General features: G+C 37.6%; 1 long non-coding RNA gene across 1 annotated transcript; it reads right to left on the reverse strand.

The window, feature by feature from the left end:
- Nucleotides 1-30,416: 30,416 nt before the first annotated feature.
- Nucleotides 30,417-41,914, reverse strand: LOC146441934 (uncharacterized). The gene is made up of 2 exons (XR_014850085.1): nucleotides 39,900-41,914; nucleotides 30,417-30,639 (listed from the first exon to the last, which is right to left on the reverse strand). It is a non-coding gene; the product is annotated as an uncharacterized LOC146441934 (long non-coding RNA).
- Nucleotides 41,915-72,089: the final 30,175 nt, after the last annotated feature.

Here is a 72,089-nt window from a genome sequence, read left to right on the forward strand (position 1 = left end):
TAGCAAAATATAACTAGAGATTCTTCTAATATCTTAGCATATATTTCCAAATTGCTTTTTGCTATCAAACATGGCCCATGAGCTGTTGTGAAGCCACTGATGGATTATCTATCAACCCTTCTACTGTGATGTGTAAAAGCTCTGTGAAACAGTGACAAGTTACAAGACAGTTTCCTTAAAATTCAGTACCAGCAGATTATCTTTGAAGTGAACTTCCCTCAGTATTTTTTCTGATATTATGTGACTGGGGAGAATTCTTTCTTTATCAAAGGTCTGTTACCCCAGAGCCAAGATGTTGATGGATGATGAAAGTGCTAAAGCGCCTTGTTACATTCAGCAGCATAAAAGCCAATGAAAACTAGTTTTTGTCTTGTTGAACTCTTTTTTCCTTCCCTCCAGAGGTCTTTGGTATAGGCAAGGTAAGCTATTAAACGCTTCTTTAATCTGAATCAGAAGACTTTTCACACAAGATTTAATATTTTCTTTTAAAGTAGCCTGTTATCAATTGAAGGAAGGCTGAAGACTTGAGAGGATTCATCTATCTCACCAACGACAAATACCGAGAAAAAAAATTAGTAATTTCAGTGCACTGTTGATGAATGTTGTTCCTGTGATTAAAAGCATGTGAATAGCAGTTGTGGAGACCATTTTTTGAGAGCAATGGCCATACAGAGTACTTTAATTGAACTGTAAAGTCATGGGTGATAAGTAGAGGGTAAGAGTTGTTAAAATTAAGATTTCGAGTAAAAGCCAGTCTGGAAGAAATGTAACCCTTGCATCTTATTTGGGAAGAAACCAACAACCTTTGGACTTCAGTAATTTCATCACTGTCCTGGGGGATCCAGGGTCATCAGGTTTAAGCAATGGGCTTGGAAAGTTTTGTAAGTGGTTTGTTGAGTCACAATTTTGGAAAATACTTCATTGTACTTCTCCCTTTCCTTCTTTCATTAGAAACAATAAATGACGTGGCAGGACATTGCACTCTTAGGATTACTTCCTCTATTTTTCAGGCCTTGCATTGCAGTGAACCACTGCATGACAAAAGCCTGGAAAATCTTAGAAACCACTAGGGTGACCAGATCAATGTCAGCTTTCTAACTTTCCAATTTGAGCTCATTTCCCACACTTCCTTACTTCCACTCCTACCTTAAAGAGGACAGATGCATCTCTGTGACCTGTTTTGACAGACTTTCAACTGTTCTTTGTGTTTTTTTTCACATATCTTGCCGTTCTTACCAAAGTTGAAATCTCAATATCCCAGTAGAGCAGCTGGAGTCTGATAAGCTATTACAGCAAACTAATGTTGTCTCAAAATTAAACTATAGTGCTGAGGTTTGTGTGGAGGAATACATTTCTATTACTTGATAAGATGCAGATTTTTCCTTTGCAGGTTGTATTAACAATGTTTTTTCCTTAACAAATACATGTTCTCTTCCTCCATTGCTTTTATCCTGACTGATAAAACCACAAATATCCTTGTTTTCCCAAAGCAATCAGCTTTCAGATGTTTCAGTTACAGCCAAGAAGCTTTTATTCTACCAAGTGTCTAAAAAAAAGACAAAAGGAAAAGTACTTTTTGAAAACTTTTACAGTGAAGATATCATTAAATGAATTAGCAGTTTATTAATTTTACCTAATATTTGGACATTATCTGTCACAGCACAAGTTTCTTGCTAAATTTCACTAACACCCTACCTCTCCCAGATAAGGTGTAAATTAGTCCTTCTTGCCTAATCTTGTGTGTGTTCATGCCAATGCACCCCTTTATTTTGTATACTCTGTTAATAAAATGTGTCATTTATGCTCTACCGATGTTCCAAACTTAAACCATGTGTCTTTTAGCCTTTAGTGATTGCAAGCTTAGCTGTCAAGTGACCATAGTAATTGGTAATATAAGAGTCAGATTCACTGGCTACATCTCACTGTATTATTACTCAAAGCAAAAAACTCACATGAAATCTACTCATCAATTTGGAGCCATATTTAAATAATGACAGGGATCTCACTCTCTTGTGCAGGGGCTTTTTAAGTCATTCTGTGCTCGGTAGTGTGGCTTTTGCATGCTAATTTTAGCCATTTAACCACATGGTTGAGAGGAGAGGAATTTCTGTTCCAGCTCCTACAGCAGCATGTACTTTTTTCCCAAGTGCTTCCTGATGTAGTGATTGTCAGAGTAGCTGAACCAGTTGGAATGAGAGGGTGGGAGTGCTGGTGTGGAGCTGGTGGTGGCCTGGGTGTTTGCTGTGTGCTGCCAACAAACTGCTGGTGCTTTGAATGCGCATTGTCTACTCCTGTTAACATCATTTAGGCACTGTGTGGTGGTGAGAATGCCAGAGGTCATCAGTGCCAGGTCGAGCCTGAGCGTTGTGTTTCCCTAATTGCAACAGAGGCCATTTTGGCTGCAGCTCTGTCGTAGATAGGGCATGACATGCCTGTGTGCACTGTGGCCTCATGATTTTCCATCTCTCTGAAAGCTTGGGTCTTGCATGAATTTCCTTTTGAGCAAATATGCTCATAATGTTTGAGTTTGCAGGCTTATCCTTATTGGTTTTTATTTCAGGGAAATACAAACCATCTGTTATAAGTTATTCAAATAATATATATTGGTTTATGCAGAAGTGCCTATATCACTGAACAAACATTATAAAGTAAATTAATGCCCACTGTTCCTACTTTTGTTGATTTAAAAGTTTCTAGAACTGAAGCATTGATATCATTTAATCTGAAATGAATAGTGATTGTGACAGGAAGGGAGGTTACATTTCTGAATATCACTTATTCAGGTGCCTCAGCTGTAATGAACTGCACCACCTTCCACCAGTGATAAACCTTCAAAACAAAAGCATGCTAAATGCAAGTACACAAAGAAAAGAAAACACATGAGTTGTCTCACTTATTTCAAGTACTTACATATATAAATATAAACTCCGGCAAACCAGGGCCCTACATGGGTTTGTGCAAATCCAAATGTCTGTGTATTCCTGAAGCAAGGACTTCTTTAAACTTAATTTGGTTTGTTTCATAGTATGATAACACTCTTTAGGTAAAGTTGCTGAAAGATAGTTCAATGAATTTGATGAATGTTGGGAATAGACTGAATTTTATTTTAAATATTTTCAAATATAAGTAAAGAAGGTTTAAATAACCCTGAAAATTGCTTGGAAAAAGATTTAAGGATGCCTGGATTTTCTTTGCGTGCTGGAAAAATTAAAACCCTGCCATGAGACAGGGCAGGTTTTACCTCTTCACCTGTCTGAAGAGGTAAATTATACCTAAAGCCAGTTCATTGTAAGCTCCCCATCACACTTGAAAACAAGTTAAAAAGGCAGAAATCCAAATCAAACTGAACTCATCCCCCCTAATATGTCGCAATGGGATATGGAATGGTTGTGCTGTGTGAGATTTATGATTGCACCAGTTTTGTTCAAATGTAGAGACAAGGGTGAATATTATTGTCTGTGTGGTGGGCTTAGATGTGACCCTGTAGCTCTCTTTGAGCAGTTGGAAGGCACCAAATTGCTGTTCCACAGAAGCAGCTGGGAAGTATCAGCTAAAAAGAGCTCTAAATACCTCTCCCTTCATCCTAGTGTGGATGTTATACTGGGAAATATCTTGAAGATATTGAATTTGGACATAAAAAGCAATAAAAGTTTGCTAAATTTGTCATGTTACAGTGTCCTAAAAACCCAGGTGTCCAGCAGCCCAGGGGATGACATGAGCACAATAGTGACCCAATTTCATCCATTTTTTCCAGGGAGATAATGGAAAGGATAAGAAATTGAGTCTGAATAGGCTAGAAATAATGAAATGACACATACAGATTAGAAAAAGTATAGTGAACTATATGTGCACACATTTCAGACAAAGATATGGTCACAAGATTCTCATTTGTGGTTAAATTTTTGCACAAACACTTGGCAAAATGCACAGCTGAGTAATGTAATAGGTGGTATGGCTTATCTTTCCTTTAGGAAGTGTAAGGACACAGGTGTTTTCTTTGTGTTCCAGCAACACTAATGCTTGGTAGTGTAATAGATAATGCCAGACTTGTATGTAGGAAGAAGAGAGGAAAAGTGTGAATGAAAATGTTAACTTTTTGTAAAACTCAGAAAAGGCTCAGTGGGAATTCAGGTCTGCTCTTATTTTAGCGGGTCTGATCTATTTGTAATGGTAATAATGATAATAACAACAAAGCAGCATTATATTAGTATTAGTATTAGTATATTTGTTTGATGTTCAATGACAGATGATTGATCCTAGGAACAATGGGCTTTCGTACTCATTATAGCCATTTTCCTGGAGCTATTCAATGCTCTGGAGTCCTTGCATCTCATCTCCCTCCAAGCTTCCTTTAGTCTGTGAGGACTTTATGGTATAGCTTCCTTACTGAGGAGCAGCACTCTTGGGAAGAATAAGGTTTGACTCCCAGAACTGATGGAAGGTTTAGAAGAAAAATGTCATCCTCGAGAAGACACAGGTTGGATAGGTGAGTGGGCTTCCTAACAAAGTTTATCTCAGAGGCATAGGACTGCAAGAGAAAATTGAGTTAAGCTTGATGAATCTTGCATTTAATTTTGGGCTGATTGAAGAATGGAAAAGGAGCTGTGTTTTGGTTGTTGTTTTTCCCTTCTCCACCCAGAGAGCCATTTTCAAACAATGTGAATAACTACTTGTTTCTTCCAGAACTGATGAGACCTCTGAAATGGCCATTTTTCATTTTTTCTGCCAGTGAGAAAATTGAGTATTTGAAAGCAAGCTGAGTTCTCTGCAGGAAAACCACCAAGCAGAAGATACACAACTCAAGGGGAAGATTGCTGTGCTCCAGTATTTTGTTACCTCTACACTATGGATGCAGGAGACCCTCTGTGTGTGCCATGGGCACTTTCCGACCCCACTTCACACTTTCTTCATTCACCTTCTGGCTACCACACAAATGCAAGGAACCTGTATCCAAAAATCATGCCATTGGGGTGATTTCTGGATTGTAAGATAAGCATAGGCAACTTTCCTGAATTTGGTACCTTTTGGTTCTTTTAATGGTAAAGATTATACAGATATATCCTTCAAGAATAATTTTCCAAGCACAATCACAATTTGGGACACCTCTGAAATTTCTACTGTACCTTTTGGTAACACAGTAGGGTGCAGATTGTAGCCCAAAAAGGGAAATACCAAAAGCCCATTTGCTAGATGTCCATTGTGTTTTTGAAGAGTTTTTAAACTCTTAAAACATTAAAATAAGCATTAAAATAGTTTATTTATCTGTATCTACCTGTATCTAAAAGATGCAGACTATTTTAGGATTAAATAATGCCATTTAAGATCTTGTAGAAGGACTTGTTAGCTGAAAAAAGAAAAAAAAAGGCTTTTTAGATAAAAAGTCTGAAAGAAATAGCCTTAAAAGTTTCAGAAACTCTTTATTTTTCATTTGACTAGACTGAAATTTTCGCATATATATATATAAACATACCTATAAATTTTTCAGAAGTAAACCAATAAAAAGATCGTACGTCTGGAATGAAAGTTATATCAGCAACACACAGACGTGCCACATTTCTTTGTGTGAAGTCCTGGCAAGCATAAGATGTGCTAGGAATTCAAGATAAAGCCTCAGATTTCATCAGGACACCAATTACTGTGTATGAGTTATGAAGCACTTCTATTGTTTTCCTCTGAAATATTTTTTTGAGTGAGTTTAGCACACATGAAAGATATGAGAATGACAGCTCCAGAGAATGAGGGTTTCTGTTTATCTCTATAATAGGCAAAAAAATCAGGCAGCTGAGTTGTGAGTTTCCACAGCACAGTTCTGTGAGGAAGCTTCTAGGACCGAGAGCACAGTAATGTACTTTGACCTTTATTGAATAACCGAAAGAAACCATATAGACACTGTCAGTCAAAATAATCACTATTACCAAACATCTCCTGCATGCAAACCTAGTTATGTGTATTCACAGCTTTTTTGACTAATTTTCAAAATAGACAGAATGAACCCACATAGAATAGTCGTATAGAACTAAAGAGGATATTATCCTCTTTTTTTTTTTTTTATACTACAGTGAGTGGGTTTATGTTTACAGGTTTTGACCTCTCCATTTACACTGCTACAGTGATATCCATTAGTGGCAAAAGAGGTTTCTTTTTTGTAGATGTTTGCAGAAGCAGCCACTTCCATACCAACTCCAGAAGCACTGCAGCTGAAATACAACCACTGGACTGTAACAATGACACAACAAAGCAACAGGAACAGGCCAAAAGTTGTATTGTCACTAAAAGCCCACACCATGGCTTAATAGTCTTTCTAGCTGTTTTGGTAACACAGCAACAGGAAGTCGGTTCAATAGGCAAAACTGGGGTGAGGTTTTTTGTTTTGTGGGTGGTTGTTTTGTTGGGGGTTTTTTTTGTTTGTTTTGGTTTTCTTTATTCGGTTTTTTTATAGTTGGGCTTTATTTCTTTAGTTTTTCTTTCTTCTTTTTTTTCTTTTTTTTTATTTTTTTCTTTTTTTCCGATTATTTTCGAAAATATTTTTCTTCTTCTTTTATTTTTTTCTTATTTTCGATTATTTACATCAGCAGCAGACACAGAATATTGGTGACCAGATCACTCTCAGTTCTATCATGTTTATGCACGTCTAACTAAACAAATGAATAGTCATCTGTTTAAATGTAGGGACTGTCCTTGTGCAATCCAGTCCTTCAGACACAACATCACCCTTCTTTATACCTAATTCAAGGTTTTAATAGAGTGCCAGCATCTAGAATGCAAGCTACTGTTCCCTAGAAACCCTTGGATAAATTATAAGATGTGAATGCCTCTCAGTGAGATTTTGCAAACAAGATGAAGAAAAAATTAATGGCCATCACTAGCTGTATGTTTTCAGCAAAATACGCTCCAGGGTATATTGACATTTGTCAATTAACAATTAATCACCCTGAAACACCCAGTGTGGACGAAGAAGGATGACAAGCATTTCCACAGTATAGCTGTTGGAGAAAACTTTAATTATCTATATTACTCTAAATTATTGGGGATGTGAAAGGAAGGGCTTATCCTGCTTCTCTTCGAGATAGGTGCTTTGAGATGACTCCCATTTTCCTCCACAACTTTCTAGAAAGACATCCCAGCCCCCCTTTCATCATCCTATTTTGTAATCAACAGCCTTGTGTTTTGTTATATAAGCCTGTGTTTTGTTATATAGGATTCAGGCATCTCGGGACAGTATTGCTATAAATCTTGATGGATGACAGAACATCGAATGAATTGCTGTAAATATTAAGTGGCTGTATTCTGGCACTGCTGAAGAAATTCAGCAAGCATATAAAATGAGATGGCAAAATGTAAGCAATATGATAACAATAACTGAAATCTGAGGCCCAGTTAAATAATAGACATGCTAAGTTTTGTTGCTGAACTTTAGTTTCCCAAACCAAGAAAGGGAAGTGGAGTACAGCTAGAGAGAAATCTTTCCAGCATGACAGTGTGTTGTCGCTCATCACACTGGATTAGTTGCAATAAATTACTCTCTTTCCTTCCTGGGATTTAGAATTTTTGATTCAAAAGGTTATTTGCAGTCCTGTGTTTTTCTATTCCTTTCATCCTTTCTTTAATGAAAACAAAGACTATTTTCATTTTAGATAAATTACTCATAAATAAACCTCAAACACAGGTCTTTATTGTAGGCTGTTACAAAAAATTGGACTGATATTCACCCTGATCACTTAGGGCTCATACTAATTTTTGGTTTCCAAATTTTTCTAAAAATTCCAAGTATTTTTAGAATTAAGCTCTGCATGAGTTTTAGTAGGATTTTTGACAGGAATCTTTTGGTGTTCAGGGTGTGGTTTAGATGCACAGGTTTCAACACTGAGATGATGTGTGTGTTAGTGTAGATAAATGTGTCTTTCTCTTTAAGCACATAAGTAGTCAATCTGTTTTCAAGTCTCCTGCCTAAGAGCAAGTCTGTATTTATGTGGAATAAACAAGGACCTTGTTGGAAAGGAGGTCCATGTCACAAGAATGAACATAGCCTACACCAGTCACAAAATAACACATCATTTGCTTCAAAATAATGTATGTAGTGTTTTCTATGAAATGTTTATGACATATCTTGCCTTGGGGCTTTTGCTTCTGCTTTCCCACTCACTTGGTAAGTTCCTCTGCTGGGGGCCCACCTTCTGTCAAAACCATTATTTGGAAATGTCACTAGAATAATGACATAAGAGGGAGGTGAGAAGCTGACATATGAGGCTCTACTTACAGCAAGACTCTGTTGCTCATCTGTGATAGGAACCTGTGAGAGAAAGAACAGAAACTCTCTCTTTTGAAAGGGTAGAATCAGTTCATGTGGAAGGGATGAACTACTAATTCCAGATATGTGACAGTATATTTTATTGTGTCCATAATTCTACACAAAAATTTGGGGTGTATTCACAGCACATTTATAGCTCTCTCAAGCTCCGTGGATTCCAGTGTCTTGGTCTTATTTCAGATTTGTATACTGTCTTGTAATCTGTTACACCAGTTTTATGTTAATGAATCAGGCTCTAATTCTGAAATGATATCTGCCATCTTTTAATTCTACTGTACATCACCTGGCAGCTGCATATGTAGCTGCCATGTAATTTATACTTTGCAGGTGTTGGTAACTGCATGTCAGAAAACAGAGAGTTGCATGGATGTATTTGGTAATTACTGTGTTACTAACAGGGTAATTGCACACTTATTTCTCTCTACAAATTACATGGTAGTCGCACTCAGAATTACCATTAAAGACGTCTTCAATAGTTGCCAGTAAATAATTGCCTTTTAATTACGATATAATTACATGCTTATTACTGTCTGATAGGATAAAGCACTACTTGATTTTGTATACTTTGTGCCATTGTCACAGCAGCCAAAGGTCCATGGATGTCATTCACATGAGCACTGTCAGTGGCAACTCACCAAATTTTTGAAAGTGTGTTTAACTGAGAATAGGAAATGGATGTCTCTAAGGAGGTGATACCCCTCTTTGAGGAATCAGTTTAACTTGTTAACAAAGCACCTCTCAGTTAAGGTTAGGTCTGCCATGGTTTTCAAACATCATTGTGACTCCTCTGTTTTAAACTGACAGGAATGGGGTCCATGGGTGGACCAAGGATAAGCATTTGCACAGGGACTTCCACCAAGAAAATTCCAGCTCAAAGCTCCAAATAATTGTATGTCACTTTCCCATGGACAGTGGTCAACTCTCACCCAATAGTTGACTCTAACTGCCTTACAATACTCTGGCTACAAATTCGAGAACCAAAGTAGTATAAAGTTCATAAGAAGTGAGGAAAAGCAGAATATTCAAAAGATAGATCTGTTTTCAGGTGGGTCCACTCAAATGAATCCCAGGAAATCTAACGGAATCTGTCAACATATCATGCCAGTAGCAAAGACAATTCCAGATCTCATGATGAAATAAAACTTATAAATTCTGCTAAATTTTCTAAACTTTCTCAGCCATGAGTGCTTTCCTCTCTGAGCCTGGCCTGGAGGAGCTACAAGGTGTTATCCACAGCATTATCTTACCAAGAACCACAGACTTGCTGAGATATGGGTGAGAATGATTAAGTAATTTACTGTAAGATTTTAGAGTCTGGTTTATTGCAAATACAATAAGAAATTTGCATGAGGTTCAATTAATTATCAAGATTTGGATAGCCTGAGTTCTGCAGATTGGTAATCACAGTTTAAACAAATAGGTACCATTTTCAACCATTTAGTGCATGCTGTGCTATTCAACATGCTTTACAAGTGAATGACATTCTTCCTGTGATTCTGTATAGAAAAACAAAACAAACTAAACAAAACCAGGCACTGAAAAAACTCAATCTCTGTTTTGACTTCCAAGGTGTAGAAAGCTTTTCTGTTTGCTTGTTTATCGTCCTCCCTTGTGGCACATTCAGGCTGTGCTTATTCTTATACATTGCCACTTTCAATAATGTTCTGATTTGCAGATAGTGGGGAAAATATTTTCTATTTCAAGTTTCAACCTGAATTTGATCTTTCATGCAGGCAGAAAGTGAACTGATTAAATGTAATAGAGATGTAAATGTTTCAGCTAATCAGGAATATTGAAAAAAGATAAATACTTTCAGTTAACCTTCAGCTACATTTTCATAAAGTCCTGCCCGTAGTCCACTCTACTGACATTTTCCCCCTCAAGGATAGTTTATATCTTGCTCACAAATCATCTTATCAATAGATCAAGCTGAAATGCAAAAAGCAGTCAAGAGTTACTGTGAACAGAGTTGCTGAAACCATTATCTTTTTCAAATACTCCTTTGATTTCAGTTAATTTAAATCTATTTTAAAGGTTTGGCAATACAGCAATAGGCTAAAATAATGAATTTCTTTGTGCTTAACTAATAATATATTTTGTTTGAGCTCAGAATTTTCAAAATTATTTAGCATGCATGACATGTTGGCAGTCTTAATTTTCAGGAACTTCCTTTTAATCTAAAATATTGCACTTTATTTTTGGAAGTGAATTGCTGGGGTGGAGAACAAACTGCAGACCACTCAGTGGTATTGCAAATAATTCAAAGGGAAATGCAGTGTATGAAAGCAGCATCATTTGCTAAAGGGCATTTGCTAGCAAACAGGAACATGGACAGCTGGCTCTACTGGCCATTCTACTGGCTGAGATGAACTCTGCAGCATAACAAAGTCTTGTCTGTACTGGGATTTAGAAATTAAAGACCTTCTACTGAAATAGCGTATTAAGAATTGAGTGTTTAAGAAAACAAGGAGCTGCTGGACTCCCAGTAGTCTCAGAAGCCAACATCAAGTGGGCAAAACAATGCTTTCTTCATGGACTTCTGGATGTCTAGCATAATTTCACTGGAGTGTATGCTATTTGTATACTGACAGTTTTCACTAACTTTTTTACCTTTATAGTGTTGAAAACCTCTTTTGATTATTTGCTTATGATCCATCCCCTACATAAACCAAAATAAATCTGCATCATGCTTTCTTTAAGCTTGGAGGGGTTAACAGGAGATTCTAACTCTACTGGCAGGGAGAGAAACACAATCACAGGAGCTCCCCAGTTCAGCATTATGTCTCCACTTAGAGGCTACATGATCATACACACCACGTTCTTGGAGCAAACTTTTTCACCTTCAAAGCTTTTTGCTGAAGCAGCAATATTCCGTCAAGAGCATCGAAGCAGAGGAATGTTATAGACTGGAGAGGAGCAGCAGCTGATCTGGAAAAAGGACCATTTCAACTTGATGCATTCATCCTAAAAAGAATCAAGCAAGACTTCCATACCACATGGTCTTGATTCATGTATGCTCCTTTACTGGAATAATTGAACCTGGAGGAGTTCAACTTATCAAAAGAAACATAAAACACAGGAGGAAAACAAAGAAGAGGGTGGAAAAATCTGGTGAGCTGGGGCAAACTGCTACAAAGCAGATCTGGTTCTGCAGCTTGTTTTTGTCTTACATGTCAGTGATTTGAGTAACTTGTATAAGATTTCAGTATTTCAGGTGCAATGCATCAATAGCAACCCTTCCTCTGTTTCCCTTTTCCATCCTGTCTATTTAGCTTGTCATTTGTCTGACACATGGGCTCACCTCAGTGTCTGTTTATAGAATTCCAGTTTTGATGGGGGTGTCTGGCTGACACTAGTAATTGATGGTAGTAACACAAAACAGAAGCCTTTTGCATGGACCTTTCCTGTGTGGCCAGTATTTACAAGTGATTACACATGGCAAGCACAGTGTGTTACCCACTTGCTCTCTCTCCACAGAACCTTTGTTTCCAGTTTCTTTTCATTTGCTGAACTGTCTTAGCCTACACTTTTATGCCTCCTTTTTTAACTGTACTTTTGATTTAATCTCTTTGTACCTCTAAACATAACTATAGGTTCAATGCTTCCTGGACTTTTTATACATATAGAACTGATGTTTTACAGGTGTGGCTCCTTATGTAACCATAATATTTTAAGCTTTCCTGTAGCCTCATAAAAAAATAATAACCCCCCCAACATGTAATTAGGCTATTGTAATGTATACAGTGGGTTTGGGCTTTGCTCTTAAGAGTAACAGAGAATATTATTTACTTACCAGTGACAGTGTGCTGTATCTGTGCATTGTTTGGACAGAAAGGCTCAGAAGAAATGGATTTTCTGAAAAAAGCTGGAGTGAATGGAGCTAACTGCAAAAATAGTGAAGTGGTGCTGCTTGTACATGTTTTATTTGTCAGTTTATGGAAGGAAGTTGAAAATTCAGCTGGAGATGAAGTGCAGCAGGAAAAAGAGGGGTATGAGTAAAGCTACAAAGATGGAAAAGTATGAAAAAGTGTATGAGGAGCAGGTAGTTTGGTAGGCTGTATTGTCTGAGTAGTCAGTAATGGGAGGTGAGAGAATAGGTGGGAAAATCTGGAGGTGAGGATGAGCAGTTTTAATTTTAATTGGATGAGGAATCCAAGAGGAAGGTGTCAGCAAGGGACATTCAGGCAGCCATTTACTTCCAGAATTTTCTTCTATCCTTTTTCAAAAAGCTACCCATCTTGGCCAAATATTCAGAATTTCTTTTACAGGCATTGTCACAAAGACACACGTGATCAGTTGTCTATAAATTGAAGCTGGTCTGATATTTTCCTCTAACTGTGGATTTGGACACTGTAGAGGAAAAAGACATATTGCATGCACATACTGTACAGAAAAATCTGGTAACAAACAACTATAGGCTGACTAACAAAGACTGTTACATCATATCCAGAAAGAAAGAATGATTCCAGGCTGACAGCATTATTTTAATTTTATGATAACATGCCTCTAAAATGTGTTATGACTAATCATTTGAAAAGTTAACATTTGTTTTTGAATGAGTGGACTTGGGTAGGCATAAGAAAGAATATACTCTCTACCAGCAAACCATTTTTATATTAGTCAAAGCAAAAGCTTCACAGAAAATGTATGTAAATCACTAACTTTCAGGGCACCGAAGGGAATGTACTTCATGCTATAACTTAAATACTAATGAAATCAAGTGAAAATGATAGTCATTAGTCAGCTGTGCCTTGATAGGGTTCCCTGTGGACTGATACAAATTCACCATTAGAAATGGATTCTCTCACAGTCCACAGTGAGCATTTAATCCCTCTGCAAAGCAGATTTAAATTTGATGTTTAATATGTCGGTTTTTCATTTCAGGTCTCTTATGTTTCCATATTTGCAGCTTGTGTTTAATCTTTTTTAAGTCACTCTAAGTTTTTTATCTCATTCTCTCAGTTTTATGTGCATATTATTGGCCTATGCGAATCATACAGCCACAGGTATTAATGATAATCAGTGAAAGTGAACTAATTAGCACAGAGCTCAAAATAATGATGTCTCTTACAAGCCAAATGACCCACTTAGGTTTCAGTTCATAAAAGGAAAGAGTTTTAGGGATAGCATCTTGAAAGGTGTCCAAGAAAAGGACAGCCATAAACAATTTTCATCTCTTTACTTATAGAAAAATAATTTAAAATACTTTTTCTAGCATCTGATCCTGACAGATTTTTTGAAAATAAGTAAACAGAGGCTCACGTGTCCATGCACACACACACACACACACACACGTTCACACACACAACCTTGGAAATCTTAGCTGAGATCATTTGAAATGACTAAGAATTGAGAACTTTGCCAGCATTCCTGCAGGTCAAATCCTGCTGCCTGGCATTGGAGTATATGTTGCCCACCCAAGTTTTGTACTAATGCTAGCTCCTCATTCCCTTACACTTTTGTCAGATTTGCATAGGAAACCCCAGTGGACCAGCATCAAGCCTTGATTTGAACAGAATCTTTTCTCAGAGAAACCTCACACTTAAATGAAGAGAAACCCTTCTCTACACAGGAAAAAACATATGAGAAAGTAAAATTCATAACATTTCTTATGAGTATTGTGCTAACTCTAGGTTTTCTTGACTTACTACTACATCTAATAATATTTAGCATTGCCAGACTATGAAAGAAACAAAGCACAGCATCAGTGTCCCATGTGCACTGTGCACTTTTAAATTTTGAAGGGAAATCTCTAGGAGTAATGAGAATTACTCTGGGCTGTGTGTTTTGCAATATTATAAATTATAAATCATAATGCTATGTAAAACCAAACCAGAGAATGAGCTCAAGCACAGATTACTAATTGTCTAGATTCCTAATAGTCAGCATGTTCCCTGCAAGCCAGCATTTTCCAGTAGAAAAATCAGACATGGTTTAAGCCATGGCTATATCATTCCTATTATACACAGGCAGTGTAGAAAAGAGAGCACAAGGGAGATATGGCTCTCTCCAAACTTCCAGGATAAAGTGCAAGCCCTGAAATGGCCCTCCATACCCGCATTTTATCTTTTGCATGCCTTCCTTCCATGTCCTCCACCTTTCCATTCTAACAAAGATCCTTTTTTAAAAGTGATCCTTTTCCTTGTTCATTTAAAGCTGATGTACATTACATTTCTTCTTCTCAGTCAGTCTTTATACAACCCCCCAAATTCTTAAAAACTTAAACTCTTCTGGTACTGGATTTGAAGCAAACCATGATGATGTTGATGTTGAAGACACCTTTGTGGCAGACAGATGTACAAGAGTTGGGCTGCTTTTTCATGAGCACACAGAGCTGACCTGACACTGCCTGGCACCAGGTGTTGGAGTGCTGCTCTCCTGCTCGTTTTTGATGGTGTCCAGTCTCTGGTGATGATGTAAGGAAGTTGGTGGAACTTACTTTCTTCCTAGAAAGCAAAATTATACTTCCTCTCTAGTTTGCTTTTTCAGTCTTATTGCCAGCCAAGAGTATTATTGATTTAATCAAGCTCTGGCCAGTAGTTCCCCAGTCCTGCTTTACATTAAACAGTTTGAACTGACAATATTGAGCAGGAATTAAGCTAATTCCTATTTCTGTATCATAGCAAGATATATAATTGTAAAGCACCTCCACACAAAACTCATTAAATTATTAGGTCTGAACTTCACTGGCACAGGAAAAACAGACAGCTTTTGTGTAAATTTACTAGTTTAGATGTTTTGGACTGAGTTTTGAAAAAACTGGCCTTTAATCTAGCAGACTTCTTGAGCAAAAGTATAAACTTTTGACTTGTTGCTGTTGCTACTAAAAACCTTAGCTAAGAAGAGAACACGATTTGCATGTAAACTCCAATCAGAGTTTACAGGCGAAGGGAACACAAATCAGACAGTTTTCAACACTGTCCTGATTTACACGAGAGTGGATAAGAAGCTGTAGGCTTGACATGCGACTCCACCTTCCCATCCCGATGTTACCATTCTGGCTTTGCTATGCAGTCTGTCATCTCTCTTCCTGAGGGCTCCATCTCCACACTGTTTGTTTCCCACTCTTATCTTTCACAGTGGTCTGGCCTCTGCCCTGAGGAGAGCTGGTAGGTGGGAAAACATGGGGTGAGGGAGAGCAGTGAGTGCTTTCAAAAACGTGATGAATGTGCCACTTATGTTCAGTTTACAATTTGGTGATGTTGAGGCTAAGTGTGCCATTTTATGACATATTTTGTTTTCACAGTTGCCAAGCAAGGGGTGAAATGAAATTAGTAACTCACCCTCTAAATCCAAAACAAATCAAAAAAAGCAAACCTAAACTTTTTTTGTGTAACTGCCCTTTGTAATAAATCAGGAACTGCTGTCTAATAATTTATGCTGGCCTGACATTAGTTTGTTTTCTGGATGAATGTGTTGGTCTAATTCCAGAGACATCTGCCCACAAAAATACACAGAAGAGAGGAGACTGTATTAAACTTAGCCACTGCTTAACAAATACTTGAGGGGGGAATCATTAGGTCAGATTATGGTTCAGTGTTGTGAATCTACTGGACTTAAAACAGTAGTTTGACTGCTAAGGCTGGAAGCCCAGAAACAAACTGATTCATTAGTAAGAACTAATGAAAACTAAGCATTAAGGAGTACCAATGACAACCCTTTCCTCAGACTATCAGGTTTTTGAAGTGGCCAGTTCCTGCTGGAAGTATGTGAAGAATTTAATTTAGGGAACCCAAACCAGCAGATGAGAAAGCTTCATTTTTTTTGGTAAAAAAACTCAAAAAAACCAAAACCAAAACCAAAAAAACAAACAAAAAAACCCCACAAAATCCCAAACCCCCCACCAAAAAAAAAAAAAAATCTATTAAAACAGTTAGGCAGTGACAAGGAAGTAACTTTGTTGCTACGGATGACATACACAAATTTTGTTTCAGGAGGGTTTCCAAATGGAAGAAATACAGGTTCCTGAACTTACTTCAACCTTTACATAACTGCATGTCTGGATATGTGATATTTTGATGCATGTAACTTTAAAATGTGATACTTTGAAGATTATAGAATAATTACATTGGTGTTATATATATACATATATATGTGTGTGTGTGTGTGTGTGTGTGTGTGTATATATGTATGCCAATAATATAAATAATAATGTACTATTTTTTAAGAACTTAGAGATCAGATTTGATGCAACTACATTTTAAAGTAAACTCTGCTGGTCAAAAATTCCATTCAAACGGAAAAAAAGTATAAAAGAAATGGAATCATGGGACAGTCCAATTTTTCAAGGCCATGTAGAAGATCAATAGTAGATGATGACTTTTATTTATGCCTAGCTTATCTACAGAGTGTAGTGACGTTGAAGATGTGATATCTTAGTCTTCAGTCTCAGTTACTTTTTACAGCTTCTCCCATTTACAGAGCCATAGTGTTCAGTATGGTTCCTTCATGGAGAGTTGGTCTTCCCAGCCTCACACACCTCAGAAAAAACTGGGGTAGCAGAAACAGAGAGTAACATGAAGCTACAGAAACCACAGGACACCTGGAAAGAAGTGCTGAAGCTGAGGTTTTCTGCAGAGAGGTTTTTGGCCTCTAGAAGATCTCTTTGAATAAATTTTAGTTGACCAGGTACAAGGGCTATGTCTTTGGCCTTTTTCACAGACAGAACAGGTTGTCTTCCTTCCTGTGCTCAATAAAAACGTGGAAAAAAGTCCCATGAAAAAAATTCTCACGAATCATCTGTAAAATGCTTTCCCCTTTCTCCCTTTTCTCCCCCCCGGCACTGCACACAGTCTGAAATCAGAATTTACTGCCATTTTGCTGATGATTCAAGAGGCAGTGACCTTCTTTCCCAGAAAAATAATGAGTCATCAGCACAAAGCACAGTAAAACGTGGTCTTTGAGTGGCCCTTTTCCCATGTCTGCCTATTTATCTAAGGCCTGGTAAATACATCATGAGCATTAATGCCTATAAATTAACTGGCAGAAGGTGGGTTGATATTTCTAATCTAGAACAGATTCCTGATGTATTCAGTGAGATCAACTCTATTTTAACTCTACTACCTTTTAGTGTGTTTATTTAGCTGATGAAGACCCACTAGCTTAGCAATATTTAGCAATGTGTTCAAGGTCCTAAATGAACACTGTGGCAAATTCAGTAATTAATACAGAGATTTTAACTCCCACACCTCTGCTTCAAATACATTTTCTTGGTATGCTCCATGGATGTTGCTCAGCCGACTCATAGGAAGCAGATGTTTTTCTTGGAAATGCCACTTTTCTGGCAGTAACACTTCAATGTGATGGGTATTTGAATAGCACAAATGACCTCCCTGTACCTTTGTTGTATCTGCTTGAGAGTTTTCTTTCTGAGTTTTAGCTTGAAATTGTATTTTAAGGGCCGCTTCTGGCACCATTCATAGTAGCACAGCAGCTATTAATTCTGACTGCCCTGATTTTCTTTTTCTCTTCCCTTTAACAAGTTTTTCACAAGCTTTCATCAGCACAGATGAGGCCAGTGAACATAGCAAATATAAAATAGGTCTGTGAGACTCCTTCATTAGACACATTTTATTTAAATGTGGGTGCAGCTTGCCATAGTGCCAAGCCAGGCAATGCATAGAAGTGAAGAGCACAGCCAGCAGTGATGAGAGAGGGGAGCTGGGGTTGCTCTTCTTTGCCTTGTCCTCACATTGCTACGTGCCTGGGTGATTAACCTGCATTATTCACACAAGGCCAGACACATGGAGAAAGCTGGATGGTAGGTACGATTCAAACATAAAACCTACAGCTTTAACTTGAACTATGCATAGCTAGCCTTAAAACATAAAATATTTATTTAGGCATGCAGCTAAGAATCACAGTGTTTATAAGCTTTAAGGGTCAACAGTTTTCTATTTCCTTGCATAACGATGTAGTTTGATACGTTTTTAACTGGTGTGTGCTGCTGGTCACGTGTGCTTGTACATGTATCTTTACACATATTTTTGTATACATATTCTTTGTGGAGTGTGTGTGCACCTGTGTAAGGACAATATCTGTACCTACACACAAAATGTGTTTGCATACAATCTGTGCAAAGCGTATCAGATTTCTCTGAAGCTCTGTGAAATACTTTTCTCCTAACTAAGCTGAAATAGAAAAAAGAGCAGCCCACTATGATACCTTTTTTCTCCAGATGAAATAATGCAATGTGAAGGCTGTAACTGGTTGACAAAAAAAAAATCTTTACACATTTGGTTTGTATCATCTGACATCCAATAGTGTGTATCAGATTGCTCTCCCTTCAACCCTCTTCATCTGCTTGTTCTCTGCTCTACATCTATGTGCAAATTGTTTGGCACACTAGAACTGGGACGTGGATAATGATCTTACTAGTGTTGATGAAATATATTTCCTAGAAAAAATAAGAGGGTATGAGCTTTTTATAGATATTGGAAGAAGAAATATGTCCTTTATTAGGTTTTTGTCCCTTCTGCAGCTCTCTAAGCTGTCTGTATTTACTTTCCTATTTTGTTTTTAAAAGTTCATAGATCTAGAGCTTGTTTGCATCAGAAAGACTGCAATAGTTTTAGGGAAAGATACAGCAGGCCTTTATTCCTAGATAAAGTAAACTTAAAATTTGATTAATTACATCTCTTTTTACGTTAGATCTGCTTAAAAATTCTATTCAAACTATAATGTCATCATTAAGGCTCTTTCAGCATTGCAGAACTGACAATAGTTAGTTCCAGTATGTAATTAGGACATATAAAAATCTTCACTATAAACAGAATTTTAATACCTACGACATCATCAGAGGAGAGATTTTATTTTATGGATTGCTTTTATCCTATTTTGAGCATCTAGCATGAGCTGGTGTCTTTGTTAACGTGCAATGAAACAATGACAAGATCAAGTCAACTAGCATCCAAATTGTCTCATGTCAGGAGTTGTGGGCTTTTTTCCCCAGCAGTCTCACATGGTTCTTCAGTGCTAAGGCAATGCTGCAGCAGTTCTGACACGATGTGCAAGATTTAATAGTTTCGACAATGTTCCACTCTTATTTAGCCAGTGTCCCTAATTTATTTTCCTTTACTGATTTATTTCTTTTTGCTAGATGTGAAGATAATAATAGAGCTAACTTTTATTTTGAATAAATAGGTGTTAGAAGGGTATTCTTTATCTTTCTGTCTGTATGGATTTGGCTGGCATTAATTTTCATTTGCAATCCTGATTGCAAAAGACATGCACAGAAATCCTTATATTGCTCAGTGTTCTTACTGTAGTACAAAGGTGTCAAATACTATCAGGTACTAAATTAGCAAGGACATTTTCACTGAAATTGATTTCTTGAGTCTTTGGAATCCTTGAAATCACTCAAAGTCCTTGTTGCTTTTCAGGTACCCTATTAATCTTTATAGTGTTGTATTGGCATTGTTGGCTGAAGCTTTCCTGCTCTGCTCTCTGGACAGACATGAACAAACCACAAAGGGGCAGGGATTCACTTTTAATTCAGAAGGATCCACACCAGGCCTCTAAACTGGAGAAAAAAATCATATTGAAAGCAGTCATAATCATAAAGTGTAAATGAGACACAGGGTGCTAAATTATTCCTGGATAGAGGTCTGTCTGTGTTGATCTCTCTGCTGACTTACCTTTGCTTTTCCCTACATGTGGTTTAAAATCTCATAAAGAAGTGGTTCAGAGCAAGGTGAGTGATCCTTATCAAAAATCAACCAAAAATTAATAGTAGAAGTGAAAAAATAAAAAAGAAGAAAAGGAAAGAAAAAAAATCTTGTAACAAGGAGTAGGGAGTCTGGTAGAAGGAGGGAAGGAGGTGGACTGCAATTGTAAAACCCCATTTGCAGGGAAACAAAGAGCAATCAGTGTAATAGCAGTATAAAGCAGTCAAAAAAGGACAAAGGCTGCAGTCTGACATCTTTTATTCCTGAGCCCAGGTGGAGCTATAATTGGCAGTCCCAGCTTGAAGATGAATACAGTGTAAAAGAGCCCTCCCCTTGGAAGAGCACACAAAGAAGTGTCAAGTTTTCCGAACAACAGTCAAAGAATCTCTCTAGTTTTTTTAAGAGGGAGGGGGAGGAGAGGACCAAAAGAGAAGAAAAAATTAGAAGTGGTCATAGGAGGATAAAATCTTGGCAGGTTATGAAACTTGTGTCTGGAATCTGTGAATTCCATGGCTGCTTTACTTTCCTGCTCACAGTCCTTTATAGAGCAGCAAGAATAGTCACCTGAAGAGCTCCTGACACCCTTGCAAATTGTTGCTGGCCATATCTGCTAATTTGGGTGCCAAATGCTGATCCCTCTGTTCACAGTTAACAGGGATAACAGAAAATCTGGGCAGAATCAGTCGTGATCCTTGCCATTTAGATTTAACTAAGGCAGAATGGCTGCTTTCTTACTACACAAGAAAGATAAAGCATTTTACCACTGAATATCCTCAGCCTGTGCTCAGAATTACAGCTATAAGGCCCCTTCCACAAAAAGGAACACACAGACTTCATGTTGAAATATAAAAATATTCAATATAAGCAGAGAGGTAAAAATTATTTATGCCTTTTTAAATGTAATTTAATATCAATACTTTTTGTGTCTTTTCCTGGCTCAGCTCTGTGAAATTAATTTTTTTTAGGTTCGTATCAGAAATATCTCTGACATGCAGATCCCAAAGCACATAGATTTGGTGGTGAGTGCTTTATTTCTTTTCTGAAAACGGCAACAGAAAATATCTGAAAATGTATAAAAGACATCATCTAAGGAAGAAGAGTAGCACTTACAGCCTCTCCTAATAAACTAGTTTCTTAGGGAACAGCTGTATTAAAATTAATCAGACAGTTCCACTTCAAATTAACCAGCAAAAAATGCTCATTTTCTTTGCAGATACTATATGTAAGGGTGCTTAACTATCATTTACTCAGTGGGGGACAGGGGTAAAAAAGGCATATAATATGAATGCATTGGTTTACTCTTTTCTTCTGGCCAATAATAGATCAGAAATAAGGACTAAGTTTTCTGAGGCTGTTAGTTTATATTCATCGACCTTCTGTTTCAAGTTTTAATTTGAAGTCTGGGTGGAATATTTTTTAACCTCTGGAAAATTCTGCTGTTAGTCATAGACCTTCCAAATTTATGCTCTTAGAGCACCTATTCAAAGTGGATCATTGCATTTTTGGGGATACATATGTGTCTGTCTGTGTCTGTCTGTGTATATATACATACATACATACATACATGCCTGGGCAGACACACAATGCATCCTAAAATATAATTTAGTACCTTATCAGGTCTATTCTAGCATTTTCCTGCCAGTAGTGGCCATCAGCAGATGCTTAGAGCAGGTGTAGTATGAATGTGAAGCTTGTGCCTAATATTTTGCTAACACAAATAATTTTCAACTAAGAGAATTTACTGATCTGGATGTGGCTCCCAGGCGCTTAATAGTGCTTTTTCTGGTGTACAATTGAACCCATGTAAGCTGGTAAAACTTACAAAGTCAATTCCATAGGTGCTACCAGGCTTCTGGAATTTAAGCCATTGGTTAAATCCTGCTGGGATTTAGGTTGCAAGATCATGCAGAGTCGTTCTTAGGAAGCTAATCACTGGCTTCCCAATAGTTAGAAAACAGACTTTCCATCAAGGTCTAGTGTCACAGCCAGGTGGCAGGGGAAGGACTATGAACACACAGTTATATTAAACAGCCCTGGACCATCCTATTCCCCTGACACCAACAGGCATTGAATACTCTACAACCAGACATAAGTGTAATTCTTCTTTTAATACAGGTCCACATAATCTGCATTGTTGACTGAGAAGAGTATTTGTCCCAGTTAATTCTCAAAATATGCTTGAAAATAGTTAGAAATTGCTAATGTAGGATCATGCAAGTTGCCTGGGTGAAAGATGTACCAGAAGTGCTTTTAGAAACTTGGTAGCATTATAGAGGAATGAGTTTCAGTGCTCAGAAGCATGTCCAGACACCCTTATCATGATTGCAGCTTTTGAAAAACAGTAACTCCTGGGAACAGATCAACTTTGTTTTCTGACCTGCAATCCCATTCGTAATTGCTGTTCCTGATCATCTCATGCAAATTCCCTCCCTCCTTGACCACCCAGCCATGAAACCCATCTGCTTCTGCACACTTAGCCTGATCTCTGCCTCTCTTCTTCAGCCTATTTTTTTCAGAATTCATAGTTAAACTCCACAATATTGTTATAGCCACAATATTTTGTGATTCCTATAGGCAAAATGAAATCCCAGTTAGTAATTTCAGTCCAGATTTGCATGATGTGATTATTGATGATCTTTGCCACATCCTCATCTTCAAATGTATCTTGTGATGCGTAATCTTTCTTCAGTACAAGAATAAGAGTTTTGAGAGGAAGTCACTATTAAGAAACAAGGACATAGTTTTCATGGGTATTTCCACATGGTGGGGAAATCATGTGTCCTTCACCTCAAAAAACTATGTCTAATGAGTGCATAAAGTGATTCAGAGACTGTTATTTGCTCCTGAGGGCAAATGATACAGTCTGGCTTTGTGACCACATATCTTCTGTTTGCTCCTCTCAGAAAGCAGTGTCACAGCTTTCAGGCTGGCTAATAGAAATAGCTCCTGACAAGCACTGTCCCACAAACCACATGCAGGCATCATCTGGCATGTGCTAAAACAATGTTAAGGAGTGTGATAATAATAGAAGAATGCAACAATCCTGGTACAGTGCTGTACTGTACTTCTGACTGTGCCCTGGCCTTCTTTTATGTAGTAGAATGGGTGTAGGCTAAATCATTCCTCACTTACTCTCCACACATGTGGGCTCTTCCCAGAGATCAGTCTACCAAAAAAATGACTTCTGGAAACAGCCGTCTTCTCTGCCTAAGCGTCTTCAGTGCAAAAGCAGATGGATTGTCAGCAAGCCTTCATTTTTCTCCCACTTCCATTTTAGATCTATTCATGTACATTTCTCCATGTGTAAAAAAAAAAGAGTTAGATATGAGTAACTAATCAAATACATAAAGTAGGTATTGACCTTCTGCTTGCTAAAACGAGACTGGGGAGAGAAAGGTAATAGTTCCTGCATGAGAAGATGTTGGTGAGTAGCCCAGGCATTGCATGTGCAGACACCACAGCCCTTGTTTTCACCTCAGATGTGTGCAGTCTGATTTGAAGGGTCAGCTCAGTGAATTCACTGAGACAAATCTGTTTTAAATTCCTGGGAATTTTACAGTAAGGTAGTTGATTTTTTCACTGACTCACTTTGCTACTGGGCCTTTTGTGATTGCTAGACCTGAATGTCAGACTGCACTTGTTTGCCTAATGTCATCCATCAATTACAAAATGGCATCTCTCATTGGAATCAGTGTAACCAGGTCGATGAAATGTACACCATAAACAACAATTATGATGAAAATTAGGGAGAGTTTTCTAGTGAGAACATATATGGACATTGATTCAAGACTGTGACTCTGTCACTCATTTTCACTTCTAAAAGCTGTCTAAGCTACTTTTTTGCAACCCATTTGTCCAGATTTTTCTCCAATGTGTTTCCCATCCTCACAAATATAAAATAGACTAATGATGTTGAAGTATATCAATATGTATTAACTCTTTACATGCAATGAACTGAGGTGTGCAGTAAAAACACCTACATGCACTCATAATTAAATGCATTCTGATGTAAATGCAAAGTCTTGTGATTGCCATTAGTCCTCAATAATTTTTAACTTTCTGTGTAATGCATATACATATGGTTTCTAAGCATATGTAAAATTATTATGATATTTTTATTCATGGAATTTATCTGCAAGTGAGCACAAAGCACTATGTTTCATACCGAAAGAGCTTAAAAAATGAACTGCTAGAGTGGGATGCCAAAGACAGGACAAATATAAAACCTAGGTAGGAAGCTGGGACATCTGTTTTCTGATAAATGTTATGCATTTTATTTTTCACTTATCCAGCCCTGTGCTATTTATCACTTGTGTTTACCTGCTGTACTTGCCGCACAGACTGCAAGTGCCTGAGGCAGGGACTGTTTTCTTTGTTATATGTCTGTATACCACACAGTACAATCGATCCTTGATTACGTGCCTAGGCAGTGGCGTGGTGTATATAAATAATAATAACTTTCCAGTGCATGGCCTTTTGTGACTGTATTAAAGACAGAGTGGGACAGTGAAATAGCTATATTGTAAATTGAAGTCAATAAGGACAGCAGACAGGCCTTGTTGTCCCTGAATACATCATAAAAATAACATGTGTGAGCAGTGAAACTCTATTTTGGTTCAAAAGAGCCATTAACTAGCAATGACATATATTCACTTTATTTCTTTGCGTAGTTTGGATGACCTTCTATACTTGTCTGCCAGGACCCAGCTGGATTTTCCACCGATGCCTTAGGGAATGACAGGTCTGAGTGGTCTTCATAATCTATTAATTCTAATCCAATCTACCAATATAAAAAAAGGCTGTTAATTAATACAAGGAGTGCAAACAGTGTATGAAGTGGACATTTGTCCTCTTGGAAAATATTTGGAATAACATATTCATGGAAAGATATATTTATCATAGAAGAGTATAGTTGCAAGGCATTTGTGGTCTTGTCCTGCTACTATTAATTAAAAAAAAAAAAATTGTTCTCCCAAGTTTATGTCTAAAGAATATGGAACTACTTAGTATTTGGGAACTTGAAAGGAAAGTCAGTGGGGAGAAGCCTAAGAGTATGGCTGGGCCCTGTAATCTTCCTTGATGGCCTGCTCTTTCAGCATCAAGTAGCTGAAAGGAGGAAGAGTTAAGGCTGTCGGAAAATCAGAGCTTGCCATCGTAGAGTTTCTGCAGACACTGTTGGCAGGTGTGCAATAGTTGGACTGGACTGCCATAGGGAGGGATGTAGCCTCCTGGGTACACAGCAGTCAGCAGAACTGGGAGATTTAAAGAATGACTTCAGTCCTTGAACAACTTCTGAAAGTGGATTTGGAGGCCTAATGAGATCCCTGTGGTCTATGTGATGAAGCTGACTGTCCATGATAGTCCCCTCTAGACCAAGCTCCTTCCTCGGAGACAAATTTATGGAGGTGCATTTTACTCATCTGCTCTGTGGCTCACAGGGATACCAGTAAATAAGATCAGCTCCTCATCTAAAAGGAATTGTTGAAATAGTTCTGTTGAGCATAAAATTAAGAAGCAAAAACACTACAAGGCAGGAAAACCTCTTAGGAATAGAGAGCAATCAAGAATATAATTTTAAATTAAAATAAATTATGCTGCAAACCTTATTTCTCAAATTACTCTCTGCCAAGGTCTTCACATAATGTCTCTAGTAAACTAGCTTTATTTCTGTCTTACCTTGATTTTGACTCATCCAGTCTGTTTTTATCCAAGTCTCCATTTCAGGAAAATATTAAGACAAAGATCTTATGGAAAAGGAATTCAGAACTGCCCTCAAGACTATGGTGATATCATCACTCTTATCATGACTTGGCTAAGCTTATCCATTATTCTTGACTCTGTGTTGGAAATGTGGGGTTCCAAAGAGCCTTATGATCATTGTGGGGATAAAAAATTTCCTGATGTTATCCCTTGGGAAATCCTGGCAGCAAGAAGCCAGACAGCCCCTGAGTAATCCCATCCAAGTCTGGCAGGGTCTGGCAGGGCAAAACTTGACTGGTTTGAAGTTCACTTTCACTGAGAGGCTTATTAATATTTTCTGCCTAATCAAACATTTATATGGTAGAGTTTTGATATGACATAGATAAATTTGGGTCAATCTGACTGATCTACATTTTTTACATCTGGGAATTTTGCATTAGAAACCAAAGTTGTGAAAAACTAAACAAGTTTAAGAAAGTCTTGCAGTGCATATCTCAATATTTTCCAATAGTACAAATGTTTGCTAATAGTACAAATACTGCTAGCAAAGACTGACTAATGTACCTTTTTTAACATTTTAAAACTTGTTTTAAACTGTAGGGAAGAAATATAGGAAGTCTCCCATAGCCATCTGGGACCGCCTTAAATAATATGCATGATTGGCCTTGTTTACCCTGTGAAAACTTTGAATTTGCTCAGCGAAGACTTAGCAGTGTATGTGATATATCACATGTAGCTGTCAGAGTGGAGAAACTAAAAGCATGACAGCAGGAGGAGTGGAAAGGCTTGCAAAAAAAGTAATTTAGAATTTTTTTTCCTGGATTACATTGTTGCATCTGTGGTTTGATGTTTTGCACACCTCACAAAGTAGTTTATGAGTTCATAAAGTTCATAAAGGCAGTTGATGCCCAGAAGTGGTATTTTCCTAGTAGTGTAAGCTTACATGCCACTTGGAAAGATGTTTGAGCTAATGCAAAATATTCCCAGGTAAAGAGAATGTTATGCTGTTCAGGCACAGTAAATTCAACTGACGTGTGTGTATATGTATGTAAGCATGCATGTGTGTGTGTAAGTATTATATGTTTAAATTGGATTTTCCTCTCTCCTTCTCTCAGCTTCTTTATTCACAATATCTCAGTCTTGGCTCAGTTACTGATCCATTTTTACATCTTAGGTAACATTTTCAAAAGTGCCATTGTATGTAAGAAAGTAAATGGCATTCAGACTCTGAAGGCAATTTAGGTGCTTTTGAAAATGGGGTCAAAGTTTCCTTGTCATTTGGATGCATAAAAATTTTTACTTTCTGTGGTTATAACAATTTATTATTAGTATCACAGTAACATAGAGGAGGCCAGTCATGCGAACAGAACTCCATTGTGCTAGGTTTTGAATAAACATATTCTAAATAGACAGCCTCTGACTCAGAGGATTTAGGAATTACTTTTTTTTTCCCTGTCTGACCCTCTCTTTTCTTTTTTATTACTTGTTTTTAAGCAGAATGCAAGTAATGTTAAAATTTAAATGCACAATGTTTGAGTAGTTTGGAAGGAAACAAAACTGAATTCACTCATCCATGGTTTTTAGTCAGGAAAAAAACAGTTGAAAAAACGCTAGAAACTTTGATGCTAAAACTTCCACTTGATTGTGTAAAGTAATTTATTAGATATTCAGTTATTGTACATTAACACAGACTTCCATTGATTTGCAGGAATGGGGCTGTGTGCATTTGTAATATCAGACCAATTTGGCCTCCAGAAGCACTTAAAGAATTCTGGCTGTTTGGAAAATGGTGGTCAGTGTGCTTAGCTTGTGTAGATGTGTACACTTGTCAGCAAGGCTTTTCCCTCTTTTTCTCTTTACATGGCCTGTCTAAAAGTTAACAAGATTCTGGTATATTGTTGCAAAAGGTTTCTTGTAAACTGCAAAAAATGAGTGGCATTTTTTTCCCTGCTCTTCATTTTGATTAATGCAAAAATATCACTGATGTCAGAAAGTTTGAGCTAACTCCTGAGGAGATGAATGTGTGTCTGTGGTCAGATACTTCCAAACTGACTAGTACATGTGTGCTGTGGTGTGTTCAGGTTCTCAGCATCTGCCATCCAGAGCACCAGAGCTCCTCCTTTCTTCCTATTTCTGGAATTCTTAATCACAGAAACCACTGTGTGAGGATGCTGGTATTTTCCCTGATTGTCTCAGCAAGTGAGATTGGAAAATGTCTGGAATATTTATCTGAAAACAAAAACTCCTGACTTTCCCCTGGAGAAGAAAATAGTAGAATTTGTTCCTCCATATCCTTAAAACTTTAAAATATTGAGATAATTGTGGGGAACATAATTTGGTTGTATTAAATGTATGAAATCTCAATTTATTATTTAGCTTTAAAGTCTGTGGGCAAAATATAAATTATTTTTTTGTTGTTGTAGTTGTATATGCAAGTTTTCCAAATTGATTAAAACATTTGTACAGAAATTAAACAACAGTAACTGAACTAACTGCTTGGGAAAGGAGAGGAATAATATATCCTAACTAAGGTTTAGTGGGTTGTTTGTTTGTTTGGGTTTGGGTTCTCTTTGAGGGGAAGGGAGCAAGAGGCATTTTTTTAGTTGTTCTTTAACCTGAAACTGCCCGTGAACTAACTGGATTGAGAAGATAGCTCAGGTTTGACCTAAAAAAAGTAGTGAAATATAAGGTTTCAAGAACATTTCATTAGATTTGTAAATGCAAACACGAGAAAGGAAATATATTCAGAAATTGGGTCCATTTCCTTCTTAATTTTTAAATTTTATTCCGTCTTTCATCTCCCATATTCCTCTTATCTTCCTAAATATTGATTATTGAAATAATCCCTATGCTTGCACTGTATTTAGATTTTTTTAGCTGCTAATTGCTGAAACTTAAGAATTTACTAAGTAGTTTTCAAATGGCCCCCATCTTTTCAAGCTCTGGGGGTTTTTTTTGTGATATAACTGAGACACAAATGCTGCACAGAATTACCCATGCACAGAGAAACCTGCTAATCAATAGAAAACAGTACTGTCAATGATTAATAAAAGTGTCCTGAAAATCAATGCACAGCTGGGATTTAAAATGTTAGGGATTTCACCACTGTTTCAAGAGTCATCTACCAATCTCAGCTCCACCTTAGCACTGAAGTAATTTCATTTGGCAGGAATCAGTTAAATGTTCTAAGGTTTTTAAATCACAAAAGCATTTTTGCTGAAAAAGCTTTGTATCTGCAATCAAACATTCCACAGACTCGGCCATATTGCACACACTCATACACAAAGAGCACAATTACTGCATTTGATCTCTGCTCCTTATAGAAGACATAGGTGGAGAAAATTAGTGTACCATCTACAGCTGCTTCATCTGTAGCCCTGGTCTTGGCAATACTTACAGCAATTTCTGTGCTCACTAAAACACGTCTGCTTGTTTCAGTGCAATGATGGAGCTCTGGTTCCTCTTGCCCGATTATATTGCAGCACAATCCTCTTCCTGCAGCAACAGGCAGGTTACAAAGCATTGGAAAAAAGCAGCTGGTACAGGCCCAGCTGAGTTGCTGGTTCATGAGTGATATTGCACTGGAATTTTCCAAAATCTTACTTATGTCATTTACCTTACCAGACTGATGCTTTAAACAATGATGTTTTAAAAAATACCTTTCATCTGTGAAAGTCTCACATTTACTTTTGGGCCCTGATGTTTTAAATGAAATTCGTGAATTTTCTTCCTTTGCTTCTTTTCTTCAGAATTGTGTTCATTCAGATTAGAAGTTGATAACTCCTACAGAAACAAAACAGAGCTTTTTATTTTAGGAGATGGAGGGACGGTTGGTTTGCAAATGAAATAAGGAAAATAAATGGAGATTTTCCTGTGTACTTGAAAGCATTCCTTTGTCAGAAAATCCATTTCTCCTCCTGATCTATTTTTCTTTGAAGAAGAATTCTTTGCCTGACCTTTGCAGCCAGCTTCTGACCTCTTTTTGCCTCATTTTAATATGTGTGTGTACATGTATATTCAATGCTCAAAGATAGCATACTGATACTTCTTTTCTCATCTTTGTGCTAGATGGATAGATGAAGAGATCACATGCTAAGGATTTTCTTCTCCCCACCATGACCACTGTGAATATGTATACACATACACAGAATTCCATCTAAGTCCCTCGTGTCTGAAGATGTTTAAACAAGAAATAAAACCATAAAAGCCATAAGAAATAGAAAAAATACAAAAAATACATATAGGTTGGAAAATTGACATAAGTAGTTGGGCGGTTTTTCATCTCCTATTAACTCAGGTGTGTTTTATTGGTCAGACAAACTTAGTTAGCTAAGGACATTTCCAAACACAGTTATGCAAGTTGTGTTCTGCTTTGTTTTTTCTATGATTTTTATATTCTTGCCACAAGCATCTGCTAATAGAACCGGCCATTAAGTATGAATGAATAATAAAAGGCTGATAAGCTTTTTAAGAACATTTCTATTTTAGTAAAGAAAGTGAATGCTGCATCTTGGTTTTTGCTTAGTTAATCCTATTACTTCCTAAAATAATTCCTCATGAGTGGCCAGAATTAAATCTAATAGGAACAGCAAATGCCAGTTCAGTCTCACTTAATCTCATCCTAATCTGATGGTAGACATAGTGACTTGCTTCAGCATGACCTTCATGTGTTTCTTTGTTCTTAATTGGCTAATTGTGTTTACTTGATCAAACAATATTATACCAAATCTGGAGCACAAAAGTTAACCTTCTTGGTTTTAAGCTTTATTATTATAGAATTTGAGCTTTCACAGAGAAGCAACAAAGAAGATCTGAGGTACGTTAGTCATGTTTTTGGAAAACTGAAGAGAAAAGAGCTGGAGGGGCATCAGTGATGAAACTGGCACTGATACTTGCTGAGAGCCAAAGCAGTTCAACTTTTTTTTTGAAAGCACCGTTTTAGTTCCTAGGTGTCCTTTCAGATAGCTTTTTTCTTATGAAAGAAAAAGAGAAAAGAGAGATTTAAAACACTTTCCACGGGGAAAGAGCTATGTAAGTTAATGAAAAGGTATAAAGTTTTTAACTTTCATTGCCATATTACATTAATATGATCTTCAAATCTGAATGAGTTAATTGGCTTAACATGGGGTTAAATAGCATTTTTTGAACTTGACCACATGTTAGAAAAACAAAAACAAGGCGAGAAACTGCAATACGGTGTACAAATTAGTGGAAGAGTTGGGAAAAGAAGGTAAACCTTTCCTGAATCTAACATATAAGCCTCATTTAATAAATCTTAAATAATCATATACTTTCTCTCTTAAAAAAAAAGTCATATTTTCACATACTGATATTCTATTGACATTGCAAGTAATGCTTTTAATCTGAAAATTTTATCTGATTTTTTTCCCTGAATTTCCATTGGCAGATTTGGTCATTTTAATGTTATTTCCCTTTCAATACTGATCTCAATTTTCAAAGTAATCTCAAAGCAATTTGAAATTGTAATTGCTAGTACACTTAATTTTTTCCTGCCCACCCCCCAATATTTCTTAATGTTTAAGAGGAATAGTAATATAGCAAATGATAAAAAAAATCCTTTAATTTTGGGTGAAACAATTTCCACTTCATTCCCTTACAAATTTATATTGGGAAATTAACAGCTAAAAGTGACAAAACCATTTGATCATGTGAAGGCTAAATTATTGTAAGAGCTCTTCATAAACAAAGAAGGCAATAAGTATTTTTGAGTGGCTTTAGAGACATTCATGCAGCTTCTATGATGTATGGGTAATACAGATAAAATCAGACTAGTTTTTTTTTTACTAATGTCAGGATTTGGTCTTAGGAAAAATGATATTAATACTGATGCCAATCTTGCTTTTTTTATAAAAAATCCATTTGATTCTTTTTTTTCAGAAGGCCTTTTACAACTTAGTGATCACACTAGATCTAATTAGTCATAATTTCTTGCTTCTAAAATTTACATGCACAATAGCTTATTTCCAGAAAAGTGAAAGACTCGTTAATCAAGAAAAAACCCCAACAAACAAACAAACAAGCAACAAAACAACAACAACAACAACACAACCCAGAAGAGTCAGTTGTTGGCTAATGGGGTATCTGAAAGAAAAGTGTATCAAATTAAGTCCTCAAGGAAACCAGAGTCTACATTCCTTTCTTAAAGAAATTTTAGGATAAAAATTTCCAAGAGAAATCAAAACAAGCAAACTAGATGCTGCTATGCAATCCTTGGTGTCAAATCTGTCACCTAATTAACATTCTCATTCAGGGCCGCTTCATTCTCTGTCAATATCCCAGTTTGTTTTGCCCATAACTTGATCCCCTCCCCTTCCATGAGCTCACTGTTAACAGGGTGAGACATGGAAAATAAACCATTTGTGGGGGGAAGAATGGTGTTCTTCTCTTTAAAACTGAGGATATTATTACTTACTGCAGGATGTACACAGGGGTTTTGAGTACTTAATTCCTTTCTGGATCACTTAAATTAATAATATTCATAGTGTAACTGGGTAGCTCCTATAGCCATGCAAAACTGTCTGGACATGACAGACTGTAGTGAGTTTTAGTTTCATCGGGAACTCTTAGTTTTCCAGTGAATTTTGAAATTGACATTCTCAGTGGCTCTAATTTGTAAGATAAAGCAGTCCTCTTTTATGTAAAAAAATCCAGACTCAAAAGGAACCTGCAAACAGAGACAATAAAAAAAGCAAAAGTACAATCTCTCTAGTGTCATCATAAGAAGTTGAAAAACGCCTGGGATCTATGTGCCTGTCATTGGTTTTGGTTTGGTGCTGTGGCAGTGTAGAAGGCCCATACCAAATCTAAAGCATTCTAAACATGAGTACATAAATGTGGCTTGACTGTAGGATGTACTTGCATCCAGTCTCCACCTCAAAGACATTTAGTGTTAACATTATTCAAATGAGTCAGAGCCCTCCACACCAGCAGGGGATTTAGATATGTATTCCGCACCTTCCAAACCCTCCATAATTTGTACTTGAGGGCCAGAAGGCGAGGAGAATTTTGTGGGAAAAGATTGTTGCTATTTTCCTCTAAGACGTGGACGTTCCACGTTCTACCAGAGGACTTTCATACAACTCTGCTGGCAATGCTTCCTCCTGACTGAGGGGCTGTGTCAGGGCTGGATGGCACACAGGAGCAACAGCTGGGGCGCCAGACATATAAAAGTACCCTCTTTGTCCTCCACAGAGTGAGCAGAGAGCCACCAGGAAGCCCTGCAGAAAATCAAAATCATCGGGAGTTGTTGGGAGAGCTAAAAGTAGTGTTAGATTTTTTTTTTCTAAGATGGATTTACTGGTAAACATGGGCAGAATGATAAATGGTTATCTATGCACTGGTTTTCAACCACACATACCCTGACCAAGAGTTCAATTACTCTGGAGCCTATAAAGAATTCTTTAAAATGAAAGTTCTTTCCCTTTTTCTTCAGAATTCGTCTGACTAACATAATTCATTAGAAGAACAAATAGTGTTTCAGGTGAATTAAAGTTGCTGTTTTGCTTAAGTTTGTTCCTTCCTCATTTTTCTTGTCATGGAAATATTTCTCCCGCAGAAAATTGTTAACAATATATTTTACCTTAATAATGTTTTTCTATAAATTTTATGAAGTGCTATTTCACTCACTTTTTTAAAATTAGAAAATTACCATAGAAACTGTTACATGCTTTAAAAAAGACATCAGTATGGTAAGGAGAATGTAAAAATAATGCCCACCATTCAACAGAAGAAAACACATTTCTGTTCCATCATTTACCTAGCTAATTTTGCTTCCTATTAAAAACAAATGTTTTTGCTAGTAGTTCATCTTGGTAGCCTCATTTGGTTTACATTACAGCAAGTAAGAGCCTCTTCTGACTGTAAACAGTGGATCTCAAATGACGGCACTGGAAGTGACCTCCAGAGGTCCTCTTGTCCAAGCTCTCCACCCCAAGCAGGGTCAGCCAGACCCAGCTGCCCAGATGGCTGCTTAATACCTCCAGAGGTGGAGACTCTACAGTGTCCTTGGGCAACATGCTGGAGTGCTCTGTCACCCTTATAGTAAAAAAACCCCACAGCATTCTCATGGGGTAAAGTGATATTTTGAAAGAGAGATCATTAAGGTAAAGACTAAACACTCATCTGTGGGTACCTTAGGATGTTCTGCATCTTCATTTCTTGTTCAGTTCAGCAGAAGCTGATAGAGTTGATATATATTCAAAACTTCAGAAAAGCATTTCTTTACATGTCAGAAACAAATCCTTTGCATTTGACACCCTTGTTTGTGTCCACTTTAAGGGCTCAAGATCACAGGTACTCCAATGTGTGCACTTGGGGCATGTAGGTGCCTTATTCTGATTGTGCAAAATTGAAAGCCAGGATACATCTAATTTGAAAATACAGCTTTTAGAATCAGAGTAAGTGTTTAACATTAAAAGTTCATCAGCTCCATGATCTTTTCTGTGTTGGTGGCACAACAATTATTTTTGGAGGAACAGCATGAGATGTCATAAACACAGGGTTATGACTTCCCTCAGCTGAAGGAAAAGCTGATTTGTGAGGGAGAAAGCTATTCAAACACTAGCATCTTTAATAATAGCAAGAGGAATAAAGAATGCTGATATCAAAGGAAATTATTTTTATACAAATGTGTTTTGGTTGTGGGGTTTTTTTTGATGCCCTCAGTGGGAAAAGCTTCTTCATAGGAAATTGAAGGAATTAGTTTTCTTTTTTTAACATTTGTTTTAAATTTATTTTTTAGAAATTCTTCTGTGTTTTTCATCTTCAAAGAAATTAAATACAAAAAGGGAACATAATGGATTCTATAAAGCTCACATTAGTAATCATGTGTTTGAAATAATGTAATATTGACATAATTCACTAATCCTGAGCAAAATAATATACATTGAGTCTAAAAACTAAAGACTGAATCCCAGGGTTTCTCATCAGAGCTGTGAGTTATGGTTGGGAGTTTCCTTTGAACAAGGACTACGGGGAACTATTCTTGGTAAATACTTTATTTTATTCAGTTTTTATATATGAGATTTTTCCTCTTAATTGGCATGTTCAAGTTTGTGTGGAAAAAACCATCAAACATTTTACATTAAGACATTTTAGCCTTTTATTCCAAAACTCTTTCCTTTGGCTAATTATTATTTATTTTTCTAAGCAAGCATGTGAAGGCACCAAAAATCATTAGGCAGAGTACTCTGTAGCCAGATGAGTAGAAGGGAAGTTTAGCTATCCCATTTAAAAGGTGGATTCTCTCACACCTGCCTGCACACCTCAGGGATCAGGGCTGTGCTTACCCTGCTGCACAGAGGGGAACAGTGGACTCCACCAGTGCTAAAGGAGGGGAGAGGAACCACACAGCTGAATAACTACAGTCTTCAATGGGAATAAGCATTTCTACTTTCTTATTTTCATTTTTTTTTTTTAATATCTTTCACTCAGTTCCCAGAAACCGGTTGATTTCTTGGGCACATTTTTGGAAAGATAGGGTTAGAGGAGAGATTTACTCAAAGGTTTGAAGGAGAGAAGAGTTTAGCTGGTAGACAAAAGCTAACATGGCTGAAGTGAAAGGAGTGGTAGCATTAATGTTGACAGTAGGAGAAAGAGCTAGCACGTGCACAGAGCTGAGAAGGTAGTGCATTTGCTTTTGAAGAGAACAGTGTTCATAAGCAAGGAAAACCCAGAGCTGAAAGCTGAATGTGTTATACATGACAATATATTATAAGTAATAATATAAATTTATAATATTTATTACAAATGAAAATATAAATATAGCATAAAACATTTTGATATATATTTTTAATATAAACATATTTTTATATTTCTCATAAAATTCTGGAAGGGAGGCTATTTATATTCAGTGGTCAAAATGAAAAGCTACAAGTCCCCTCACCTCATTGAAAACTATTCATCAATGTCCAAAAAGTGTCAGTATCTGTGATTATGGTTTTGAGAAGTGCTGGGAAGGCATCATATATCAGCCCATTTTGATCAATGGTTATATTGCCTTCAGTTATAAACTACAGCAGTTCTTTTTCCAGCTGCAGGAAGGAACTTAGCACGAAGCAGCTGCTATTATAAGATTTTCATGTGAATTGGTGCTGCTCCCATTTTAGCACACAGCCTTTGGATAACATTTGGATAATCAATCTTTTGGCAGCTTATCTAAACCAAACCCAATGTGTTGAGATTTGCCCTTCACCATTGATGTAAATTTGTTTTATTAGTCACATCAGTTAGAGTACTTTTAATTATCATCATTATTCAGTAATAACCTCATGTCTGACAAGAGAAAGGATACCAATGGATATTGAACCTCTTCTCCAAGAGTAGGAAGGTTATTGAGTGCGATCTATTTTAGGAAGAGGAAAAGAGCAGCTGAAAGGCAATATTCAAAGCCCTTCCTAACAGATTTATAGCTTAGCAATAGATTAATAGCTATAAAGATAAACACATGTGTGGATCCCAAATTCTGATAAGACTTTCCTGGTTTTGGATTCCATTTAAATGTGTATCTTTATCAAAATTTTACAAAGAAGAGAAGTTTTTTAAAGTCGCACCTGCAGTACTTCTGAAGTTTCACTTGATGCACGTGATTAAAAAAAAAATTTACTGAGGACAAGCTTTCTCCATGGGAGTACAATGAAAGAATTGACAAAACCAATTTCACTCTAATTTGAGAATGCAGCGGTAATAACTCTCTGCTGAACCTGATCTGTCTCACCTTGTACCCTACTGTGTTAGGGGTGGGGAAAGTATGTGTTTGAGCACATGTCTAATGGGCTTGAATGGTGTAGGACTGAAACCTATTCTGGTAATGGAGCTTTGTAAAAGGCTCTATGGGTTTTGAACCTGGCACTTTTCCAAAGCAGAGGGGCACTGTGGTGGCTTGTTTGTCATTTCTGCACACTAAATAAAAATGAAATCAGACTCCACAGTAGCTCCTTCCCAGATCACATTTGAGAATCACAGAAGCCAACTAGCAGGGAGCAGCAATGAAGGAAATTGGAGGCCAAAGGGTTTATTCCAAATATACTGGAGATGCTCCCATGAGAAGCAGAAGAGAGCAGCTGAACTAGCACAAGGTATAACAGAATAGTCAGTAGGAAGAAGAGTGTTCAAATCACTAATGCTAGAGGTGAACAAATTAGTGTACATAGGTTTGTATGTGATAAATTTCACTTCTGTTTGTGAGTTGTTAGGAAATGGTTTGTCAGAGGTTGATATTTCTTGCTGCAAACAATGCACAAATTTGTGCAGCTAAAAAGGAATGGAGTCCAGGCTAAATATGTGCATTGAAAAGGGTATAAACATTTTGCCATTTTTTTTCTACTTCAGAGAGGTTTTGAACAGCTAAAAAGGCAAACCTTCCAAGACATGGCACACTGCAACAGTGCTTTTCACTCTGCTAAGCACAGAAGTTCCAGTCCTGCCAGCACTAAATCCAGTGGAATGAACCATGCCCTGAAGCTGATCTTGCAGCATACAAACCTTCATACTCCCACCATGCAAAACAAGAGAAGCTCATCACCTCATTTGAACCCAAGCCTCTTCCACTTTTACAGATGCCTTCCTGGACTTCAGGAGTTTTTTCTTTGTCTGTACTTTCTAATGGCAAAGCTGGACTAAACCAAATGTTTTACAGTTTTTTTAGCTGGCAAAGCCAAACAAATCTTAAGGTCAAGGTCCAGGAAGCAGAATGCTATCAACAGCCCTTTACTAGGCTAGTCAGAACTAAATGTTAAGTCCTCCATTGCTCCAGATCTTAGGGATCATGGATAATCAGTCATCTCCAGTCTACCACAACCACTCAGAAAATAAGCTGTCCTTCATGCTGCTTTTTCTCTTTTTCATATAAACTGGCAAGTTTGTGTGGACAGTTACTGCATTCAGGGAATCTATTAATTGAAAATGACAGCTTCAGGGAAAAAATGGATATATTTCAGTCCAAATGGGAAAAATATTAGTTTTAGTTTTGAAAACCTAACCCTTTAAATAACTGGAGTGATGATTTTTTTTTAAAAATAGCCATCGTTTCTTTAATATTAAGAACTTGAATACTTTGTTGAGTTACACATTTTATTTGGGTCAAAAAAGAAAGAATTTATTCTTGGTTTTTTTCCCGTCCCTAAACCAAGAAAAGAAATACTCAGAAAACTTCAGTACTGCTGTAATACCAGACCCTGTCTAGTGTTAAAAGAACTCACAGACTGAATATCCCATCACATGGCAAAAGATGGAATTTTATACCTGCTAGCATTAAGTTGACCCTTTATTACAGATGGAGCTTACTGTTATAATACCACGTCAATGTTCTTTCTTTTGTCCTGTCTGCATTAATTGTGGAGCCCTTTTGAAGAAAGGAGCATGGTGCCAATTACCACAAAAAATGTATGAAATTCTGATTCATACCTGTGATTCAGGGGACCATACTTATGTTCGGTTTCTTTGAGAGCAAAAATGAAGGGGAGATTGACGTTTTATTCCGCCTCTCTTTTAGATGGAAGTAAATTAGTGCGTTATCCACTTCTTGACTGACTCATAGAAATCTTATTTCAGATCATAATGTTGTGCTCTTTGTGACAGAGACAGAGTTATTTTCTACAGGTCTCTGTGAAAAAAAATCATGAGCCAACCCTTAACTCCACTAGGCTTGCCTGCTGTTGCATTTTTTGTTACCATTTTGTAGTACTGACCTTTCTGAACAGAGCCAGTAATTTGCATGAAAATTAGGGTTCTGGACATGATCCCCATTCCAGAAGTAGTGCATGAAATACTGCTGTGCCACTGACTTGTGAGCTTACAAGTCATTTTCTAAGGCACTGCAGAAAACACCGTTGCAGAAAGAGAGTGGAAGCGGAGAATGGTGCAGTAAATAATGTTAGAAAACTGGCAGAGGAAGAGAACTTTAATTTTCTAGCCCATTTTTTTTACCTTTTTTTTTGTGAGTTGTTTTGTTAATCTTATTTTGTCTATAAGCTAAGCAACCATTAAGTTTTCCCATTAGTTCTTGCTTTCAGTGACCACAGATGCCTGTTTTTTAATGGCAAATTCAAATGCAGTAGAAGAATGCAGTCACCTTTGCCTTTCTCCACTCCAATTTGTTTCCAATGTAGCAGTTAGAAGTAGAGAAATCATTGAAGAAACACACAAGCACAAAGGAAATGCAGGGCAGGAATTAAGGTCAATGATTATCTGCTGCTTCTACAGTCATTTTCACCTTTACAGAATGAGCCCAAGTAGTGCTAAATCACTATCAGGGCCAAGCAGTATCCATTCATATCCACTTCGCACTCGCACAAGTCACTCCACGAGGTGGAAGGTACTCGAGGATCAGGGCCCTAATCTCTTTATCCCAGTCAATTCATGACGTGCCGTGGACAAATTGCCAAGCTGCTGCCCACTCCTGCTGAGCCCGCAGAGGGCTAAGCCGTGCTGTGAATGGAACATATGGCCCTTCTGACAGCACTTAGGCTGTAATCAAGTCTCAGCATGACAGAAGGATATCTCTTAGATCCATTATATATAGACTTCAGCTCAACCCTTCCTGTTTGTTGCTCTGTCTTTTATAAATGAGGAAGGATTTTCAGTTTGAAAAGCAGGATGCACATTCCTGTGCATTGTGGTCTGAAACATGCCATGTCTTTGCATGCACAGCGATGCTCTGCAAGCATGGCAGAGCAGGTTACTAAGCCTCAGTTTTCTGCAAACACTGTATTACTCAAAGGGACAGGCACTGACAGCCCTTCTGGATTCTAATGAGCCCCCAAGTTACCAGGCAAAGACAGCATTTTTGTGGTCATTTGGTGGTCACAGAACTGCATACAAGATAAGGTCTCAAAGTTGAAAAAGCCAAGTGAAAATCCTTAGTTCAAAAGTATAGAATCACAGAATCATAGAATGGTTTGGTTGGAAGGGACTGTAAAGGTCATCTAGTTCCAACCTCCCTGCCATGGAAGGTTATACCTTTCCACAGTTTTGTGGCTTTGTCTAATCAGAACTGAATGCTAAATTCTCAACTGTCAGAAAGGCCATACCTTTCCTGGCCATTTCCTAGCCATTCCTTTGGGAGAGGAGATGCTCAGATTTCAGCATTCTGCAAGGTTAAACTGATCTGATGCATGACTAATATTGAAGGTTCCCAAAAGCTTGTAGAGGCTTTTAAAGACAAGAAGCCACGAGGAAGGATGAAGGTCTCTTCCACACTGACTCACCTCCTGGCAGCTGGACATTAGAATGACCTATGTTCTCCCTTCACAGAGGTTCTAGTTGGGGCCAATGGTCAGTTTTAGTGCTGTTTCCCTTGGACAACATCTGAAGCAGAGTGAAAAGGAAGTCATGGATTTCTCCTCAACCAGTCAACTATAATGAATGTGCCAGGGCATTTGAAAGTACTATACTTCCAAGGCAGCTTGGTGCTCAGTCCGGATTTCCTCCAGTTTCCTCCATAGGATGGTGCAACTTTGTGCTGCCTTTTGCTGTGGGCTGTGGCCAAAACCACAATGTAGCAGATAAATAGAGTTTTGTTTCTCCTTCTACACAAGCCTGCACTGGCAATGCAAGTTCTCCTAAGTGCTCCTAAGGGTTTCAAAAGATGAAAGAAATTATGCCCTATCCAAATATAAACATAGAACACAAGCAGATGAGGTTGTCAATTCAGTACAATTAACTATCCACTCTGTGATACTTTCGTTTGGTGATCTATTTTTAGAAGGCAATCCAAAGGGAAAGGGAAAATATTTAAAATAAAACAAGGGGATCAGACAGGAACAAAAAATATAGGGAAGAAATAAAGCAATGGTGGACTTAAGGGGATAAAATCAAATAAAAACATGCAGAGGGGCAGTTCACAGTGGTGCCATATGTCAGATAAAGCTAACCACAGTCTTACCTACATGATGTTCTCTGACTGCTGGTTGATGGTAGAAGAAATGAGGTAGTGATAAACCCTTTTAGAAAAATATGAAAGGGTATTAGAAAATTATTTGGAATGAGGAGCTCAGAAAGAATTTTTCTTTCTGCAAGTACTTGTGTCTACATTACTAAAAGCCATTTGGAGCACTAACCGTAATGAGGGCCTCACAGTAGAGATGTTTCAATAAAAAGGACTTTGAGCAAGATGGAGTACTCGGTGGCATGAAAGTTGGATGTGTCATGGTGAGTTTGCCCTGGAGTGCCTGTTCAAACCTGGAGTGGAACAATTAGAAGGTGCTGTAAGAATAATCCCAAAAGGCTTGTGAAGATCAGAAGAAACTATTCCAGAGCATTTGTGGCCACAGGCCATAACACAGAATGAGAGTGATTCTTGCTCATTGGTGACTGACAGAACTGATGCAGATTTTGACCACATCAAATAGGAATAATGAAATATATTGCTAGTGCTTCTGGGCTCAGGCCACTTCCCCTCCTCATCCTCCAAATATGACCTTAAGAAAAAGGTGAATGTGCAGAGCAGGGAAGGAGACACAATTCCCATACAAGCTATTTATCTACCCTAGCTTTCTGGATGACTTTAATGAGGATTGTTCTAACACTCCAGGGGAAAGAGCAATTGAATGAAGCCACACTTACCCAGCAAAATGGGAACAGAGACATTAATCTGTTTTTTGTGTGGTGATCACAAATGACAGATCTGACCTTTCATGAACTGCAGTTATGGGCAGGTCTGCAGAGCCTAAAATTGGATTGGACAGCATGTCTGCTCAAGCTAATAATGCTGCTGGTACTTGTCAGTGGCCATGTCATTCCTGCTCTTGTGAACTGTGAGCATAAACTTTGGTCTGGGGAAACTTAGTGACCCTCAGAGAAGCAAATTCACAAAGCCTTACCAACATAAAATGACCACTGGTGAATATTGATCTGTTGAGATATTTTGAGGCAATCCTGTCTGGGTAAGAATGCTGTGATGTGAAGTCATTGATAGAATTACGTGGCTGAGGAGTAACCTTATTGAAGAGGCACCTGAGTCTTTGTAGAAAGATCAGTGCCTGGAAGAAATGCTTGAAACAGAGGACTGTGTCTATATTTGATGATTCAAATTTTACCTGATACAGGAGGAAGTAGGAACTGATACAATATCAAAAGGCTTAAGTACAGACATCCCACTTTGTACATGAAACTTAAGTTATTTCTACCAAAAGAGGAAAAAAATCCAGCAAACCTCCAAGGAAAGGTGCTGGGGAAAGAAAGAAAAACAAGCAAGTTATTATGAGAAAATGCCTAGAAGGAAATAATTTACAGAACTTTGAAATTATTTTCTGATTGGCAGTAAGTTTCCACTGTTGACTTAGTACCATTTTTCATTACAAGGTAGTACCTTTCCCTACAATGCTCTGATACCCAGTCCAAAATATATATCTCAATGTATACTCTTTTTCCAGTGTTGCAATCTTTGAAACTACCTTCTGCTTCATGTGGGTTATATATGTTGGTGTCCTAGGTTACAATATAGATGTATTCAGTATTCTGTTACCACCAGCTGTGGGCCATTAGCTGTTATCTCCTGCTATGACTCAGCCCTGATAACAGACCATGGGCCATCAAGAAGCAACTGCATGACTCATGGAATTATCTCATCCTATTGTGAGATGCTCCACCCAGGAGGGAGGAGCCAAGCATTCCCACCTGGATAGAACCTGGGCTTTGGAACTGCCCAAATTAGCTCTGTCTAGTGGGTTCCCAGAGGACAAGAGCTACCACTGGACCTTCAGCTGGAGACCAGACCTTCCATAGGATCACTGCTTCAACTGAACTACTTCATTTGGACTGCTACCACCACCCTAACAGGGTGTCAGGTTGTATCTGACTTTGTCAGTGCTTTTCCTTGTATTATTACACTTATTTTTAATTTTCCTATTAAATTTTAATCCTGACTTACGATCTCCCACTGGTTCGTTTTCCAACTAATACAGTTTGGTTCCAAACTGCCAGACTGGATTTCAAGAAGCTCTTAGAGATTTGGTAACTTGCAGCTAAAATGGCAGAGGACTTAACTGTGGAGCTTGTATGCATTCATTTACTGATAGAACAGTATCAGGAGTCAGCAACTGCTTCTAAGAGACCTGTCCAGGCATTAGAAAAAACAATGTAGGGCAAGTTGTTCAGAGGCTGGATTCCTATACACACTTTTGAAAACTACCTAGAAAAGTAAGCCTACAAATCACTGATCCCCACTTGTGATGTGTTTTTGCAGCTGTCTCCAATTATTCTATGACAGATGCAGCTGTCATAAGTTTTTTGCTTATTTATGGATTAAGTCTTTCATCCATCAGCAGGACAACTGTCTCTATACAGTACTTCTGAATGTAAAAAAAAAAATGTTATATATCAGATCTAGGACATATCAGATGTAATCTCAATAATCTTGCCATGTTTGCTTTACAGAATAGAATCTTAGAATTATTTTGCTTGGAAAAGACCTTTAAGATAATTGAGTCCTACCTTTAACTTGGGACTGCCAAGTCCACTACTAAACCATGTCACTAAGTGACACATCTGCATGTCTCATAAATCCCTCCAGGAATGGTGACTCAACCACTTCCCCGGGCAGCCTGTTCCAATGCTTGCAAACCCTTTGTCTGAAGATTCAATCTAAACCTCTCATGGCCCAGGTGTAGGCCATTTCCTCTTGTGCTATCATTTGTTACTGCCAAAGAGTATGCCCATCCAATCCTTGAGCAGTTTCTCTAGGAGGATGCTGTTGGAAATGGTGTCAGAGGTTTTACTGAAGTCCAGGTAGACAACACCCACAGCTTTTCCCTTGTTCACCAAGTGGGTCATACTGTCCTTCAAGGAGGTCAGTCAAGCAGGACCTTCCATGAGCCCATTCTGGCTGGGCCTGATCCCCTTGTTGTCCTGTGTGTGCCACACAATGGCACTCAAGGTGATCTGCTCCATGACCTCTGCTGGCACTGAGGTCAGACAGACTGGCCTCTAGTTCCCCAGATCCTCTTTTCAGTCCTTGTATTTATCACAATGGCTGGTGTCAAGCTAGCTTGGACCTCTCTGGTTATCTAGGATTGCAATAAATGATGGAAAGGGGCTTGGTGAGTACTTCTGCCAGCACTCTATGATACATGACTACCCCAATGCTTCTCCTTCCTTTTCTCTCCTTTCTCAGGTGTCAATAGCTATCCATTGCAGCACCCAGTTGTGCAAGTTGTCCCACCAGGTTTCTGTGAAGGTAGCTAGGCCATAGTTGAATTGCTGCACAGTGACTTCTAGCTCCTCTCGTTTGTTGCTGCATGCATTGGTGTAGATTACATGATGAATTATACATTTTGTTATCATGAGAAAAGAAATGAAAAACAAACTCAAGATATTTATATACCCCAGTTAAAAATGTTGCTTGGCTTAACTTTCTCAACATTCCTTCTAGTATTGTGAGTATCTCTTCCCCAGGTTGGCATCACTACAGTAGCAGAACCATTATGAGGTGCAGTTTTGCCAATGTAAATTTGTTTTTGCTGGCTTTGATTATCATGTTTGAAAGCCATGTTTTCAGAAGAAACAAACAAGCAAGCAAAAACTAGCTATTGGTGGATGCCATATTTTTGCTAGAGCTGGATGAATGTAGATGAGCTTTTGAAAGAAATCTTGCAAAAAAAGCATATGAATGTGTTTTCACTCTGGAACAGAAAGCAGTACTCCCATCCATTCTAATTCTGTAAAAGTATAATTCTTCAGGAGAAGAGAGCATGCATTCAGTAAAATTCTTTTCCTTGTGTGACTGAGAAAATTTACACCTAAAAAAGTTTCCAATAATAAAGTATTTTGAAATTATATGGCATTTTTACACTATGTAATTTAATATATCTGTTTTCATTAAGCAGTCAGTCCTAATAAGTGCTCCTCTGAAAGACAAGTATCTTCACTCCCTTGCTGCTTCCTTACTGCTGCTTCTGTGTTAATTCTTCTACACCATTTTGATTTTCTCTGCATTCATACATTTATTTAGAAAGATTTTCATTTTTTATGCTCTCTCCTAACCATCCCACCCAAAAGTAAATTTTTATAATTTTCAAAGAAATCTATGTGCCACACAGCTCAAAACAAACATGGCAAAGATTCGAGCTGCTTGCAACAGGTAAAAATGTTCCAATTTCTCTGGCTGTCCTCTGCATTTCCATTAAATGATTAAAGGCTGTATTTTCGTCCTAAATTTCCAAAATAATATCTTGTTTATGTTTTCCCATTAGAGATAAAAGTTCCACCTATTTGTCATTAGAAATTTGTCAGCCAGCCAATTTTGTCATGGCTGCAGAGGGCTGAGATCAGCAAAATTAAACTGCTTTTATTTGTGTGTTTTTAATAAATTTCTACAGCAAGAGAAGTAGCATATTGCATTAAGTAGGAGTTTTATCTCTGTAAGTATTTTTCTCATTATCAATTCAGTGGCTAATTTTACAGGCAGAGGTGTTGATTCTCTGAATTGCAATTCATCTTCCTTGAGTTTATCTGCCATAGGCAAAATAAATGCCCCAGGTATTGTTAGGGTTTTTTGGCACAGTTCTAGTGTACACTTTATGGACTGATGTGCTAATTTTCATTAGTTCAGATAAAAGAAGATAGTTTGGCATGTGGCCTCTGTAGTTCAAAGCCAAGTTATCTTAAGTTTAAGAGAAGACAAAAATTGTTCCTCATTTTTATGTGGTAGTGTTATGGTGCTAAATGGGGTGAATGCAGAATATATCCCTGAAATATCTGGGAAGGAAAGTCTGCATTTTGGATAGCTGGTCTATTACCACTAAAACCCATACTTGAATCAGCACTGGGTAAGAAATATTATACTTCCTTATGAGTATTTTCAAGATGAGCAGAAATTGAGAACAACAAATTATGATGAAAACTCATTTTTTAAGAATTGTCCAAAGCCCAAAAATTTTGAGTTGTGAAGTAATGTGTGATAGCTTGCATTAATGATATAATTTAGTTTTGACAATTTCAACCTGTTTCAATTTGATTTCCCAGAAATATTTTACTGTTTCTGCCCTAAGTTATATTTTGGACTGAAAAATGTTTTGACCTGAAAATTGGAACCAGTTTATAAAGAGGAAAACAGCATGTCACATTTTAATACATATTTTTCATTACAAATGTTGCTTGATTGGAATGAGTACTATTCTGTAGTTTTTCATACTAAAAAATAAAATCCAACAAACAACAATTCCCAATTCTTTGTGTTATCCTCTATTCCTTATACTATGAGGGAGCCAAAGGCAGTTGCTAGGAACAAGGGTCTGCCTAATTTTTAAATGTTGCAATAGATACTTTTAAGATCAGCTGAGAAAGTCTTACTTTCCTTCTGAGATGATCCTTGCTGTGCCATCTGTAACTGAAGTTAAAATAATGCAGCAAGTGGAGGTAGAGTTCCTTCACTGCTTGGGCACATTACCCTTTCTGCATCATCTGAAAGTTGTCATTCTGTGCTGTCTGACAGCACCATCTGGTTCAGAATAAAATATCTCAGATCTGGCCATTTCTGCAGTTAGATGTGCTGCCACCAAATATAACATGGGTCGCTTTTGCCTTTGTTCTACATCTGATATTATAATGCTGATGAGGCATCTTCAGATGATCCAAAACCCCAGACTGTTTAAACAGAAGCAATGAAGAATTCACATCAGAAACAGAGAAAAGCAAGCAAACAAAATTCAATAGGCATCTTCTGGTTAGCTGGAAAAGAAGGGGATACACAGTATGCTCTGCTGTCATTTTCAGAGAGTACAGGATAACCTTTGCCATCTGAGGAGAATTCTCTGGAGCTCTGCTAGCAGTGGCAGATCATTTAGAGGATCACTGGTTCCATACCACCTCTCCTAACATGTCAACCAGAAATGAGCTATAGCACACAAAGCTCTCTCTCTCTCTCTCCAGGTACAGTCTTCTGGGAATCATAACTACTAGATATAAGGCCAGTAGTTTTGTATAGAATTGCACAGTGTGTTTTGGACTGGGGCAATCTTATCTTACTTCTTAATTAGGAAAAAAAAATAATAGTCATAATAGTGATTTTTTTCATTAGCAGGTGGGGAAACTTTACTCTGGAAGATGAATGGAGAAATTCAGTGGAACACTCAAACTGCCTTGCACACTTTCTGACAAAAAGCATCCATAAATCTGATTTTATGTGGTGATAGCAATAAGCTTCTGACTGCTTTGTCTCATTAGAGTTGTGGGAAGAAATTGGAATATGTCTCTAGCCTGGCAAACTAGGCCCTCTACCTGTAAATTATTAAACCTTATGTGTGTCAGGTGTGCTCAGAAAGGAATGAGCCAGGGAATGGAGAGGAAATAGAGTTTGCATTGTTAGGTGCAGAAGCCAGAAAAAAGATCAGAGGAAGACAATCATATTTTGTTTTGCTTTATCTGCTTATTAGGAAGCATGGAATAACACAACTACCTTTTAGAGGTCATGGTAACACAGGGGAAAAAATGCAATGAGTGCACATGCAGCTGAGCGAAATGAAGAACGTGTCCTGACTAATATGGGTATTGGTTTTTGAGAAATACTCATACCTAGGAGTCATGCTTATTCCTAAGACATCACTTTTTCATTGAATTGGAAATAGAAAAAGATGCACACCAGAACTAGCAAATATAGCATGATCAGGATTTATGTGCACAAATACTGGTTCTTCTGGTACAGCAGCTGCACAGTATCAATGAGTTTCCTACAGAAATGTTGTATCCTAATGGCTGCACCTACAATAACCCTTTTGGCAAGTATCATGCACTGCTGGGAATTCTGGGAGCACTCTTGGTTTTTTGGGGGCATCTAATTGACCCTGGCACCTCCATGCATCAAGCAACACCCTGAAAACTCTCTTTTGGGTTTTATTTGAAATTATTTTAGCTAATCAAAATCTGACTTTGCCTGGGCTCCATGATAAATATTTCACTGCATTTTTTCAGATTGACTGAGCACCTGCTCTAGAACACAGTGAATGAGGAGCAAAATAATGATCAAAGAGTTAAGTAAAAATAGAAACAGTTAAATGTAAAAGATGTGAATAACTGCAGTGTCTGAGAAAAATTAAACAAAGGTAGTCATCTGATATGAAAGTGAATTGTAAGCACTGGACAGTGAAGAGCCTGGACTTACTGCTTCATATCAGAAATCTGAGCAAGTAATTTGCCCTTACATTGTTATCTTAAAGGTACTCCAGAACAAGGGCAGTCATCTACAAAGATATTAGTCTCTATAGCACAATATCACAGATTTAACCATTAAGTGTCATTGGGAGTGATATTATTACTCCTAGGAAAGGTGGCATTACTGCCCATAGATAAAAGAATAAAAATCTCAATTTATCTTCTTCATGGTGCTATTCAGCAATCAGTTTCTTTTCTACTTCAAAATCTGGATTAAATGAGGCACAGCTGGGGGACAGAATATAGGGACTTGCTGTTCTGAAGCTTTTGGGAAGAGGCATGGAAGAGGCAGCTAGGGATTCACACTGCTCCAGAGGGCACAGTTAGATGGCCTAGTTTCTGGCAGAAAATGGAGAGCATTTGCATTACATATACATCACCACAATGTGTCAGCTCAAGTTTGAAGCTCTATGGTCTGGCTAGGAGTTCCTTTGCTACAGTTTCACATGCTTCTTGTTCACTGAAACAATAAAAAAAAAAAAAAAAAAAGACAAACTCCTGCCATTATAAAATTTTCATTGACACAACGAATGCAGAAATAGTCCTTTAATATACCAGCATGCAATGATTTGTAACTCTACATAAGCAAAGAAAGGACAACTGACCAGTGGCAGAGTGAACTCTAGCAGTGTGACTCATTCCAGACATTAAATCCTTATAGCTCTCCTGTATCCTCAAATCAAACCCCCATGCTTTCCACATTGCTTACTAGACACAGAGAATAACATGATCATTTTGGAAGTTCAGTCTCGCCTGCAGGCAAGAACTTGTCCCATCATAGCAGAAACAAAAGTAGCACAGCAGGACCTTCGCTATTAAGAACAGCAACAGGAATTGTCCTTATGAAACAACAGCTCTCTTGTGTGAGCTTAAATGTGGATATTTCATTTCTATGAATGCCGTTCTCAATTGTCTGTATACCAACCTAGATACATAATGAGCATAATCATTCCTCATAAATAATGAGATATATAGTTACAGAGAAAATATTCCCAATTTGGAAATGTTTTACATAGGCACTATGAATAATAAGGACAAAGAAAATGAAACTGCACTGATTTTTCCCAAATTGAACTTTTGATTACTTAAGTAACACTTCTAACAAGTGTAACATGTAAAGGAGTTCCTTGTGTGATAGGAGACACTGGTGCTTAGGCAAGGATCTGGGGCTCTTCATCTGTGCTACTCTTGCCGGTGCTCCCCACCCCACACCAGCTATTACTGGCAAAGATAAATGCTCCAGTCCAAATAAAAATACTATAATGGATCACAATGTGAAAGAATATAAAATCTTATAAAATATGTCAACACAGTAATCACATTTCTTAAAACACTTATTTTCTTAATGACAGAACTCTGTCTGTCTACTCCCTCCCCTCCCCGCGCAACCATTTGTCAATAAACTACATTTACACTGTTGGTATCTGGCTACCAGTGACTGGATGCTTTATAAATATAGAGATAGATAAATTAGCTAGATTAAATAGATAGATGTAGGATGTTTGGGTTGCAGAGCCATGAACCCTTACTTAAGGGATTTGTCCGATAAATTCTTCTGTAGCAGATTACTTTGTAATAATGGTTTATAGCTATCCAGGCTCTAAATCAAAGAACTATTGGCTTGCATGAAGGATGAGGCATGAATCATATTGTATTATAAAGAAACACATAATACCCAGTTGTTCATTTTTTAATTTGCTACATGAGGAAAAAACCTTCACTTTCTGACTTCGACTCTGCAATGAATTGCAAAATGGCAGAAAGAAATATAAAGATCTTTAGTCTTTGGCATTAAATAGGCTTTAAGGTCTTCTTGATGAACCATTAGTACCCGCAGGCTACATGCTGCCTCAGTGGGATTCTGGTGCACTCATTTGCTATATTACACTCAAGTACAGTAACCCTTATGTAGCTTAAATGCAGCAACCACTCAGCAGGCAGGGGCATGAGCTGATCTGAGCCCAGTCATATAGGAAAAAGACAACCAGGGGAGTCAGGTCAGAAATCACAGTATTAGGTACAGCAAAACCCATATGCTGCTCGAAGCAACTACTTTCATGAATTTAAAACTGATGGCATTCTAAACGCAAAGAGTAGGGAAAAAACCCAGTTGTGGAGCAGTAACACCAAAGCCCAGGCATGAGGTCTTTGCATGGAATGCTATGAACTTATGGCACTTAAGGACATTGTTAGAGGTAGACTTGGCAATGCTGTGTTGATGCTTGGACCCATGGTCTTAGAGGTCCTTTCCAAACTAAGTTATGCTGTAATTCTCTGATTCTCTGAATACTTGTTTAACGTTGTGCAATATTTGATGTTCATCCTTCCTTCGTTCTTCCTGCGGAAAGCATAGATTTTGCAGGTGTTGGGCTTCTGCATTTTATCCTTGGGGATAGGGTGTTGTGAGTTCTTGCCGATTCCATCTGCTGCTGTGCACTTGTGTGAGGGTGAGGACAGGCTTACCTGTGAGGACAGGGGTGGCTCATGTCCCCATCAGGTTATGTCTCCCAGCACTGTGCTCCTGTGCCCACACTCTAGACCTTGTCCAGTTGCCAGATTGTCCTGTACCCATCCCTCTTTTGCTGTCACCCCACATCTTTTGCTGTCATGCAGGCAAGTTTTGCCCTCAACTTGGGCTCATTACCCAACCACTTCAGATGTTTTGATGGGAATTGCATTTTGTACTTACACAGACAGAAACAATGCTCAAGGAAGTGTCTCATTTATGGAACTCAATGTTTCCCTTGACCCAGTGCTTTTGCAGACCTCAGATAAGGATTTCCCTTTAAATAATTCTCTGTCATATATACATAACAGCTAGAATATAATGTCTGAATGAAGTGTGCTTTAGTTTATTATATAGGGTCTATGAGGCTTGCCTCATAAAATTACTATATTTCAAAATTCATATTTGCAATAAAACAGATCTCTGAAGCAGACTTTATTAATTCTTTCATCCACTATTCCCAGATTAAAAGTATGCTGACTATTTAATAAATGGTTAATAACTTATGTCAAATTTATAAGTATTTTTCCTTCTCTCTTTATCATATGCCTGTAGCTAACCTGCACATATGGGGTCCTAATTTTTAGAATAAACTTGCAATTTGTGAATTTGTGTTATTTGCATTGGTATATTTTGGACATGCAATCCTTTATTCAGTAAAGCCTCTTAAAGAACATTGCAAACGGTTGCTAATTAAGCACTATAACAGTCTTAAGCCCACAAAATTAGCAATATGCACTTAATAGGATGAGCTGTCACTCATTATTGAAAGCTTAATATGTAGCATAGCAGCCAAATCAAAGGATGTGATGGTGTTAAAGTGTTGAAATTATGTTGATAACTTTGGTGATAGATTTAGGCATAAAACTTGACAAAGATACTTTTGGCTAGCACAGGTCTTTCCCATGAGAATTTTCTCCTGTGTTTTATAAACAAATATAAAATTTGGATGTTATTAAAACAGTGTCTCGAGATTTGGACAGTTCACGCCTGGCCAATCAGGCCTAGGGGGAAGTTTCTGGCTGACCAATCTGGGTGACCTCTGAAAAGTCCATATAAGTTGGAATCAAAATAATAAAGCTCTTTTTTCTTGCCACGCTGAGAATCCGGGTCTTTTTCTCTGCTAGCGGCTCAACAGCGACAGATACTGGGGCTGACTTCACCATTTACAGTGTAGACTTACATCTTGTCCAAAAGACAGTAAACTGGCTTCTGTTCTCTTTTAGACTCACGCTAACTTGGAGTGATATTACGTGAATGTTGCAATTGATAAATGCAGTTTCCACATGCTTCAAGAGCACCCACTTACTCTTCCAGTTAAGACCTTAGGTGGCCATGATAAATGGATTGGTAGTCACCTTCAAGAGTCAGTGAGATTAAATAATCTAACCGAAAAATACTGTTAAAATTTGAGATGGGTGACATAATTGCAATATTTTCAGGGGTGCAAATTTCACCCAATTCACTTGGACTGGTGGGATTTATTTTGCTTTTATTCCTCACCTTACTTCCCTTTTAATATATGCATAAGCAGTCTGTATGAACAAAACACTGTTGCTCTGGAAGATTAGTCATAGCATATAGTAATGTATTAGATATACATAGGTTAGAAACGTGTTCCTCCTTGAGGAAAACACTTTCATCAGTTCTTTTGCGTTTCTCTTATGTTTCTCATTTACTTTAAAAGCATGAAGTATGTGTCGCATAATACATTATATATTTTCTCTGTTCAGTTATCAAGATCTTGAGGTTACTGGTATTTTTTAAATTTATTTAAAATATGGCATTAAAATTCACAAATTATGTTTCATAAGGAACATAAATTCCACTGAAAGGACAGATTTACAGAATTTTAAAGCAAATTTCAAAAGCTCAGCTGTCATCATACCATCAGTTGCAGTGAGTATAAATAACTTCCCTTTAATATAAGAAGAATTGGGAGGGGAAAAGAAAAAGATATTTGCATAGCAGGAAAACTCCAGGTGCTCCAAGAGTTATTTGGGACATTTTCCAGCTGACAATATGGAAATACTGTCACTCAGGCCAGAAAGCTTGTTGCTATGGGGACACAATAACAGCATCATTTGACGAGTTGGCAGAGAGAACTCTGGGAGAGGGGCTGTTGCATGATTTCAGGTGGGTGTGCACTGGGGATGGATGGGTGGCTAGGCGGAAAAAAGAAATTATTTCAATCTTTCAATCTCTCCTTTATGTTGGGGTGAGGGTTTTTGTCTCTTTGTTTATTTTTTTAAATTATTTGATTTTGTTTTTGTTTTTTTACAGTGCTCCTACTTAGAAGCTTAACATCTTAGAAACAAGAGGGAGAGAAGACCTGTATTCAAACATCAACTAGCTATGCACTCACCCTAGGATGAATATATACTGAACTGCAAAAAATTATGCAAGAGCTGGCAAAGAGATAAGGCTGCATAAAAAGCCAATATGATTTTGGCTGCTTCCTCTGAGGAGTCATATCATAAACCAAGAAGATTATAGTTCCTCTGTAGTTCAGATGTGATGGTAGTTAGAATATTATAGTAGCTGCAGTACATAGAAAGTCAGAGATTAACTAGGAAGAATTTCAAAACAGGTAGCAGTAATTATCAAAAAACGGAGACTGGTTTATAAAGATGAAAGAACTAACATTGTTTAAGTTGGCTGAATGTCAGAAAGGATGCATGTCACTAGTTCACTAATATTTCAAGAGTCTGAACATCAAAGCAGTCAAGGAAATATTTAGTTGAATAATAGTATTCTTGGAAGAAATTGGGGTGGAAATGGGGAAAATAAAACCCACACTAGATATAAGGGAAGGAGTCTTACTGCTGAATCTATTACATTAAAAAATGATCACAGTTACTGAGGAAGAATATTATACACTTGGAAAGTCCCAATTGACATTGGACAATGCATGGAAAAATATACATTAGGCAGAAGTTTTTGTACTCTTTGCAGCTGAGAAATATATGGGTACTTCTATTTCTTTTACTGGGAGGAGGTGAGAAAAACCTGGTGGCTGTTTTGGGGTGCTTTTCTAGATGAAATTAAAGACAACAAGGATTGAAGTAATTCTGTGGCAGTGCATGAGAAATTGGTAGTTTGTCATATTTGAGTAATGCTCTTACATCCAAAAGTCCTCAAGGCTCCAATGCTGCAGGAGAATGTAGGGAGAGAAACAGTGTCCCAGCTCAGCCATAGATAAGGAACAGTGAAGTTTCCTAAACTGCATTGTGTTCTAAATGTATTGAAGGTTGTGTGATTATATCTTTTAGGGTATTTGCGAAAGTCTTCTGTTCTATAACAGTTTTTCAGGAGAATACTGTCTTCACTGCCTCCACTAGAAGAAAGAAAGAAAGAAAGAAAGAAAGAAAGAAAGAAAGAAAGAAAGAAAGAAAGAAAGAAAGAAAGAAAGAAAGAAAGAAAGAAAGAAAGAAAGAAAGAAAGAAAGAAAGAAAGAAAGAGAAAGAAAGGAAGGAAGGAAGGAAGGAAGGAAGGAAGGAAGGAAGGAAGGAAGGAAGGAAGGAAGGAAGGAAGGAAGGAAGGAAAGGAAGGAAGGAAGGAAGGAAGGAAGGAAGAAAGAAAGAAAGAAAGAAAGAAAGAAAGAAAGAAAGAAAGAAAGAAAGAAAGAGAAAGAAAGAAAGAAAGAAAGAAAGAAAGAAAGAAAGGAAGGAAAGAAAAAGAAAAGAAAAGAGCAAAGAAAAAAGAAAGAAAGAAAAAAGAAAAAGAAAGAAAGAAAGAAATGTTTTCTGTGTTTTTATGGCACAATATAAATATCAGATGTGTTCATAGTTTTTAATCTTTTCCTACAGGCAAACTGCCTCTGTTTCCCTTCTGTTCTTTTATGAACACACCACCCAGACTGTTCCCTTTCCCTGTGCAAATCAAAATCAATTAAAAATATCCCCACAGGACTCAATTTTCAGGGAACCTACATATCCACACCTCTAATGGAAGTCAATGATAGCTGCAGGCATGTGGCATCTCTGAAACTCAGGCTCTATAGAGCTAAGTAAAGAAAAACATATGGATTTTTTAGGTAATATACCATGGGAGAAATCTCTAAATAGGCCCTGAAATAATGAAGCTACATGTTTTATACTATAGTCCAACTCGCAATCACTAGGCCATCTCACCACAGGGGAAAAAGAGGATATTGAGAGTTATTGAACATTGCCAATTTTTGCTGTGGATCAGCTTGAAGTTATTTAGCACAGATGTTTCTGTAATTGTGACACACTGGGAAAATCCACATGCTCAATAGCCCTCAAACTTGCACTTCCATCTGTGCAGTATGATGGTCTACAGTTACTGCACACAGCTGCAATATAAAGCACACAGAGTTCTGTCTGGCTTAAGATCTGCTGAAAGATTTTTCTTAGCACCATCTGCACTTTTTATCTACCTGTCTCCCCATGGTTCTGTGTTTAGATGCAGTACAATTATAAGACAGTGAAATATAAGCCTAGTGAAAATAAGAATGTGTAAAGAATTGTACAAAATATAACAGTGTGGTTAGAAACCTCTCATGATGTGAAATGATGATAGGAATTTAACAGTAAACTGTGAAATCCATCAGTATTTCTATTTATATTCCTAAGTCAGTTTTGAGCCGTATTAGTAACAACTGAAAGATAGGATTTTTATACTAGAAAAAGAGCATGATTTGACCCACAGCAGTGAAAATGATGCTTCTGGAAACTGCTTCCTCATCCTAATACCTTTTTAGACTTTGATCACGTTCCAAAAAGTACAGGGAAAAAACTCCACCTCTTCTGATTTAACAAATATTTTGGAATCAAAACAGTGTGTACCAATCTAGAAAATTAGAGAGGAAGACTTCCACTACCTTTGAAATTTAAATAGGCTTGAGTCTTAATTATTCATAACTTATTTGCACAGTTCAGGCTCAGGATACAAAGAAAAAAGACGGTAATCTTTCAAAATTTAGGCATATACAGCTCAGTGTGGAGAGACAGAAGCTGTTGTTGGTATTAACAAGGCAGGGAGAAAAGCTTTGTTGTCTTATTATTTTTTCCCTATGTTGCTGCAGCTGTGGGTCCATTATGCATCCCTGTCTGAGGAGAAACTGGGACTGTTACCTCAGCCCTTGACTTTTTAGCCCCAGTAGGAGGGTGGACTCAGCATTTAACCTTTTCTCTGCAGTGAGCTGCTGATTCTGTTCTGCAACTCTTTCTTGCAATATCCTAATCCAAATGCCTTCTATAGCTGGTTGTTAACTGGGAAGTGTAGCAATGCCTAGAAGAGGACACTGTAAAATGTTTCCCATGCAGCCATGCTAAATAATGCAAGAGCACTTCTGCGTTCTCATATTTAACAGGAACTCTTCAGACCTTGAGAGGTTAAAGAAAACCATCCCACATCTAAACCAGACTCTAGTCTCCTATGATTGTCTGGAATGCTCATTGAATTCATTCCTGTAGAAACCTGGAATATTAATGACAGAGTTTTGACTTTTGCTAGAAATATCTTGGGATCTGGAACTGTCAGAACCTCTTTTTTTACATTTTCCTTTTTCCCTTCTAGACTTCTGCTCAGGGAGCTCAACTTCATCATGTTCTGAAAGAAAGAACTAACTGTACCTCAGTGTTGCAGAACCAGCATGTTTCTGGGATATGTTTTATCCAGCCTTCAATCAAATTATTTTTGTTTATTTAGATTTATAGATGGTAGAGTCACAGATAGATGCACAGTGTGTAGTCATCCAGCACTACTGCACATCTGTTACTGTATTTGTATAACATTTTCTTTCCCTCAAAAAGAGAAAAAGGCTTGTGCTGTAGTATATAATATTAAGACACTACTTCCCTGGCTGCAAGAGCAACTTTCTGCCTAGAGTGCATCAGGACAATCCAATACATAGACATCTTGAGGAGTCCCCTGTGGCAGGAATGACTAAATTTTGTATGCTAATTCTAAAACCTCCACAAAATCTATGACGATGAGGAATGCCATGCCCTCCATTTTCATATCCTTTCCCTTAAGTTATTTTCAAGGTTAAATTCATTATGCCACGCTTTCTTTTCTTTCTTTTTTTTTTTTTTTTTCCTTCTTTCTTTGCCTCTTTGGAATGACTTTGGGGAGCCCTTAACAATACATGTCAAAATGTAAGGGCTGCACTGCACTGTGAACTGTTTCTCTGCTGACTCATCTGCCACAGCTAATCAAGACTTTTTGGTCTACATACTGCAGCATTTTAAACCTTTTAGCAGTAAAGCAGTGCTTTTTGCTCAAAAGCTTTTAAATTATAGCACATGGTGGGTGGCTGATAAGATTCTTTTTTTCTAAAATGGAAACTTTTATCTTGTTATTGCTACCTTGTGTTCTGTTCTACTTATCAAGTCACAGATTTTTTTGGTGTCCAGTACCATTTTTTTCTGAGCTGTGGAATTGTTTTCCTGTTTAGGCAGCCTTAGACTGTTTTAATTTGGTGTCAATGACATCTGATAGTGACACAAAAGCCTAGGTTATTCTATGTCCAACCACCACAGTAGGAAGAGGAGCATGGGTCTTCAGTCTGCATGCTTCAGGAATGAAGCTGGGGACAGGAAAGATTGCATGGAATTTTCTGGTACAACACTTTCAGTTCAGTGTAGCTCCCTAGGGGAGGAGACAAAAGACCACAGCTTCAAAGATTTTCTAGTTTTATGCTCTCCCTGCTGTTCTGAGTTGTCTGTATTGTCCTCTTCTGTCTGGAAATCCTAGCAAGTACTGTCCAGTCCAGTACTTCCACAGGGGACTCACATGATTCGAACTAAATGATTTTCCTCACCACCTTGGCAGCTAGGGAAGAAAGCACTGTTTGCAAAGGAAGAATATGTGCAGCTTGATGAATGGTGCAGTCTCCGTATGTTGCTTCTATAGAACATCTCAAATGTTGTGTCACTGCTTTCTGTTCTCAGCAGTTTTCCTTTTAGGCAGCTCCTTCTTCCAGGATGAAACAAGATTAATATCATTTCCTTTGAGATTCACAGGAACCGTATTAACTGTAGAAGCAGAAATTAACTGTATTTAGGACCTATATTGTGCAAGCTGCTCATTTTGCAGTGATTTTTACCACCACATTTCTCAGTACTTAATTCTGAAACTTCCTCACCAATTCCCTTTTTCAATTTGGGGAGTACAATAAAGAGCTGATTTAAGGATTTTACAGAGATATATGTGTTAAGAAGTACAGCACACAATCATCCAAGACCTTTATTATAGGGTCTCATATTTGCTTCTTTGTGCTTACACAAAAACCCCAAAGTGGTTATTTTAGAGACACCAAGATTTAAATTTCTATATCACCTAATATATCTGTTTGACTATTATATTTGTATAGAAGCTATACCTTGAATAGCGTTTAGTTTGTTAGCAAAATGATTATCAAAAATCTCAAAACATTTTTACAGTGATGGGGAAGTTGTGGATGTCCCATCCCTTGACGTGTTCAAGACCAGGTTGGATGGAGCTCTGAGCAACCTGGTCTAGTGAGAGGTGTCTCTGTTCATGGCAAGGGGGGGTGGAACAAAATGATCTTTGAGGTCCTATGATTTTCTGAGTGGGAGTAGGTTATAGATGGTATGGTACAAATAGACTTTTAAAGGTTCTTATCCAGTGAATTACACAGACTCTTTGCTGCTACTTAAAGGTGATATATTTTCTTGACTCAGCTATGCTCTTTTTTCTCTGGAAGTTCTTACAGTAAGAGTTCTGGAAATGTAAAGATACATCTACTTTTTATTTTGGAGGTATTATAGATTTCTGGCTGTTGTCTCTGCACCACAGAACTATAGGCCTATTTACTTCAGCTGCCAGAAATCATGAAATCCTAGGGCAAGGAAGAACTTCAAGAAATCATCCCATCCCTTTTGTTTGTTTAACTGTTATTTAAAGCAAACACCATTCTTTGGTCTTCTCTACTTAGTAGTATTAAACTACTCATTTCCTGTAGTCTTTGCCCATAGGCCATATTTTTAAACCTCTGATCTTTTTGTGACTTTTTTCTTTTTCTTTTTTTTTTTTTGCTAGACCCTCTGCATTGATCCGTGAGTTCATTGAAGCATACTGCCCAGGCCGAGACACAATATTCTATCTAAGGCCATAGTGTTGAATAAAACATTGAACAAAGCAGAGGGATTACTTCATATTTCCTTCCAGTCATAGTCTTTCTTATACATCCTGCTTTACAGATTCTGAGGCATTTGCCTTTTTCACAACAGCATGACACTGTTGACTCATGTTCACTTTGTGACCCCTCACAGTCCTTCATTTATTTTTTTATAGAACTGTCTATAGACCTCTATTCCTCATCCTGTATTTATGTAGTTAATTAATCATCACTAAGTATGGCATCTTGCATTTACTACTACTAAATCTTGTAATATTTTCTATCCATATCACTGATTTATTAAATCATTTTGAATTCTGTCCTTGTCCTCTGGCATTCTTTTGCTCCCTCCCAGGAAATGGTACCTATTACTTAATAAGCCTACTCTCTGTTCCTTTTATATCATTAATGAAAATATTGAATTTTATCAAACGCAGAGGAGACAGACTATTAGAATGTGTCCTGTTAGGTCTGTATTTTTGATGAAAAAGAAAATGAGGACATAATTACATTGTCCTAATATGCACATATAATGGTTAGCTAAGAACTGTCAATATGGTTTTATTATATGTTAGAGATTTTGTTGTAATTTGAGTTCAAAGCATGGATAGGAAATATTCTTCCAAAAAGTTATATGCATTTGTGGAGTGAAAAGATTAGTTTTCTAATATTTCTCTATATTTCTCTGCATTTCTCTCTCTATGTATTCCTTTTTAGGGTTGCTACAGATTTCACCCATGACCTCAAAAAGCACGCCATCAAAACTGATGTTGGAATCTATACAATTTCGTGACATATTTTGATATCAATAAACCACTATTAAAAAACCCATAAAAGGTAAATTGTAAAATGTTCCAAGCAGCTATAATATCTGTAACTGAACTATTGATTAGAAAAATGTTAGACTAGATTTCAGAAAGTGCAATGTTATCTGGCAAAATTCGACGAAATTGAAAAGAGGAAAGTTGAATTAATTTCAAAGAAATCTTTCTGACGATAACATTAGTGGGTCTGAGCTCTCAAGGGAAGATATGGAAAATTCTTTGTGTTCCTGCCCATGGCAAGGAGGTTGGACTAGAACTTCAGGGCTCAGACTTTTTCAGACTTAAGCGGTCAAGTATCCAACGGGGACCGTGACAGGCAAATGAGCCCATCTGAGGTCACACAGAGAATTAATGCAGACACTTCACAAGTCTATAGCTGCAAGTGCCAAGGAGCACACGACCTCCATTAGGCACTGCAAAGAAGGGAGACAATTCTCCTGGGCTCAGTATAGTTCAGTGCCTGAAACTGTCCACAAGGCTTAGTACAGAGTGGATTTTGTTTTAATTTTTTACTGGTATCCCGTTGTTAGGAGTTTAAAGCAATGGTACTTCTTTTGTTTCTTTGAGGTAGTCTAGTTCGTATTATAGCATGCTTATGATAAGCCTTCACAGAGAGAGAAAAATTTTCACTATTTAGGTTTAAAATAAAATAACTCCTCCTTGAGAGGAAAAAAAAAAAGTAATGAATACCATACCAGTGACTGTAGCTTGAAGAATCTACTTTGAATACGTGAAGGAATAGAAAACAAGTAAGTTTTTTTCATAAATCTCTGGTGCAGGTTGTTGTCAATTTTTCACCTTATTTACTCCTTGCAGCCAACAACCCCACTCTTCCTACTCTTTATATATTATGTTATATTGGTAGTAATAAAGAAGAAGAGAGAAAACAAACCACGTGTGACAGATGGTAAAGGCACACTTAATGTGCTATTGGGAAAAGTATAGCAGAAATGAGGACTATTCAGGAGCACACAGTGAAAAGTAGTACATTACACATAGGAGGACAAAGCTTTTCTGATTTGAGGAAGTGTGAATTTAGCCCAGCTCCAGATTAACCATGGTCCCAGAGTCACTGATGTGCGTTAGCACTGTGCTGATTTCTAGAGGGAGGTCTTGCAGAGTTAGGGATCTGCAGCTAGAAGCTGGAAAGAAGGTGGTGAGCTATGAGAAATACATGCCACTGACCTATTTCACAGCCTTCTCCCTCCCTAGCAGCAGAAATTCAGGCACTCAGACTTATTCATCAGGTTTGGCACAGTTCCTCCTGAAACCTCAGGATTCACCTTTAAGGAGGGAGACTGAGATTTCTGCCATCTAGAGGCAGCTATTTTGGGTGAGGCTGAGGTTGCTGACAACCCACAGAGAGATAGTTTTCTTTGGTGGATGGGTGTCTATTCCTGCACTACTCGTTTATCACATAATTTTTGTGCTTGCTCAGCCTGTGACGGAATATCCTGTCACTGTGAAACTATGTAATTGTGTAAGCACAAATCATCTCTGTTTTTGATTTTTGTAATTAAACGTGATTTAGATGAAGAAGAAAATGAAAATACAGGTAGACAACCTGAGGAAAGTTTCCATCAGGAGCAGTTAGTATATGGGGTCTTTTGTTCCTATTTGGTTTGCCTGACACACAGATTAAGCAATTTCCATTGCTTGGAGTAATTTAGTGACAATTTTATTTAATGTACATATTTTTGAAATTATAAGGGAAATTAAGACAAATTGAATCAGAATTTGTTCTCCTTCCTGACCTTTGCCTGTTTTCATGATAAGTTTGTCAGAACACAGACTGTATTTTGCTAAGTGTTTGCATACAGTATGACGGAGTGGGTCTGATCTCAAGCTGGACCCTAGACACTGCTATAATGCAAATAATAAAAAAAGTTTTTGCAGACAGAGAGCCTATGTATATATTTATATACCAGGATTTTACTCCCATTTTTATTCTTTGCTTTAGAAGTTTAGAGGGTTCTTTACTAGTCACTCAAGTACTAAATATTTAGCATCAATTCATATGAAATTTTCTTTGATCTTCGTGTAAATAAACAGGCTCTCTTTCTCCCATAGGACTCTTTCTTGGAAATGATTTCTTTCATCAAGTAGTTTGTTGCATCTCTGTGAACATCAATACTGCTTCCTTCAGAACTTCAAACAAATGTTTCCTGCACGTTTACAGGAAACATATTATACACTATAAATGGCAACCTGCCTTGCACCTGATTCAACAGTTAAAGTGAGGTGTGGGCAACTGAGTGACACAGCACTCTGCTGGCATCATGGCAGATAAGTGTTGTATGTGCTGTGTCTCTTCTATAATGATGTGAACAGCCACACACACTCACTCATTGCTTCATTGCTATTTCTATTTCTATAAATATGCGTATTTATATACATTTACAGACATACGAATCTTTCCTTTATGCAACCTGAATGTTTACACACTCATGGTATAAACCTTGCAATTATATTTTGCCTTTAGTTATTGATAATCATACTGGAAAATCCCAAAGAATAATAACAAAAACTAAGATGGTCATTCAAGTGCAGGTCTTTTATGGATGGGAAGGTAAAGCAAAAAGAAATGTAAAAAAATGGGAAGAGAGGGAGGATAGAAAGCTCATCATGATGTAAGTTTACCTCTAGAAAAATTTCAGCAGAGTATTTGCTCTGTCTCCAAAACAGATTGTAATCTCTGAGGTCTCATCTTTATTTACTTTATTATCTGTGTAAACACATGGCCAGAATCTGGTCTTCAGTATCTTAAATGTGATATATTGGGCAAGAAGCCATGGATGATTCTATCTCTAGAAGGCATAATTTCAAAATGTGTTTTCTGCAGAAGAACTAATTTGTTGAGTCTCTGAGAAAGAACAAGTGGTTCTAATGAGTGATTGTTTTCCCAAGCCATCTTCCTGGTGCTAATTTGTATGATTGTCCTCTTCACCTTGTTATCAACTCTTCAAATTCTGACTTATCAGGCAGATATTTGGAAAGTTTTCTTTTTTGAAAGTAGACCTCCTGCTTTCTTATAGAACAAGCCAGCCATCTGTGAAGCCAATTTTCATAGCTTTACTAGCTTTGAGTGCTCTTCTTTGCACTTAGAAAGCTCTGAAATTATTTTAATTGAATCAAAGTCATGAATTATAATGTCTGGGAGACACTGCAATGTAATTGTTTCTCTTCATGATATTTGCATTCTAACTCAGTCATCCTCTCCAGTGTCCTGCTTTGGAACTCCATTTTTACCATGTAATTCATTCACTTCACAATCAGTCAAGGCTCTGCTATATAATTCTAATTTTGTTAAGTGATATGAATATTGAACAGCTAAGGTTTATTATCTTTGAATGAAGGCACTCTTTATTCTTCCTGTCTTAAGACTCAGTTAATGTTCTGAATATATACACAACATCCAAATAGGTACACAATTGGCCTTTAGATAATCTTCAACAAAAGAGATTAGGGAAACTCAAGCCTGTTTGATCCTGCAGATCATTTGAATCTACAAACAATTTTGGTGCTTTCCAGTTTCTCTTCACAAGAAGCAGCTTTTCATTTGTCACTGTCCAAAAGGGGAAGACCTCTCATTCCTGAATGAGCCAATACACATAGACAATATGCATGATTTTGCAACATTCACATGCTTTACCAACACAACTTATATAAAGCTGCACTATTTCTGTTTCTAGGCTGTGCTTATATGTCATGATTTCCATTAATTCCCAGTTTTATTTCAGCGTTCAAGTACTCTACATTACTTGGGCAATGAATGACTAATGGATCTCTAGAGCCTTGACAAATAGACTAAATCCTCAATAGATTGGAAAACTATGGAGACAGGACCAATATTGGCTCCATTTTTCAGTCCAGGAGTAAAACTTACATAAAGTTGAACACATTTTGTAAAGGGTTGTACCAGAGTGCTAAATGTGCTATTCCCAGACAGAACACTAAAAGAGAGTAGAGGCTTACATTTTTTGGATAGCCTGTCTTTAAAGCAGACGTATGCATTCATCATTATTTGAATCACCAGTAAACTGAAAGAAGAGTGAGGTATAGGCAGGACTGCTGAAGGAGTACAGTGGTGGTGCCACAGCTGAGCAATAAATGAGACATTGCACTATGCAAATACATTGCTGAAAATCTGAGGAATTGTTAGTGCATGTGTGTCGCTGTTGAGCAGCTAGCAGAGTAATGAAAGCACCAGTTCTCAGTGGCAAGAAGGAATGACCTTTATTGTTTTGATTTCATCACATATATAGAGTTCTCAAAAGTCACCCAGATTGGTCAGTCAGAAGCCTTCCCCCAGGCCTGATTGGCCAGGCCTGCACTGCCCAAGTTCTGGGACACTGTTCCAACAACATCCAAACTTTATCTTTATTTATAAAACACAAGAAGAATTCTCGTGGGAAAAACCTGTGCTAGCCACACATGTGTAGGAAATTTTATTGCCTCAAATGCTGCTAAGATCATAGAAGGACTTCACCCACTGTAGCAAGCAGCACAAAGAAGCAATTGCTCATCTGTGCCCAGCAATACTCCCTTCACCCCCTGCCTGAATATGCCTCCTGGATTCCCAGAATTTGCATGTGACTTAAGCCACCTCGTGGGAACTTGAGATGAGATAAAGGTGGTACTATTGCCTGATTATCTCAGGTTTAAGGACAATTAAACAAGGCTGGGGGAGAAGAATGTACCCACAAGGAAAACCAACTCAGCGTCTGTGCTGAAAATCAGCTCCGGCTGGCTCTGGCGGGGGGAGGTCACAGCCCACTGACTCAAGGGGGCTAATTAGTATTGGAAACTAATGGGAATAATTTAACCAATAGGATAAGAGAACTGTGCAGCCAATGAGCATTGATTCCTTTGTTTGCTACAATGTACAGTGAGAAGTTTTGAGTGTCCTTGGGATCCCTGCCACTGAGAAGACCAGAAGAAGAGGACCAACAGGACACCATCTGGATCGTAGGGTAGTGGAATCTTTTAATCTGTCTCTCTGCCTCTCTATTTTTCTCCCTGCTCCCTTTTTTTCCATTTCTATCTCTCTCTACCTCGCCTTAATTGTTAAATAAAATCCATAGTATTGACTTCAGCGTGTGGTCTTGTTTGCACCTTAATTCAGGCAAAGGCATCTCTCTAATAATTGTAATAATCAGATTTTAACAGCATGTTATGAAAACCTCTTCCCTGGAGCAATTAGAGTTTATAAACATTGCCTCACTGAAATACTTGGAAAAGTAGACCATGATGTCTCTTACCAGTCTTGTGATTCATAAACTCTTGAGTTTTATCAGGAGCAGGATATAGGTCTAGAAGAGGTCTCAGGCTGATCCAGGAAAATAATCCCAGCCTTCCTACAGTAGTGTATTTTAGGGCCTTGATATCCTCCTGTAGTCTATCTCATGGGTTTAGGTGATAGCAAAAGTTAAAATGACCTCACTTTCTAGAGTTATGGAAAAGGTAATAATGAAAGCACTTATCTATTAACTTGTCAGTTCACAATATCTCATTTTAGAAACAATCCTGTGAGGAAGTTGACACACTGACATGACATATTTGACATTAAGTTGAATGTTTGGAGTTATTTCATTTTCCCTATGATGAATACATTTTAAAAGCTATGTTTTTGCTTTTTGCTCATGTTGAAGTCTGTGACTAAAAATGTGTGTCACTGATGGTATTAATGTGTAATCAAAGGCATTGTCATGGTTTGCATTTTGGATGGTTAAGTTCCAGGTAGAGTTTTGCAAATACTATCACTAGACTGTATATTGTCTATCATAATATCATATCATATCATATCATATCATATCATATCATAATGTGATATGACTGTAAAGTTTCCTGAATTTTTGCCTTATATTTTTTAATTTTCACTGCTTTCTTTTTTCTTGTACAATATTCTCCTAGCTGCTTCTGCTGAACTCTGAGTATGAAAACAGTTTAGGCCATGTTGGTAAAATGCAGTGAATATTTACTTTTCAGAAAGACAGAGAGGTTGGGTTTATTGGTTGGAAGTCTTTAACTGAAAGACTAGTCTGTTTAATTTTTTAGACTCTTCTTTGAAGAAGAGCATTTGTTAAAGAGCAAATCTCTAGTTAACCTGGTTTCTGAGGCCACTTAACCTACAGCAATTACACTGATGGGACAATGCTTTCTCTGGGATAACTCCATTAAGAGCAGTTGGATTACACCATTTTTGGATTAAATTGTGGTGGTTTAATTTATAGCAGAGGAAATAATTCCTCAGTATACTTCTAAAAAGATGAGAAAACTTTCTCAACACAAGGGATTCAGGGAGTCCAAAACGGCAACTGTTTTAAAAATACCTTGTGGGAGAGGGAAAGAACTCCCGCTTTTCAGCCTCCTACGTCCCTGCTGGTCCCTCCCTCTCCTAGTGACTTCCCAGTGCCCTCCTTCCTCCTTCTCTCCTGCTGCTCTCAGCACCAAGGAGGAAATGGGTCAAGCCAGTGGGTCACTGACAGTGCAGTATGCACCTCGCCATGTGATGCCATGAGCCACACAGGATTACATGCTTAAGTTTCTCAAGGCCTGTTTTATAGGCCCTAATAAAAATCTGCTCTTGATGAGACAGTGGAAAGAGGGATCCAGTAACAATGTGCTTTTTTTAAAGATGAAGACGGTTTTCAGTGAATAGATGTAAAGAAAATATTAGCAAAATTTCTAATGGCAGCTCTTATAAAAGAACTTTCAAACAGAGCTTTCCTTTGTGCCTTCTCTTTAAAGAGAAAGAAAAGACCCTCCAAAGTCCAGCTACTCACAGCTCAGGATACTCGTACTGAAAGAGAAGGAGATCAAATCTTTCACATGCTATTTGGTATCAGCCCCATCACGTTATGTAACATGACTGCCTTGTCACAACATAATGCACTGGGGAGGAATGACAAAAGGTGTTTTTCACAGCTACATTTGAAGAAGCCACAGCACTTCAAACAGGCAACTTAATATATTTTCTTGTTAAGCACAGATTGAAAATGTACTCTTTCCCCAAGTCCATCTCTAAAAATACACACATTCTTCCAACATACCTGCATTGTATATATGAGGAGCATAATATATAATCTCTTTACACAGGAGGGAATGGCTGAATGTAGGTACATATGCATTTTAGTTTTTACAGGCTTATATAACAATCAGTATGGTATATGCAACATATGTGGTTGCACATGCTTGACATCTATGGATTAACTTTTGGGATTACTTTGAGTGTGGTGATCCCTAGTGCAACAGCTGGTTTAATAGTTTTAGCACAAACACTGCAGTTTCAGTAAATTATATTGCAATTGCAGTCATCACAAAGTGAGAGTATTTTTGCCAGTGGGCATTTTATCTGTCCCACAGTTTTTACCATAATGGTGACAACTTATTTTCCTGATCCATCAGAAGCCCCCTTCTGGCTGGCTTTTCTGAGCCGCATTGCCCTCCCCTTTTCCTCACCTGTTGTTTCTACCTGTCCTTTGTGCTCTTCTCAGCAGTCACCCTGGAGGCCTTTCAGCAGGTTTAAGGGCTTCAGTAATGGCCTTTGTGTTAACTCCATGCAGCGAATATCACAGAAATCAGATGAGAGCATTAGCAGTGTAGGTTGACTTGAATCTCCATCAGGACTACAACACTTGAACTTGGTTACATCTAGTGCCGATGCACCGAAGAGCGCCTGTTCCTTGGCAGCTGCATGGTCTTGTCACCTTTCACTTCTCTTCCCAGCAGTGTTGTGTCCTTTGCCATGCTGAACTGCCATTTCTGGAAATGTCACCTCCTCAAGCAGAACAATTATGGATATAATGTGTCAGTGCCAAGAATGAGTGATTCAGTAATTCACTGGTGCTTGAAAATGTCAGTTCTAGAAATACTCATGCTTCCTTTAAGTTTGATTGTGGCTCAGGCATGTTAGTCCAAAAAGAAGGGACTTGAAAAGTGAGAGAAACTAGAGAAATACAGAAAGTTCTCTATGCTTGACTTCAATTGGTATCGAAGCTTTAAAAATACAAAATCCAAGAACACTTGAAGCACATTTTGTGCTTTTGGGTTTGAAGAATGAAAATGAGCTAAGTTTGAACTGTTAGGGTTTTTTCATCACAAAGGTCATTTGATTGCAGGCAGGTTGTTTATGAGACTGAAGCTTATTGCTATTGAAGTAAGTGATTCCAATAACATTAGATAAAATCTGCTCATTTATTTTTTATTTCAACTTCTTTAGATTCAATGTTGATTTTCTTTCCTTGAAACATTTTTAAGATCCTTTTGCATTAAGAAAGTAAATTTTGGAGGGAAAATATAGTCAGTGGTCCATATTTTAGATTTCAATATGACTGGTAAAAAATAAAAATGTAGCAATAAAGAATGCCTCAGTATTTTCTTTCCAGCTAGAGGGGAGGGAAGGGAAAGAAAAGTCAATACTTGGCTGGAATCATGAGCAGCTTGTTGGCTGAGTAAATCAGTCAGGAGCCCTGCAGCTGGTCAGCTTCACCTCACCGATAAATGTCACAACTCACTGCTGTCAATATGAATTACCAGAAAAGGTTTCCTAGGAACTAGGGATGAGAGAGCTGTTTTGCTCTGAATGAATTATATGGGCCAAAACAATACTGAAACAAGATTAGAATAGGTTACTCTGACTAGGCAATTATTTAAATGTTCCCTGAAAGCAAGACAAACCATGGAAAATATTTCAGGCCAGGTCACAGAATGCAGGAAATTTGTGGCTTTAACAGAGGCTTGAGAGGTTAGGATGTGTTAAATTGCAAAGTAAGTTTGCTTTAGTTTTCAGTGCTAGGAAAGGGATCTGAGGAAGCATGAGCTTTCTATATAAATGAAGTAAGGCAAGTAATTTTTAAAGTTATTCCAGAAAGATTTCTTCCCAAGCCACTCTCAAGGTGCTTTGTGCAGCTCCAGCAGACCTTCTCGTGGGAGGGGACACAGGCAGCTGCCCCAGCACAGCCTGGTCCCAACGCCTGCACTCCAGAGTGGGAGGCACCCAGTGAACACAGGCATTGTATCTTGCCCCTCTGGAACGAAAGGAGGACTCTGAAAACAGACCATGGTCCCAAATTAGTTTCAGCCACAGAGAATAAGGAGCACCCACCAATCTCTGAGCTGGCTGGGCCATAAACACTTCTGACTTTTGTTACCATAAATAGCAGTGAGTGGGTAGCTGCCTTAAAACAGAATAACATAGATTTTAATCGCTTCTTCTACACCTTGTCCTCATGTGTTGTGTGTTATGTGTTATGTATTATGCTGCACCCAGTTGTTGCCATTGGATCTGACAGGATGTTGACATGGCAACATGTTATTTAGGACAAAACAGTAAAATGGTAACAAGTGAAAAATGCTTTTTTTATGTATCTGGAAAGCATATGTCCATATAGTACCAGCAGTTACTACGCTGGTCAAAAAATTGAAACTGCTGTTTACAGTTAGATATAGAAATGGATACAGAAACTAAAGAAGTGGTTATGATCACAGATAAAAAAATAAAACCACAAAAGTCCAAAAAAAAAGAAACCAAAACCTTCTTGCAAAGAGAAAGCCTTTCTGAAAACTGAAATGGGATGTTTATTTTAATTAAAATATCTAATTTACCAATGATGAATTGTTTTCATTTTCATAAAATCAGTTCTTTTTATTCAGTGAGACAGAAAATAGAACAGGGTACAAATATGTAAAAAAATGATGCTAGTATGAGTAGGTTTTTTATTCTGAACAGAACCTGAAAAAACTCATAACTAAACAAAATGTTCACTCACTTTGGATGTTTTATTTTTAACATAGTTTAAGAAATACTACTGTATTATTAGGGATACAAAAATAATAATAATTAGATGCATGGTTTCTAGATGAAGACTGTCAAATGCCTCAATGCAGAAATGTAAAAATTAAACATTACAATATAATCGTAAATTTTCTGAAAAGCATTCTTGGTGGCATCAACATGACTTTGTGAAGCATTTTCATTCTAAGTCCCTTAAACAATAGAAAATGGTCCTGTCAAGTCTCTCAAGCAACTCTCTATTTCCTTATGCAAAAAATGGTAATGCACTTAACATTTAATCCAACATACCTACTTAAGCCACGCATTTCCCTACAATATTCAAATCAAACCCCAAGTCAGAAAGCATATTTCAACTTCATTAAAATAATGCCTTTTGACTTTATTCAAATGAATCAAGGAAATAATAAAGTTTTAGACTTTCTCCCCAATTGCTTTGAGCACCAAAGTGGACAAGTACATTATTTTGATTATAGTAAAATTGCATTTCTCAGTGGAAATAAGTGTTCCAGCACTGCATGGAAGAAGATAAAAAAGGATGCAAAAATAATGAGTAGAAAGGCAATTTTCTTGAAAATGTATCAGATTCTGGTACTCTTTGGCCATTTCCTTAATTATCTATTAAAATTATCTGTATACCACCTTTTTGCCTTTCATATCACGTGGAGGTAAGCAAGATACATTATAAACTAAATATGAACCTAGCTTTTGCTTAGCGTCCCGGGGCTTTGCTCTTCCCACAATATTGCTACCAGTTCACTGCTTTCCTTTCTGATTTCTAGGAATTTGTCAGTCCAGACAGAGCCATAGAATGCACTGGTCCAGGCTGGCACCCCCAGCCCCTTGGTATATGGCACATGGGTGTTTCTGTCGAGAAACATGGACTCTGGCATTCCCCAGTACGTGTCAGTTTCTTTGTGATACCACAACAGAGCATTCTGGTACATCAGAGATGCTGAAGAACAGCAGATAGAGCTCATTCCTGCTCAACAGAAGCAATGTGCATGCTCTCTAGGATGCTAAAGCCTTTATTTCCACCTAGTTTTGCAGTTAGAAATGCAAGAACTCCAATCGTATGCTTCACTGGCCCATTAGGTGGTAGCAGCTACTCAGCTCCTCCTTTTGAATTAAATTTGCATCTCCCATGATCTGATAATGGAAGATCTTTAGAAAGGGATTGGCAAAACTACTGAGTAGGCAAGTATTGCTCTTCCTTTGTGCTGCAAGGTAACCAAAGCAAACTTGTTAAGCTTGCTCAGTATCTTGGCATATGTATAAATCACACTGCAGAGCTTTTAGCCTGGACAAACTGTGTATTGCTGAGCAGGTAACACCAGATCCCAGTATTGGAGAGCTGCAACTGAAATGCAGTGCTTTACTCAGGTTTATTCAGCTATTTTTGAAAGTATGATGTGAAACCAGGAATTTACAGTATTTTTGCAACATTTGTTAACAGCTGGTGTGATATTGCATCAAAAAAAAGTAAGAATAAACCATAGCTAAAATATTTTTTAATGACATGCTTCAGCTTCCTTTTGTTTTTATTATGTTCTTTCTCCAGTAAAACCCTTATTCCTGCATGTGCATTGATATAAGAACTGTCTTGAGAAATTCTTACCCCTGTAATAAGTTTATTGGGAAATCTATGTTTTATGGCAACTGAGGACACTTCCCAGCATTCTAGATGACAAGGATGCCTGTTCTGGACAGATATGACTACAAGGTGCTTGTTCTGACATTGTAAACCATCTTGGTAGACACCACACTAGAAACTACCTGTGGGGAAAGTGTTTGTGAACTCAGAATGTACACTGGCATGGTTTAGTGGTCAGAAGAGGAATTAATTTGTGAGGACAAGCATTACTGATGTTCCATTCTATACTTCTATTTGTTTTAAAGCAAGATGCATTTGCTTAGTCATATAATAATAGAATTCAGTTCAGAATCCTTACCTTGTCTATGTTTTTGTGTTCTACTCTGGGGAAATGTATTTTCCAAAAATCTTTTCCTTATATTCCTCTTAAAAGCACAGAAATGCCTTTAGCTCCTTCAAATAATCTCATTACTAAAGACACCTCTATTGAAGAAAAAGTTAAAAGTAGAAGAATTGCTTCCAAAACATGAACACACTTGAAAATATACTATGATCTTATCATGTCTGTTATGAGGAGTGTATGAGTGATAATAACTGATTTGATGTATGACATCCATATTTCTGTTTGTAAATTGTTTGTGGCTGGTAAAATTCCTTAGTGTATGTCGTGGTTTCCCGTGGTGTACAGCTAATTTTCTCCTTCTTCATAGCTGGTACAATGCTGTGTTTTGGATTCATTATGAGAATAACATTGATAACAGACTAGTGTTTTTGTTGTTGCTAACGCTAAATCCAGGACTTTTCAGTTTCCCAGGCTCTGCTAGGACAAGAAGCTGTGAGGGAGCACGGCCAGGACAGATGACCTGAACTGGCCAAATGGATATTCCATTCCACAGAATGTTGTGCCCAATGTATATGCTGGGGGGGACTTGGCTGGGAGCTGCCAGTTTCTACTGGGGGACAGGCTGGGCATTGATCAGCAGGCGGTGAGCAATTATATTGTGTATCAATTGCTTGTTCTTGGGTTTAATTCCCATCTCTTGCTCCTTTTCTTTAAAATTATTTTTGTTATTATTGTTATTATAATTACTATTATTTGTATTATTGTTATATTTTACTTTGTTTCAATTATTAAACAGTTTTTATCTCAGCCCATGGGTTGATTCTCCCCGCCACAGGGGGATGGTGAGCAAGTGGCTCCATGGTATTAGTTGCCAGATGGAGTTAAAAGACAACAATGTATTAATTTTGCAAAATATTGTAGATGTCTTCAGGACTTAATTCAATGTTTTAGAATAAGTCCCAGTGAATATCTTGCAAACACTGACCTATGTTGTATAAACCACAATGTGTGGATTACAATGTTGATTCTAAGCAGTACTGTTTCAGAAACACTTGCAATGTTTTGCTCATCTTTCATACAT

Source organism: Lichenostomus cassidix, chromosome 2 (assembly GCF_008360975.1).
Source record: "Lichenostomus cassidix isolate B80296 chromosome 2, HeHo_3.0, whole genome shotgun sequence".
Taxonomy (NCBI): Eukaryota; Metazoa; Chordata; class Aves; order Passeriformes; family Meliphagidae; genus Lichenostomus; species Lichenostomus cassidix.